The 72,089-nt window shown below is 42.8% G+C and overlaps 1 protein-coding gene across 1 annotated transcript; it reads right to left on the bottom strand.

The window, feature by feature from the left end:
- Positions 1-16,103: 16,103 nt before the first annotated feature.
- On the bottom strand, positions 16,104-27,534 carry LOC311593832 (uncharacterized protein; the record flags this gene model as incomplete). Its single annotated transcript, XM_084775231.1, has 3 exons — positions 16,104-16,206; positions 16,298-16,595; positions 27,450-27,534. The coding sequence occupies 3 exons, from the start codon at positions 27,532-27,534 to the stop codon at positions 16,188-16,190; spliced, it is 402 nt and encodes a 133-aa protein (XP_084631357.1). The 3' UTR covers positions 16,104-16,187.
- Positions 27,535-72,089: the final 44,555 nt, after the last annotated feature.

Genomic DNA, 72,089 nt, shown 5'->3' with positions numbered 1-72,089 from the left:
TGTATGGTTTTGTATGCAGATATAAAAGTTGTTTTACTTCTCTTCTGGCTTTCAGCAAAAGCACGTTCATGTGTTAGAGGCTTGCTTTCCGCATGGTGGTGTATAGAGGGGCTAACACTTTAGGATGTGTGGCCCTGAGCAAAGTCACTGGGGAGTTCCCAGTAGATTGGGGGATTGATGAAGTTCTCTCAGGATCCTCATTCACTCCATGAGAATGAATTATAAAAGAGCTAGCTAGCTAGCATATTCCCTGGCCTCTCTATCTCCCTGCAGGGTGAACACATCCCAGAAGGCCCTAAGCAGAGCCAAGTAGGCAGAACAAATGATCTTGAGCTCAGTCTCCATACTGTGCACTAAATAGCCTTCTTTAAAAAAATTATAAAGAAACAGAAAATAAATGAATACAACAGTTGGCAAAAATATAAATGTGAAAATGGACACGAGTACAGGTCAGCGATAGAGTATATTTTTAGCATATGTGAGACTTTGGTTTCAATCCTTAGCAACACACACACACACGCACATGCACACGCACACGAACACACTTACACACCTGTCTTCCCATCTGTCTTTCTGAAGAAGCTTTGATGGAAAGATAGATAATTTCTTTTTATGAGACTCAATGGAAAGGCTTGATGTATAAAGCACAGCAAACACATGGCTTCTAGCTTCTGTGAAGGGCTACCAGCAAAGGATTATTTCTTCATCCATTCATCCTTTCATTCATCTAATAAAAATGCTTCAACCCAGTTGTGTATACAATATGGTGTCTAATAGACATGATGGATGGACTGTCTTTGGTGTCAAAGATTTAGAAAAAACAAACAAACAAACAAACGAGGTGGTGGAAGTGACTCCGTGACCTTAGCTAACACTGCAGTCAAGATACCCTTTGTCCTAATGCCCAGGGTTGATTTTCCAGGACAATATAGTTCATGGTGACTGTATATACTAACTATGTTTCTTGTTTCTGTGATAAGATACCCATAAAAAAGCCAGAGTTTACTTTTGGGGTATAGTTCATTATGGTAGAGAAGACATGGATGCAGGAGAAAGAGACAAACTGGTCACATGTTGTCCATAGCCAATGAAGCACAGGGAGATGGTTGACAGTGCGTATCTCACTTTCTCCTTTTTGTTCAGTCTTGGACCCCAAGTCCTGGAATGGTATCACCTACGTTTAGGGTGGGTCCTCTTTATTTCATTAAATCTCTCTGCAAATACCATCACAGACACACTCACAAGGAATCTTTCCACTGTGATTCTAAATCTACTCTGACAGAAAAGGAAGACTGGCTATCATACAATGTAAAAATAATTGTTTAATGTAATACAAAACCAAAAAGAATGCCTATGTCATGTTTTGAGTCAGTCTCGAAGGCTGGAGCTTCTTCGAAAGGGCACAGAGCCAACGAACAGCTTGGAAGATGTCTTGCTAAGGATCACCCTTCCCTAAGTAGTGGCTTCCATGGCCTTATGGTGTGGTGGAAATCCCAGTCTAGACTGACTGGCTCAGCGACCAGAGCAGCAGGTCTCATCTCCTCAGCTGTTACTGAAGGGGAAGCAGTGGGAACACAACACGGCATTGATGGGCACAGGGCAGCATTGATGTTTCTGTTATAGAGAAGATAGTGGCGGAGTGTTTCTATTACGGAGACGGTGGAACAAGGGAGATAATGAAAGCAGAAATGGATTGAACTGAGCCTTTTGGGCTTCTCCCCAAGAAGATGCTATTTGTCTCTGACTTGGGTAATTGTGTCCTCCAGGAATATAAGGACAGCATTCAGCATGTCTCTTCGTTGTGCTGCTCATTTCCAAGCTACGGTGACAGCTGCATCCATTACTGCTGTGCTGCGCTCGCTAAAATAATCGGCAGAAACAACTTAGGGAAAGAGAGATCGTTTTGGTTCATGGTTTAGAGGGTCTCAGTCCATCATGTCAGAGAAGGTGTGATAAGAACAATTCAGTTCATGATGGCGGGAGTGGGTGGCTGAGCTTTAAACACCATGTTGGACCAGGAAGCAGAGAGCAGCCAGATCCAGGCCTGGGCTATCGTCTTTAAGGAGCAGCATCTATCTCTCCATGGTCCCTGATCGGCTAGGATACGAGTAAACTGCCACATCCTCCCATTGCCGTAGAATCGCCTGCCACCATGTCCCTCTTACCATGGTGAACTGCATCCATCAAAACACCAACCGAGATAAACCCTTCACGCATTAAGTTCTTTTTGTCAAAGCACTTGATATCAATGAGAAGAAAAGTCACTAGCACCGAAACCTGCTAATGTGAGTGTGGTCAATACTGTTGCTGTATGAAACCCATTGATGTGCTCCTTCAGCCTTCAGAATTGATTGGAAAAGAAGTGTGAAGGCGTTTGCTGATGAGGGCTGCAGAAACCCTAGAATGCCGTAAGCAGAGCTCACCGGGCGGTTCTGGTTAGAGTGTGGGAGACCAGAATCCTAATGGAGACACGAATAGTAAAGAAAGGCCAGGCTAATGCTGCTCCAGAAGGAAATGATTCCTTTTAAAAGTCTTGAGTGCTGGAACTACAGAAGAGCACAGAGCCAAGGAAACAAACATGAAGTCCGATCTCATTTTTATACACTCTCTGAGGATCTCACACAGTATATATATATTTTTATCATATCCTTTATTTTCCCCAAACCACTCCCAGATCTTTCCTACCCTCCCTACTCACAGAACTTCACGTTCTTGAAAAAAGAAGCAAGCAAATAAACAAATACACAAAAACCGCTGAGTCCTATTTGCATTGGCCAGTTATCCCCGAGTGTAGTGCCTGCCCTGGGTGTGGTCCATATAACCAGCGTCACTCCTTTGAAGAGAATTTATTCCCCTTCCCCCCTTGGCAACTATAAGTTGCTAATAGTTTCTTGATAAAAATGAAAGGCACAAAAAGTGTATAGTTTGTTGAGGGGAGGGGTGTAAACATAGTTAAAATTATGGGCAGAGCAGACAAGGCGTATGAGGAGTGTATGGTTGTGATTGTTAAGAGACTGGGCTTATTCAAGTAAAACTTCCATTCTGCCGTATGACACTAAGAACGGTAACCTGAGGGACATGACTCATCAAAGCTCCTGGGGTGTATAAACGCACATGCATTTGAAAGGAGAACAGGACCGAGAAGATGCCGTCTCCAGGGCACTGTGCTACATCTTGAACTGCAGCACAAGTCTGTGTTATTTACATGGTACTGGTTTTGTAGGCATGCAAAATATGTGAGTTATGAGGCAATGGGGGCTTGCACCAAGGTTCAGAGAAAGAAAGAAAGAAAAAAAAAAAGGCTCCTGAGGCAAGCATCAGATACCTGCATAGAGCTCGTGAGTGAAATATACATGGGACTGTGAAGACGAAGCTTGAGATTCACTAGATCCCAGGGTGTTGAAGGTACCAGAAATGTGTGGGTCTCCCCGGCAAGGAAAACTGAAGGTAGCAAGTCAAGAGGGAGGCTGCAGCTGTGGCAGGTAACAGGATTCAAAAAGCACGGATGGATACCCAACCGTGTTAGTGCCCAGATGATGCCGTCGTGAGCCCCACGTTTAAGATATAGAGGATTTGGTGTTCATGTTGTCTTGTTCTTTGCTTGCCCTCCTCCTGACCCTCTATTTTGGAATGGGCTTGTATACCTTCTGCCATTGTATATCAGAAATACATAACTTTTATTTTGTTGGGGCTCACAGTTAAGAGACTGTCTTAGGTCTTAGAAAAGACTGTGGCTTTTGGACACATAAGCATGGTTGGAATTGTAAGACTATCAGGATATGTCGAGTATATTTTGTATTTCAACATTGAGGGCTATGAGCCTATGGGTACCAGGAGTTAGAATATTATGAATTCATATGACAAGTTTGGATGTCACATTGATGTGGGGTGGACATGCAATGGTCCATTTCATTGCCAACTTGACTGAATTTAAAATACCTCAGAGACTGACACCCTTTTCTATGTGTGTCTGTGAAGAACTTATCAGAGAGCACAGACTAATGGGGGCAGGGGGATCCATCCTGAATGTTTGTGGTGTCATCTAATGAGCTGTGGGCTGGGTACAATAAAAAGAAATTTAAAAAAAAGAGAAAGTGATTTGAACACAAACATTTATCTCTATTTTTGTGTCTGCTGAAATGTGAGTGAACAGCTTTGTGTTCCCATTGGCACAGCTGCCAGTGACTTCTCTCTCCTGCCATGTTGGGCTATACACCCTCAAACCATGCTGAAATCAAAAACAAATCTTCCAGTGCTGGTTGTTGTTGTTGTTGTTGTTGTTGTTGTTTTTGTCAATTTGACATAAACCTAGACATATTTGAGAAGAGGGAATCTTAATTGGGAAGATGCCTCCATAGGACTTGTCTATAAGCTTACTGATTGATGTGCGGCCCAGCTCACTGTGAGTGGTGCCATCCTCAGGCAGGCGGTTCTGCATGGTATAAGAAAGCAGGCTGAGCAAGCCATGGCGGTGGTGGTGGGGGGTGGGGGGAGGGAGAAGCATTCTTCCATGGCTTCTTCTCCAGTTGCTTTCTCCACGTTCCTGCCTTGCCTTCCCTCAGTGCACTCAGGTTATATAAACCTTTTAATAAACCCTTTCCTCCCCAAGTTGCTTTTGGTCATGGTATTTTATCACAACATTACAAATCTGAATTAAAATATCTCTCTTTAAAAAAAAGAAAGTGATCTGAGGAGAATTTAATAGTAACTATAAAAGTATAGGTGTGGAGAGAGTCTAAGGAAACCATAGCAAAAGTTCAGGTATCTAGAAATGCTGCATGGACAGCGTGACTTGTCGGCACGCCCTTTGAGGTAAGCAGGCACCGTCTATAAAGTGACCCAGCCACCCTGTTTCTTCAGTTTCTAGGGTCCCCTTTGCCTGAGTGGAAGCAGAAGGCAGAGAGGCCTGCTGTTCTGCTTCACACAGTACCGGCTGCATCATCCAAAGCAGAGCTGGGAGTCAGGGAGGAACGTGACGGCTGCAGCAGCTGGGTTTGGTCAACTGTAGGTACACAGTGTTCTCTGTGGCCACCAGCGGCGGGATAGGTTTAAATGCTATAAATCCATGACCCATATGGGTCAGTGCCAACTGTGCAACCATGCAAAGAGCCGTTACCTCAGAATGTCAAATCTCCTGATTTTCAAAGGGCTAAGCAGATCCAAGAACGTTTCTCAAAACACTGCTCCGTCCCTTCCTTCCTCCCCCCACCGCCCTTTGCTGTATGTGCACATGTGTGTCAGACCAGAGGACAGCGGGTGTCTGCTTTATAACCTTTCACACTATTCTTTTGAGATCGGGTCTTTTCCGGAGCCTAGAACTAAGCTGGCAGCCACCAAGCCTCAGAGATCCTCCTGCTCCTCTGCCCTATTGCTCTGGGGTTATAGGTCTGTCACAATGCCAGGCATCTTTTTTTTTTTTCCTCAAAAAGAAAGAGTGATCAAAGAAAGAGAATCAACAAAGATTCAATTGTACACTGATATATTCAGAAAATAGGTTCAAACAATTATTTCAATGTAAATTTTCTACTGTGTATTATCTACTGTGACACATGCACTAAAACAAAAGAGTAGTAATAAGGTGCTTAACACAAAATTCATGTAGCATAGTTCATTGTTCCTATTTGTCATGTAATTTGTAATTTTGATATATTTATGTATGTGCATGATATATGCTAACACAATTTAAAACAGGTGTTTCCAGACACGCAACATTGAGTTTAAGACTCCAGTACAATTTTCTCATACACTTTATAATTTCCCAGACCCAAGCCACTTGCAAAATTCTTTTCCTTCTGGACTCACTAGTTCAGCCATTCTGTCTCATCTTTTTTTCCCCACTGAATTTCACCTCAGCCAAAAAAAATTTAACTAGGTTTCTGTAGGTGAATCACGGTCTTCAAAAGAGTATAGAATAATTTTAGAAGCATTAGTGTAATACTGAAGAATATTAATATTACATTATGATTTCTAAAAAAATAAAAATACCCAAGAAGAGCTTAGAAATACTTACCAAAAAAAAAGTTTTAAAACTTGGAAATTTGAAAAGACAAATTCACCCAGAGTATTAACATACATATACAGGGATTGTAGCTGAATTCAGAGCTGGACACAGGAAAGTATGCTGGTTGGTTCTGTCAACTAGATGAGAGCCTAGACAGATATGGGAAGAGGAAGAGGGAATCCATGAGATTAGCCTGCGGGCAGGTCTGTCGGGAACTCTCTGGATTTGTGATTGATGTGGGAGGGCCCAGCTCACAGGTGGTGTACCCATCCTGGACAAGTGGTGCATGGGTGTATAAGGAAAGCAGGCTGTGCAAGCCACCAGCAAGTAAGCTAGCGCACATCGCTTCTGCATGGCGTCTGCAGCAGGTGCCTGCCTTGAGTTCCTTTCCCCGACTCCCACAGTGATGAGGTGTGACCTCAGAGCTGTCAGATGAAATACCCGCCCCCCAGCTTGCCTTTGGCCAAGGCCTTTATCACAACAATAGAAATCTTAAGACAGAAAGGAAATCAATAGGTACCCCGGGTCCCCCTCTCCCACCCCCCCCCACCCAAACTTTTTCTGCATTCACTTTTCAGATTAAAGCTGCATGAGAGAGATAAGCAGTGCAGGGTGGACTAAATTAGCTGAGCTCAGGAAGTAAGTCATTAGGAGGCCAAATAAGAGAAATTCAAACAGAAAGATGATTTTAGACTCAATTCTTTTATATCTGTGAGGAGCTGTGTATATCTCTACTTCTGCTTCTTTTATGGGTAGAGGGAAATATGGAGTCTGCTACTTTTTTATGGGAATATTACCCAAATTGCTATCTCCATGAGAGAGTACAAAATGAACATTTTCTGTTCCACACCAGGTTTAGCCCAGATTCAATATACTCTAATTCACAATGGGCTTCTATTCTCATCGGTCGGCATATGGTGCTGATCATATGGTGTGCAGTAAGACAGACACAAGCTTTCCAAATGCTACGAAGTATTTTAGAGGCCTGAAATCTACAGAATAAAGAAGTCACATCGGACGGAGCCCTGTTGCTAGGCAAGTCGAAGCCGGCTGTGCTCGGTGTCTGACAGCAGGACACTCCATTCCGTGCTCCGCAGTGAACACACCAGCCTCTCTTCGTGGGAGTGGAACCAATTATTGAAAATACCAGGAGAACAGGTCTCTACAAGTGCTCTAGAGGTGTGTACACAGAAACATGGGGATAGACACGGAGATTCCCTGTCCCCTTCAGTCCCTACTCTCTTCAAAATGACAAATGACAGCAGGCAGGGGACTGTTAACAGCTGGCAATGTGCATTGTTGCTTTTTGTTACTGAGAGTGCCCGGAGTAGTACTCAATGTGATCAAGGATTTTGTCTTTAGAGAAGAAAGGGATGACCAGATGAGCCAAGACTTTTGCGTGTAGATGATATCACCGATAAGAAAATTGCTAAGACAAACATAGGAGTTATTCATTGGTAGCAATTTACTCACCAAATATTTTGTGAGGAAGGAAAGCCACTTATAGAGTATTGCATAACTGGTGAGCTGTACTTGACTGCTGGGTGTAGGGGGGTCATAGGTCAAGTTCTGGTTTTGCTGTTAGGTGTGTAATCATAGGCAAATTGCCTCCTCACAGTTCTAGGTCTTTCTTCAAGTCCAAACTGAAAAGTTTGAAGTCTTGTTTCTATCATCCTTTTAAGTAATTCTATTCAAAGAAATATTAATTCAGAAAGATGATTTCTGTGTTTGCGTGTTAATGTGAACCTATGATTCAGTTATATTACTCTTCCTAAGACAAAAATAAAGTTAGTTAAAATAAACATTTAATTTAAAAGAGACTATACTTCCACACATGTAAAGAAAAATTAATGCATGGGAGAATATATCTAAAGTTATTTATTTTAAGAGTTTATATTTTTGTATTTATTCACAAAGGTAGAAGATGAAATTGTATGAAATGCAAATTAAAAGGCCCATATTTTAACAACTGTGATGCACACTCACGTTTGTTACTTTTAATACACCTCTATGTATTTGTGTCCATGTACCATCATATACTAAGACAACGAGACTTGGAGGCAGCCAGCCTACACAGGATATCAACTAAGCCCCTCCCCCAGGGCTCTAGCCATATTTTCAAGCATAAGAGATGCAAACAATGGTGGTGGGATGGACTGGATGAAGGTGGTATTCGTATAACAAGAGGGAAATTAGAATGCAGAGACCCAGGTGCACAGGCAGGATATCCTGTGATGTCTGGGGCAAAGTCTGGAGTGTTACACTAAGGACTGACAGATCCTACCAGAAGCTGCAAGAAAAATCTTCTCCAGAGTCCTTGGACAAAGCCTAGCCCTGCCAACAGTTCCATTCCTTCTAGTCTCCTAAACCAGGAGAACGCAATTGTGTTGTTTTGAGCCATTCAGTTGGTGGTTGTTTTATAAGACCCAGGAAACCAATGCAGGTATCATTGTAAAGGAAATTGAACAATCCTTTCCAAATTGGTGCTGCTTTATACTCTATTTCAAATCATAGGCAAACATATATTGTATCTTTTGTTTTGTTTTGTTTTCTGAGACAGGGTTTCTCTGTGTAGGCTTGGCTGTCCTGGACTCGCTTTGTAGACCAGGCTGGCCTTGAACTCACAGAGATATGCCTGCCTCTGCCTCCAGAGTGCTGGGATTAAAGGCATGTGCTGCCACGCTGGCTTATTGTATGTATTTTCTAAATATGAAAATCAAGATAAAACTTGTAGACTATGTATATGGCAAAATCTTTTAAAATTAATCATTTATTATATATATTTTTTATTAATTTATTCATATTACCTCTCAATTGTTATCCCATCCTTTGTATCCTCCCATTCCTCCCTCCCTCCTGCTTTCCCCCTACTCCCCTCCCCTATGACTGTGACTGAGGGGGACTTCCTCCCCCTGCATATGCTCATAGGGTATCAAGTCTCTTCTTGGTAGCCTGCTATCATTTCTGAGTGCCACCAGACCTCCTCGGGGATGTGGTCAAATATGAGGCACCAGAGTTCATGTGAAAGTTAGTTCCCACTCTCTACTCAACTGTGGAGAATGTCCTGTCCATTGAGTAGATCTGGGTAGGGGTTTGAAGTTTACTGCACGTATTGTCCTTGGCTGGTGCCATAGTTTGAGGAGGACCCCTGGGCCCAGATCCGCCCATCATAATGTTCTTCTTATAGGTTTCTAGGACCCTCTGGATCCTTCTATTTCCCCATTCTCCCATGCTTCTCTCACCTAAAGTCCCAGTAAGATGTTCTCCCCTCTGTCCCATTTTCCTGGTAAGTGAAGACTTTCATGGGACATGCCCCTTGGGCTAGTGTCCAGATATAAGTGAGTATATACCATTTGACTCTTTCTGCTTCTGGGTTAACTCACTCATTATGATCATTTCTAGTTCAATCCATTTGTGCACAAATTTAAAAAAAAAACTCAAGAATGGGAATAGAGTATTTGAACAGAGCACACAAAAACACTTAACCATAAAGAAAATGATGGTAAACTCTACTCAGGTGAAACGAAGACCTTCAGCTTCTCAAAGCACACTGTTGTGTGATGGAGCAAGCTACAGAGTAGATAAAATCTTAGCAACATATATGGCCACCAAAGCACACTTATCCAGACCACATAAAGTCCTGCAGCTATGACAGTTTTAAACTGACATGGGTGAGAGCCTTGGGGATGTCCATACATGCTCAGGGCTTTAAAATGGGGTATGGAGTATGGAAGGCTGTTGATCATTAGTAATACTCAGAAATACTCATCCTCTGAGACAAGCAGGTCTGTAACCAGAAATGAGTGCTTATGTAAGCTAGCAAGACATGCCTGTGAGAATATTCCTAATGGTGTATGTATTAATGCTCACCAATGGTTAAACAGAAAAGTAAATCATGGGATTATTATATACTAAGTTCTACAAGACTATGAAGCCAAAAGAAGTAACATATAATTACACTGTCATCAAAGGCAAAATGCTAAGCAAAGACATGGATGAGCTGTCTGATTCGACCACGTTTATGTCAAGCTCAGAAACAGTAAAAACCAAACCATAGCGTTTACAGATGTGTCCTTAGATTCTTGTGGGTTTGAAAGGTAGCATATGGGGTGGGGAGATGGCTCGGTACATAAAGCACTTACCACACAATCGTGACCCGAGGTCAGATTCCCAAGACCAAGGAAATGCTGGGTGGACATGGTAGCCTGTCAGTAGCTTTTGAAGATGGAGACATTGGATTCTCAGAGCAAGCTGGCCAGTGAGATGAGCTCTGGGCTCAACGGAGACACTCCTTCAGTGAATAAGATGCTGATAGCAGTCCCAATCTCTCTCTCTCTCTCTCTCTCCTTCCCTCCCTCCCTCCTTTCTCCCTCTCTGCCTCTTCTCCCCCACACCTCTGCACACCTCTGCATGCCTCCCTATATAATCACAATGCGTCTACACATATCAACAGCCAAATATGGAATGGCAGCTTTGATGAGCTTAAATGTCAAAAGAGTGATTATGTTTGAGAGAAGGAGGGGACCATGATTGTACATGGGCCTCTGGATTTCATGTAATATTCTCTCCTCGTATTATTAGCTAGGGTGTTCACTTTGTGACAAATCCAAGTAATATTTGTCTTTGATATACAAATATATACACATACACATATATGTATATGTACATATATATTTTTGTGTATATATATACATACAAATATATGTATATGTATATGTACATATATATTTGTGTGTATATATATACATACACATATATGTATATGTACATATATATATTTTCGTGTATATATATATGTGTGTGTGTGTGTGTGTGTGTGTGTGTGTATATATACACATACACATATACAGGTGTTTCATTTCTTAGTAAACCATTGGCTGAAAAAAGCCAGGCATAGGAGAGAAATTCTGATTAGGGATTTGGTGCAATTCACCTGCTGGGACAAGGCCTCCTGGAGCCTCTTGCTGCCCTTGCTCTGGTGTTCCACTGCTCCCTTCACTGCTGCTCTGCCCTGTGCTGAGTGTGGCTGGCTATGGAGAGTAAAGTTGGGGGTCTGATCAATTTCACTAACGTTTTCCCACAAAACACGACAACAAGCTGGAACCTCTGCTCCACACACAGTGAGCCGCGCTCCAAGTACATCAGTTATGTGAGGAGCCACCCAGATCCCGCAGCAACTGCGCCTGTCCTCATTTATCTGGTAGAAGTGGTCCTCATGGGTCCTGAGAGCCACAGCGCTGCCCCTCCATGCTGTGCTTGCCCTTCCTGTCACTGAGCTTGTTTATTCAGGACATGGAGCCAGCTTCACTGAGGCAGGCTTATCTCGCTCTTAAGATGACATTTATTCCATTGGGGGGCAATTAACATTTATAAATTAATTGGACTCCTTTTCCCCCTGCCTATCTCAATTAAAGATCAAATAAGCTGACTAATGTGCCCTAGAGAAAAATGATGTACTCTATATGTGAATCCTTCTTTTCATCTTACTCTGTTTCCAAAACTTTCTCTCCCCACCCCCACCCCCATTTTTCCACTTTAAAGAAGTAACTAGTTTTGTTCAGGACATTTGCGCATGAGAATTTGCTTGGCTTCTCTTTCTGTTATAAATATTTTCTAAGTCACTCACTCTCTTAGTTTTCCTGATACAACACGCTTTTCCTCCATCAATTGTTCCTTTAAGCAGGCTTTCTAACTTCACATAGTTAGAGCACATCACAGAAGCCTTTGTACAAAGGCAACTGGAGAACAATTTAGGCTGGGCTTTCTCTTTATAAACCTCATTATTGTATCTTTGAAAATATAATAAATGTCACCACTCAATGAAGGAGACTATCAAACAAAGTCAGGAAGCCTGTACAGTCAACTCTCTGGGGTGATTAGAAAAATCTTTAGTTGCTAAGATGGCTTATTTGTTGTTTCTATAGGTACCAGTCTGCAGGAAATCTGAAAACTCTCCCGCCGCCCCCCTCCAAACTCTAGCCAACAACAAACAGCAAGAAAGATGTTCCCCAGAGGCACTGGGGGGTTTATTTTGAATATATTTTTGAAAATTCTTTACTGTAAATACTAGAGGCTTGCTTGTGTGCATGTATCACACATATAATATGATTTTGAGTAAAAATTATCATTTTAGATCATTATGCTTTATTGATGCCTTTTACATGATTTGATTGCTGATAGTTTCATACATTTATACAGTGGATTTTTGGTTCTTTCACACCCCGCTCGCAGTCCACATTTTCCTCCTTCCCCACTGGTGGCCTACTTCTCGGAGTTTCCCCTCACTGTCACATCCTCCTTTTGTGTGTGGTACCCTGAGTTTATTATTTACTCTCTGAGTAAATAATAACAGGAGGTCATTTAGCAGAACAATCGTAAACCATTGAACAGTAATGGCCCTCTCACTGCCCACCAAGCTTAAACTTCCAACAGTTCTTCTGGAAAGCTAAGGCCACCAGGGAACCTTCCTTGTCCGTGAAGACATGGTGATGACCCACTCTTGAGAAGTCAGTTTTCTAGGGGAACAGCTAATGATGTAGACAGAAGACATTTTTTTCTGCACATCCTCCCATGCTCTTGGTCTTTTTTGTTTGTTTGTTTGTTTGTTTGTTTTTTGAGACAGGGTTTCTTTATGCTATCTTGGCCATCCTGGACTTGCTTTGTAGACCAGGCTGGCTGGCCTTGAATTCACATCGATCCACCTGCCTCTGCTTCCCGAGTGGGTACTCTCAGTCTTACCACTTCCACGGTGTTCCCTGAGATACAGAGGAGGGTATATAGTTGTCCCGTTTACTATATGCTGCTTGATGCTAAAACATTTCAAGTAATCAATACAAAAGCAGCATTTTTAAGACATTGAATAGACAACAGACAGCAACTAGACAAGGCATTGTGGGTGCGTCCCCGCCATCAGCCCATAGTTAAATTCCCGTACTGAAGCCCTTGCTGGCCTCAATTCTTCTAAATACAAGCCAAGGGAGTCTGTGGCAAGGGTGGAGCCAAACTTCTCTTTGGCCAGTCAGAGAACACCATTTTACTTTTCTTTTCCCTGATTTTGTCTTCTTCTGGAATCAGGGTCTCATGCTGGAGTTCAGGCTGGTCTGGAACTCACTACATTACTCAGCCTGGCCTCAAGGCCATGGTAATCCTTCTTATCCTTTTGGGTGTTGGGAATTGAAGTGTGAGCCACCACACCGGGGTTGGTTTTGCTCTCATTTCTTTTCTATGGGGGTCTTTCTGTGTTGCTCCAGTCAGCATTCTAACTTTCCTGGTCCTCCTATCTCAGCCTTCTTACTACAGGCACACACCACTGTGCCTGGCTGAGAAGACAGTAAGGTTGTGGGATAACACATCACCACTAACTGTTGCGCAGCTGCCTCTGCCGCCTCTGCCACCTCTGCCGCCTCTGCCGCCTCTGCCACCTCTGCAGTGTACCTCACTTTGGAATGATATACAAGGAGCAATTCAGAACACTGGTCTTTATGCAGCTGTGAGCTGTGCGCCTCCCGAAGAACTTGAGTCAGGAGCAACCTTCCCTTTTCCAGTTTCCCAAATCGCAATAGGCCTTTACTTTTGTTTTGAAGTATTGTTCCCTCTTACCCATTGAGACGGGGCTGAGAGGTCACCGTTATGGAATTACATGGCCAGAGAAATTGTTGGGGCTATAGGTCCAGCAATCCCTCCAGAGATGCCAAAAAATAAACAAACAAAACAAACAAACAAAAAACCAACCTACCAGCTGATTTACATAGTAAATCTATGCAGAAAATGTCTGTACTACTTTATGACTTCACTTTAATTTAGTTGTCTGTCTGTATGTATGTATATATGTATGTGGTATGTGTATACTCACATATGTGCATGTACATGTGCATGTGTGGGGAGGCTAGAAGCTGATGTTGACTGTTTTCCTTAGTAACTATCCACTCTGCTTTTTGAGACTGCATTTCTTACTGAACCTGGGCCTTTGCAGCTAACCTGGCTGCCAGGAGCCCCCTGGCATCTGCCTGTATCGATGCCACAGCCCTGCGGTTACACACACACACACACACACACACACACACACACACACACACACACACTCACACCCTGCTGTGCCCTACTTTTTCCTGGTGCTAGGGCACCAAACGTAGGTTCCCCTGGTTGTTTGGCAAGGACTTTAATTACAGGCATCTTCCCAGTCCTTTAACTATTTTGTCACTAGAAAAGTTAACACCACCATGAGACGCTATAACAGCATCCTCATAGTTTTATTGGATATTGTGTGTGCGTGGGACTGTTACAGTGCTTGTGGTGCTCACTGTATGTGTGCATGTGTTGTGTGTCTCGTATACAGAGAGAGGACCAGGAGGGGAGGAGGGACGGCACAGAAGGAGAAGGAATCAAGGTGGGGCACTCGCTGTGGCTGTAGGTGGCTGTGCTCGGCCTAGTAAAGAAGCACTTCATTCTCAACCCGATCGGCTCCCTGCCACCCGAACAAGCAATTTCTAGTTTGTGTCACCCACAACGACAAGACAGCTGTAATCTTTCATGCTTCTTCTCCCCAGCAGGCAGGGTGCCTCACAGCAGCATTTTCATTGTTGTTTTAAGAATCAATACCTTCATTTTAGAGAGATGGAGTCCAGCCGAAGCCAAATCTGCCTGGCGTATAACTCTCTCTCTCTCTCTCTCTCTCTCTCTCTCTCTCTCTCTCTCTCTCTCTCTCTCTCTCTCTCCCTCCCTCCTTTCTCATGGGGTACACTATAGTTAAAAAAAAAAATCCCCTCCCCCTTGAAATAAATGGCCTTGTGTGTAGGAAAGCAGTCCAAGGTGAGGACGGAGTCCATGCAGCGGTGTATGAAAGGCTCCAGTTCGGCGGCTGCCCTGGAAAATTCCATTTGGGGCGACTCATCCCAGTCAGCTTCCCACTCCGCCCTCATCCGCTTGCAGACAACACGAGTGTAAATACATCTGTTGCTTATTTATGGGCGCTAAATTTAGAACAAGGAAACACAGAAAGTTCGCGATGGGACTCTTCTGAGGTGAAGACCAAAGTTTTAAGTCTTCTGCCGAAGGCCACACTCTTGGCCTCATTTAAACGCGTTACAAATGGTACTTCCGCCTCTCTCTCCCCAGACTCCTGCCTTAGGAAATGTTCCTGTTTCCCCCTCTGCTGATTTGAAAGGAGGGTTGAGTGACAAGTGTGAGCTCAGCTACCATGCCTCTGTGCCTGCTTTATAGGCGGGGCCTTGACAACTACCTGCCCCATGTTATTTGTTTCTGGAATATTTTAATTCTAAGGGCTTTATTTTTGCTGAAAGTTTTATTTTGGATAATTGCCTTATTCTTTACTGATATTTTGCTTTTTCATAATAACGATTGCCTGATTGTGCTAATTCCTTTAAGACTTGTAAGTTGGATCTATTTCCTTGTACTTATTAATTGATTTTTATTGTTTGTTTTGAGAAAGTGCTTTGTGGCCTTGGTTGGCCTACTACTAGTCACTACATAGCCCCAAGCTGATTCCAAACTCAAGACAATTCTCCTGCCTCAACCTCCCATAAACTGGTATTACAGGCACGTGCCTCCATTGGCACACTTAACTTTTTAAATGATAATGTAATATAAAAATTATGACTTTCTAAACCGCCAAGTGGTACCAAAGCCCGTGGGGTAAAATGTCAAGTTTTACATCTCCATCTCAAACTCTTTCAGACAGAAGTAGCTGAGATAAATATCATTTGTGTGTTAAAAAGCTCTTAGCAGTATTTTTTAAACCAAGAATTGCGCTCTGCCCTTGTAATAGGTAATGAAATACAAGTCCCTGAGAATGGGATTGAAGTGTCATGGTGCATTTTAGAGTCTGAAAGACATCGACAGGCATCTGTCGTCCCACCACCTGCCTGTAGTGTCTCATAATTTCACAGAGCAGCAGCTGCTCTGATTTTTGCCAACCTGACAGATGAAAATCGCATATCGTGATTCTTAACTTTTACTGACGTTTAACATTTTTCTGTAGCCTTACTCATTATCTGCATCTCTATCCCTATAAAAATATATTATAATAATCTTTGTTTTTCTATTTTCATTTTTGGTCATTTTCATAATAGATTTATGAGATACTCCCTAGGGTGGTTTCCGTTGTCAACTGTAAACTAGAACGACCTGGGAGACCGTCATGGAGGCAAGTTTGTCCGGATAAAGTTGATTATCTCAAGGTCGGAAGACTTACCCATGGGGTGCGGCATCACGTGATGGGCTGGGTCGGAAGACTTACCCACGGGGTGCGGCATCACGTGATGGGCTGGGTCGGAAGACTTACCCACGGGGTGCGGCATCACGTGATGGGCTGCAGTTCCGGACCGTAACGGTGCAGAGGGGTTGAACAGCAGCAGCAGCAGCAGCAGCACCAGCAGCAGCACTAGCAGCAGCAGCAGCAGCAGCAGCAGCAGCAGCACCACCACCACCACCACCAGCAGCAGCACCACCACCACCAGCAGCAGCACCACCACCACCACCAGCAGCAGCAGCAGCAGCAGCAGCACCACCACCACCAGCAGCAGCACCAGCAGCAGCAGCAGCAGCAGCAGCAGCAGCACCAGCAGCACCAGCAGCACTAGCAGCACCAGCAGCACCAGCAGCGCTCACAGCTCCCTGCTTCCTGACTGTGAATATAATGTGACCCATGCCCCCACTGCCTTGACTTTCCTGCGGTGCTGAACCAAACTTTGACCTGTGAGCTGGAAGAAATCCTTTTCCTCTTAAGTTGTTTTGATCAAGAGTATTTTATCATAGAAACAGAAGTAGAAAGTAAAATAGCCCCTTTTATATTTTAAGTTAGGCTTTTTTTTTTTTTCTGTAATTATGGCCATTTTCTTCTTAAGTTGTAATTTTTGGGCAGCCACTCTTGGGGTCAATTAAAAAAAATTTTTTTTTGCATGGAAAATCTTTTATCTGGCTTGTATATTGTACTGAAAGGCTTCCCCCAGTTCTAGAAACATGAACATGGTTACAACTGTCCATCTCTGGGTCTCCTCTCCTCCTCTCTCCTTCTTTCCTTCTTTCTCTTATTTCTTTCTAATTTTTAAACACCTGTCTCATTCAAAATTTAATTAAAATGACTAACCAGCTGCCCTACTCAATTCACTTAATTATTCATCACTTTTTCATTTCTTTAGAATGGTACAATATCAAATTCCTAGACAAATAATTTAGCCTGAATATTTGAAGTTGGCTTTTTAATTTTCTTAGCAAAAATCTTAACATGGGAAGTTTAAGCACAAACAATTTTCTTCCCACAATTGCTCAGCCTAGTGATGGTGTTGCTGATCTCGGCTAAGGGTTCTTTTTCTAGTTAGCATTCAGCTGCCTTCTTGCCATGTCATCAGATGGTGAGAAGTCTCCTGTTTCTTTCTCACAAGGGCAGTAACCCTGTCACCATGACTGCCAACCTCGTGGCTTCATCTAAAGCTATTAAAGGTGGCATTACCAAGTGTCACCCAATGTGTCAGTTTAATATTTAAATTTGAGGGAGCAGATCTAGTCCATAACCATTTTCAAAAAAGCATTAAGTATAAATATCAGATAATATATGAGCAGAAAATAGAGCCTTATTTTATGTCTCCAAATTCTGTTTAGCACATGCTCCGATCTACTCAAATGATCTAAAGATGCACGGGCTGTGCCTCTCTCACAGGCAGTTACTAGTGTTTGTACCAGCCAGGCTATGAGCAACACAATGTATTAACAACAGTCACAGAACCATTCATTCATTCATTCTTCATCCACAAACACATGGGCCATGGAGACACATGTGGCCTTGCTATCTCACGACATGGAGCCTTCCTGAGCCATGTGAAATGTGAAAGGTGATCTCTGTAGAACAAAGTGTCCTTAGCCAAATGACTTTTAGAGACTAATAGGGGATGTTTGCAACCCGATTTATGATGATTCTTACCATCAAATGCATATCAGATATAAGTACTGCAAGAGAAAGCAAGATAGGTATTTTTTTAATCCAGCCATTATTAGTTTACATTTGCGTCTGTAGGAAGACTTCCAGTCTATGTGAATTAAAAAGAACACTTGAGGGGCCTTTGAATTTCCTGCTGGGGACTTATTAAAGATTCTTTTCAAAGGTTCCCATATATATATATATATGTATATGTATATATATGTATATGTATATGTATATATATACATATATATGAATAGTAATGAATAATCAAGGAAAAAAATGAATTTATGTTCTATAGAATCTAATAGAGACCACTTTTGGTAAGAAGTTAGTAAGCCACATAAATGTTGTATCTGGGTCAGCAGCAGCTAATCAAAGATATCTATGGTGTTTGCCGTTTACATGAATTGCCTTGAATCATAGTCACTAGGCAGCGGGCCATGGCACATTGTGAGTGGCCACTAGTCAGGTTGTTATCAATCAGGTCTCCACCTGATGTCCACTGGAGGTAAAGTGAGCAGAGCCTCTCAGAGATGTGTGCAGTGGAGTGAGAGCTAAGCCAGTTGGGGACAACACTTTGAATTCTCCAGTACTTTGTATAAACATATTGATGATGTTACTCATTAGCTCCAAATAAAAAAGGGCCTAAGCAGAAACAGCACGTTTATTGTTGAAGCTGGATGCCTATTACGCATGCCTGTGATTTGATTATCTGTGATCTGTAACGTGCCGTGTAAATTACAGATGCTGCTAATCTCAGTGATGGTGTCCAGAAAAATCCTGGCAGGGTGAATGAGGTTTGTGTTGTTTGTTTTGCTGGAAGGTTGGTGCTAAGGATCTAACCAAGGGCTGTGCACACAGATGCTTTTCTACTGAGCTGGATTCCCAGGTCTTACACCTTTGCACTTCTGTTTTTTTCATTGAAAATAAGATATAAAAGTCCTCAAACCACAGGAATGCATTCCTGAGATTCACAGACTATTGCCCAAGTCAAAATGTTGCTTTCGATGGACGGGTTTCACCCTCACCACTGGCTTTCGGTGGACCTACGAAAGGATGAGGCTCAGGAAGGAAAGAGACAAAATTAAGGGTTCTCTGTCATGAAACAATTTTCCCCTGTAAGGATAGGCTTGCTCACAACATCCATGACAGAACACAGGGAGAGTTTTAGAACCATAGCACCTTGCTGGGAACCCTCCTGGTTCAGTTAACGGTGAAGCAGGAAACACTGCCAACATGTACCTGGGTATGAAGCCGCATCCCACGACTAACGTTGCCATCAGTGATGACTCAAGGAGTGCTGATCCAGTATGGATGCTAACGCATATAGCTGGGGTGTAACAGTGTGTAAAAGGAAGGGGCAGGATGAGACCCACAGAAGAAGGAATGGGAGGGCCCCCTCCCAAAGAGAGTTCTAGAAGAGAGGAATGCTAGCTCATGAAAGAAACCAAAGTAGAAGCTACACATCCATTATGTCTATTATCCACAGTACACATACAGATTTTTGCTTGGTTTCAAATCAATTTCTTTTATGTGTATGAGTATTTTGTCTGCCTATACACCTGTGTACCATGGGGCCTCAGGAACCACAGAAGCCAGAAGAGGGCATAGATCAGATGGCCCTGGGGCCAGAGTCATAGATTAGTTGTGCCATCATACGGGTTCTGGAGACTGAACCTGGGTCCTCTTGAAGGGCAGCAAGTGCTCTGAACCACGGAGACAGCTCTCTCCTCGTCCTCGTTTGCTTGTCATTTTATAATACAGGTTCAGTTGTTGTTATGATACATTTTGCTTTTGTGGCAGGACCTCCATGTAGCCCATGGTACCAGGAACATAGGTCAGGCCCATCTTCCTGCTCCAACCTCCTGTGGGATGAGATTTCAACCACTAGCTACTATACACGAGAAAAGTCTGGTTTCTGTTGTCTTTTAAAGTACTCATTTTATTTATAAGTCACCCCCCCCAAAAGATACAGCTTTTCTGTATCTTCTGATCTGAGTACATGGGCCTACCCATCAGTGTACAGGAATAGAACGCAGACAAAGGATATATGGGTGGTGCTAGTAGGCGAACCATCTGTCCTTAATACCTGTTATGAGGGCTGTGCTGCGAGAAGGAAGAACACTGAACAAGAAAGAATGCTGCACCCTGAGGCAGTTCCCGAAGGGCACCATGGCCGCAGTGAGCTCGTTGCAGATACTCCTTGGGAGCAGGAAGCCTATTTACGCCTTAACCGAATTGTCAGTTAGTAAAAGCTGCCATTTCACGGTTTGTATTAAGTTACACAAAACCAGCCTTTGTTTGGTTATATTAAGAATTTATTACTATAATTTAGAACATAATTACACTTCAGAGATATATTTGCTATATTTTGATGTCAAAAAACCTTAATTTTCTATACCAAAGATATGATGAAATTATATGTTAAAGCCATAATTAAAGTAGTAAAGAGTTCAAGACCTGGTGTTCTTTAGAATTCTAATTCATGACGTTAGTTAATGCCACAACAGATCCGAGGGCCATTCTCTGAAAGGGACACAGTTGGGTGACTAGACTCTCTCTTGTGCCAACCTATGGATGTATGTAAAATTGCAGTATTAATAGCGATTTTGTATTTGAAAATCGAGTATGATTTGCAAAATATTTTTGTTTTATACAAGAAAATTAAAATCTTTGTAAATATGCCAGTTGAATGAGATAATCGGGCGAACAAATGCCTAAAACACTGTTCACTAAAAACATCCATTTTGCCCTGACTGAAGCTGTGTTAAACTTGATCCTAGCTTTTCATCAATTTTGTCCCTTCCCCCTAGTTTTCTTTCCCTCCCCCAACTTGTACTTTCTCTTTTCTTTTCCTCATGTGCTTCTCCCTCCTCTTCTTCTCTTTCTTTCTTGACATTCTGTTAACTGTTGTACATTTTTGGCACCGTGTAGCTCTGTTCTCAGTATCTCAGTCTCACAGACCGGGGTGAGTGATTTTTTGTTTTTGCAGAAGTAAAAACCTATATGAACAAAACTGTATTCTATTAACAACTTAGAGTGAATAAGGGAAACCAAGGCTACTTCTAAGCCTAGGGAGACACTTGTGTGTAATTACAGCACCCAGGGCCTGGAGGCAGGAAGACTGGGTGTTCCAGGCCATTCTTGGCTACATAGCTCTCAAAAATTCAAACCAAACCCAAACATCAAGGGCAACAAGACCACCAAATCCTGGTGTAATATACCAGTGGGGTAATTATTGAGAATAATGGTTTAAAAAAAATACAGTAAATAATACAAAATTTCCTAAGAGATCAAACTTGTTTGAGATGCTTTGCCTTCAGTGTAAAGAGTAGCTGTAGAAAGCCCTGTTGTGTGCCTAGGGATATTACACATGACAGGGAGCCTTCTTTTATTTTAGGTACACCAACAAGCTGACAGAGGCTTAGCGTTGGTGCACACTTGTAACCCCAGAACTCAGGAGGCTGAAGTAGGTGAGTTGAGAGTGTGAGGCCAGTGAGAGCTACTTGTGAGGCTCTACCTCCCCATAATATAATGAGGAAGACGTATTACTTAAAGCACCAGCTACAACGCCATTCATTCAGACGAAGAGCTTTTTAGCTAGAAGATGGTTGGATATATTAGCTAGGACAAAATTAGGACTAACAGCCAATCAGAGTGAGTATGCAAATAAAGAACTACCCTTAAAGCTGGTTCCTTGTGGGTCAGAGTCCCTGAGACTGAATTAAAATCTGGACGGACACTGAGGCAAATTCTCCGAAAGAGTGTAACTGAATAGGTTTGCTAGAAGGAAGGAGACCCCACTGTTATGGGCCATAGACTTTCAGGGGGTTGGCCAGCCCTAGGGAGTGTCAAATTTAAGAATAGGTTTTGGGGCAACATTTGTCTCTCATCCCTTTTCTAAGGCAGCTTGCTTTCATCCGTATTTCCTTGTGAAAATATTTCCTCGGTGTGATCTTTTGTCTTTAGTCCAAGAAAGATTATGATGAACAAGCATTTGGTCTTGTGAAGCAGGTTTGAGACAGTTTGTGTTGAATTATGGAATCTGTCTTGATTAAAACAATGTTACAGAGAGAATTTATGTATTTTGTTGGCCAACAGCAAAGCATTGATATGGCTTCGAATTTCTCCCTCTAGAAAAGAAGCCTCACATCAGGAAATGTTACAGTCTCTGTGCTCGATAATTTTATGTCAATTGATACAAGCTAAAGTCATCTGAGAGGAGGAACCTCGATTAAGAAAATGTGTCCATAGGATCTGGCTGTAGGCAAGCCTGTAGAGCATTTTCTTAATTAGTGGTTGATGCTGAGGGCCCAGCCCATTGTGGGTGGGGCCATCCCTAGGCAGGTGGTCCTGGGCTCTAAAAGAAAGCAGGCAAGCAAGCCATGGGGAACAGGCCAGTAATCAGCACCTTCCATCAGTTTCTGCATCAGCTCCTGCCTCCAGGTTCCTGCCTTGTTTGAGATCCTGTCCTGACTTCTTTCACTGATGGATTATGGATGTGGAAGTGTAAGCTTGATAAACTGCTTCCTCCCCCAATGTGCTTTTTCTTCGGTGTTTCACTGCAGCAATGGAAACCCTGACTAACACCCTTATTTTTAACTCTCTTCTTCCTCTCCTGGACAGTGTTAAATAATCTTTATGTTACAAGTAGTTAGAGAGTTAAGCAAAAGTGAGTTATTTTCAGTATTTAATGATTTAGTTTTTTTTTAATCTGTGTGTTTTTGTGTTTTTGTGTTTGTGTGTGTGTGTGAGTGTGTGTGTGTGTGTGTGTGTGTATGTGTGTGTGTGTGTGTGTGTGTGTTGTGGTGTTGTCATGTACAGGTGCCCACAGAGTCCAGAAGAGAGTTGTATCTCCTGGAGCTGAAGCTAAGGCAGTTGTGATCAACTTTAAGGGAACTTGGGTCCTGGGTCCTCTGGAAGACCATCAGGCTTGAGCGCTCTCTCGCTCTCTCTGTCTTTCTCTGTCTCTGTCTCTCTGTCTCTGTCTCTGTCTCTGTCTCCCTCCCTCCCTCCCTCCCTCCCTCCTCTCTCTCTCTCTCTCTCTCTCTCTCTCTCTCTCTCTCTCTCCCTCCCTCCTTCCCTCCCCCCACCCTCTCTCTGTCTCTCTCTCACCTCCAGGGTTTCTCTGTGTAGCTTTGGCTGTCCTGGGCTCACTTTGTAGACCAGTCTAGCCTCGAACTCACAGAGATCTCCCTGCCTCCACTTCCCCGAGTGCTGGGATTACAGGTGTCACTACCGGGCCCAGCTCCAGGCATGTTCTGTTAACCTCTTAGCTATGTCTCTAGCCCCATGGAATGGATCTTTCACTCCAAATAGGAAATTCAAGTGAGACTTTGAATATCTACAATAATAAAGATGTATGATGCCCGATTCCTGATAACCACTGGGTGATTCTAATCAAATAATCAAGCTAGATAAATTGGCACCACCCGGGTTAGACGGGAAAGGAGCAAAGCGTGCCCATGTCCTCCAGGTCTTTGCTGGTACCATGAGTGTGAAGCCAGCTACAAGCAGCTCGGCCCAGACTTGCTTCGTGGCTTGCTTTGCATTTGTCATGGTTGGTGTCAGAATGAAGTTACTGCTCATAATTAAGCAAGCTGAACTTAGTGGGAGGTGGGTCAACAGTCACCGTGCTTGCTAGCTCAGAGGGATGTTTAATTTTCTGAAGAAGCCAGTGTTGCTCATCTGAAATGGCAGTATGCTGCCCCTTTTCCTAAAAAGTCACTGCTGATACCTGAGTTCAGAAACTTAATCTGAGGCTCAGTGGACTAGTGCTATGAGAGGGGTTAAGAAAAATAATGCACGTGGAATGCCAGCATTGCTTTCAGGTTCAGGACAGACTCAGCACTGCTTTTCAAGGAATGAATATTACCGTCTTGTTGCCTTAAGGATTAGAGAAAAGCTTTTATTTTCCACCTCCTAATTTGTTTATCAGGATGGTGGTTAAATCATCAAAGTGGCCTTGAGTTGGTGGCAAGGATATAAACTGATTTGTACTCTGGCAATTGGAAATAATTTAAAAGACAATTTGAAGATGAAGGTATAGTTTGGATAAGAATTCCCAGAGGTGACATGTCTGTGACTCTATGACTAGGGGCAAGAGAAGCTTCTCCTATTTATGTGCTTCTAAACCTAGATCCTCAGCCCAGGGCCCATGCCAACCTTTGACCCTCAGCCCAGGGCCCACACCACCCTGTGTCTACTGTAGGTAAGGAACGAGGGGACATGGTTTCAGCCAGGTTCATGAGAAGTCCCCATTACAGTTTATTTTTATGTAATATTTTTATTTTAAAATAAATCATTGCATATATTTAATACACAAGGTGCTGTACTACAGAAAGGCATTTTCCTACACATATGTATATATTCTACATTGACACCACCCCCCCAGCTCCAGCATCTAATTACAGCAGGCATTCAGAACACAGTAGTCAAGTCACTTGCCATAGATGTTGCAATACTTCATTGCAATACTTCATTAACAGGCCATTTGGTGGCTGGAAATGATATCTTAGGGCAGTTATTCTTGCATTAATATGGAAAAATAGAAATACTGGATGCAGCAGTCTGTAGTCTAATAGTTCCCGTGTCTCTGGTCTTGCTCAGCTCTTCCTTTTCCATATGATCAACTGCATGCATCCCACACTTTGGTACTTACTTCAAAGTTGCACAGCTCCTGTTCCCTAGGGTCTGATTTGTGATCCTGAATAGACTGCAGAGTAGTCTTCAGAGGGCAGGGACTCCAGCCTCTACCCCTTGAGTTCCTGGGACTCTCGCAGCATGCTGGGTGTGTGTGCTCTGCATTTAAGACTTAAAAATTTAAGTGTCAGCTGGCTGCTTTGGTAACTGTGTCCAGTTATGGTGCCAAGGATGTTTCCTAACACACACAAGATTAAACTAGGTCTTCTACCTCCTGAGTAGATGAGTGGCACCACACATGGGTGAAACTTTTGTCTTAGGATCTCTCTGTCTCTCTCTTTGTCCCTGTCTCTGTCTCTCTCTCTATCTCTGTCTCTCCGTCTTTCTCTTTCTCTCTTTCTCTCTCTGTCTCTCTGGTTTTCCGAGACAGGGTTTCTCTGGGTAGCCCTGGCTGTCCTGGACTTGCTTTGTAAACCAGGCTGGCCTCCAACTCACAGAGATCTGCCTGCTTCTGCCTCCTGGAGTGCTGGTATTAAAGGCCTGTGCCACTGTGCCTGGTTAGAACTGTTCTTAACAGCACTACCCCTGTGTTTTGTTTTGTTTTGTTTTTTTGGGAGGGGGAGGGAGCATCAGAAGGTTGTGACGATTTTCTTTATTTAGCACACCTTAAAATAATAAGGATTTTCCAAAATTTGTGGACAAATGGATTGAACTAGAAATGATCATAATGAGTGAGCTAACCCAGAAGCAGAAAGAGTCAAATGGTATATACTCACTTATTACTGGACACTAGCCCAAGGGACAGGTCCCATGAAAGTCTGCACCTACCAGGAAACGGGGATAGAGGTGAGGACATCCTATTGAGACTCTAGATGAGGAAAATATAGAGGATAGGCAAGTAGGGGGACCCAGAGGGTCCTAGAAACCTACAAGAAGAACATTATGATGGCTAGATCTGAGCCCAGGGGTTCTGCTTGATCTAAGGCACCAACCATGGACAAAACGGGCAGTCATCATCAAACCCCTACCCAGATCTAGCCAAGGGACAGAACATTCTCCACAGCTAAGTGGAGACTGGGGACTGACTTTCACAGGATCTCTGGTGCCCCATATTTGGCCATGTCCCTTTGTTGGGGAGACCCAATGGCACTCGGAGGAAGGATAGCGGTCTACCAAGAAAAGACTTGATACCCTAGCACCATATTCAGGGGGAGGAGGTCCCCCACAGCCACAGTCATAGGGAAGGGGGATTGGGGTGAAAGTGGGAGGGAGGGAGGAATGGGAGGATGCATGGGATGGGATAGAAAATGAGATGTAATAGAAATTATTTTTAATTTTCAATAAAAATGTGTTATTAAAAAAATAAAATAATGAGAAAACCCTCACACTTTTAATCTAATCAAAGTAATTTTTAAAAAATGCAGCAGCATTGCACAAAACCTAAGCAGCACCGATGCTAACTCAAATCTTATGAGATGCACAGCACCTACCTCCCGACTGCTCCAGACTGGAAAGTTAACCTTGATAAAGCTTCCCTTTTGAAGAGCTGTTCTGTGCTGGCAGGTAGGTCTGGGCAGAGGTCAAGAGACATACATGTCTCCTGAATGGATTGTTTCGCTATTGCATAACACAAGGTCCTTTTACGTTTCTCCGTATGAGTCCACAGGTAGTCAGATCTTCCTCTTAAAAGCTGAAAGTGTTTTGTTGTTGTTCTGTCTGAGGAGAAAAGAACAGTCAGTCCCTCACTGTGTTACAAGACCAGACAAGTGGAGCCTTGTGTAGGACAGGCTCAGCTGATTGCATTCTCATTGACTCTTGACAGGTTGTAACTACAGGGCTTTCACTGCCCACTTCTGGCCTCTGTGGACACAGCACACACACACACACACACACACACACACACACACACACACACACACACACTTCTTAAAAACCCCTTTATTTTTGTGAGTTTCCCATCATGCACCCTAATCCCACTCATCTCCCAGCCCCTTTGTACCCACCCTCTGCCTTGCATCCTCCCCCTCAAAGAAAAGAAAACAAACCACCACCACCACCACTACCACCACCACCACCACCACCTCTGTGGAAGCTGCAGTGTGCCATGGTATGCCACCCACTACACCCTTTTTGTTCCAACAGCTTGATTTGCAAACGTTTCATTGCAACGCAACGAGTCATTGGTTTGGTCAGAGGCCTCTGGCTTCTGCTACACTCTCAATACTGGACCCTTACCAAGACTCATTGCAGATATCCTGTTGTTGTCTGCGTCATGGAGATCCGGCAGGAGCGGCCCCTTCACGCACTCTAGCAGCATATAGATGGCGTGGATGTTGGGCTTGGCCAACTTAAAGCCCTGGCTCTGAGCCTAGGTGGTAGCTGAGTTGTTCAGCTCACCAGCTCGCCCACCATGCTGCTGAGGCAAGGTGCAGAAGAGTTGCAGCTGGCAGGGGTTTGGGACAGCTCTCCTGCACCACGTTGGCAAGGTGTGGGGCCAGCTCTCCCATACTGCCCGGGTGGGGGAGGGGCGAGCTCACAACCAGGGCCAGTCCTACTGTGGCACCAAGGTGAGGCGCCGGGCGCCTGCTCTCTGGAGTGCTGCAGCTGGGGTGGTGGTGGGGCCAGCTCACCAGCTCTTACTCCCTAGGGTCCAGTTCTCTCATGCTGCCCAGGGATGGCTCTCTCTCGTGCTACAGCCAGAGAGGGGCAGAGCCAGCTCTTCGTAGCCCTCAGACTTCGACATGGCCTAGATCAGGGATATCCACATGGCCTTTGGTGGACCATGGGCCATGGACACAGATGAATGCTTGTGGGGCTAGTCAGGGCCTTGGGTGGCAGCATGGGGCAGGGTTTCACATGCCAGCTACTCACACCAGCTGTTCCTCACCACCCTCATATTTCCAGTTCCTCTTCTCTTCACGGTGCACAGATCATTCTGCTTGTCTTTGTCACCCATTTCTCCGTCATATGCTTGGTTATTGTAGTGGCACCAAGCTGCAAGTATGGCGTGCCTCGCCATAAAAATATTCTTTAAAAAAGAAAACTATAGGGGGCTGGAGAGATGGTTCAGTGGTTAAGAGCACTAGTTGTTCTTACAGAGTGCACAGGTTAGAATCTTAGCACCAATATGGTGACACACAGACATCTGTCGTTCAACTTTCAGGGTATCTGATCCCTCCTGTAATTTCCTTGGGCACCAGACACACACATGGTGCTTATACACACATGTGGAAAACATGGATGCTTGTGAAATAAATCTAAAAAAAAATTAAAGTATCCTTATGTATCTAGTATCAGTCTTAGTGTGTCATATACACAGCTTCATATTTTTTAGAAACTTGTTTATTTTAAAATATTTCCTCACTGTTGTGGACAGTGTTTCTGTTTTAATAATTGCTTTTCATGCATGTTTGAATAGCTTTTATTAGCTGCTCTTTATGTGATTTGGACAGCCTATAATAATGGTTATAGTCCAGTCCCTGAAAAAGAAACAGCTTCTTAGTACGTGTTGAACAAAGAAGAACACTCTCTCATTTCAGCCCCTGCCAATCCACCCCCATTCTGTAGAAATAACTACCACAAAAGCAACTGCACTGCATTCCTCCCCTTTTTCCTATGAAATACCATCCACAGGCATGAGCTGAATAAGTTACGTCTTTACATAAGCGAATCACACCAAGTGGATTGTTCCATAACATTTAAAAAATTCAGAGTGTATTCTGACTATGTTTTTATGCTATCCATTTTTATCTTTCCATTTTTTTTTTAAATTTACTGCAATATGTTCCAAACTGTTAATGGTTTAAGGCTGCAGTGTCCTCTTTCCTCCTCCGTGTGCATATGTAGAAGGTTGGTCCTTACCTAGTGGTGCTGTTTCAGAAGATGCTAAAAACTGTAAGAGACAGGACCCAGCTGGAGGAAGTAGGTCACTAAGTGATGTGTGTGTGTGTGTGTGTGTGTGTGTGTGTGTGTGTGTGTGTGTGTTCGCATGCACACACGCTCTTACCGTGGCCCAGAAACAATGGAGCAGCTGAGCATGGACTGAAAATGGTCTAAAATAAATAATCTCTCCCTTTCAATGGTTTGTGTCAGGTGTCAGTCACTTCTGTGACCCACACACAAAACACGGATGAATTGTAGTTGGTGGGCGCTGCTCAGTGGATGTTGCTACAGTTGAAAATTTCCATCCTCTGTCTAACTCTGCAGCAGTCCTCATATTGTGGTGTTTCTAGGTTGGGCTTTGTTGACATGACCATGTTCTGAGGTTGTGTCCTTCTGAGTGGTTAGTGACTCGTTAAGGCTTTCTGGAGTCCCCAGCTTTTTTGTCCTCCAGCTTCATAAGTGAAGACATGGAAATCTTGGCTTCCAGGGGCTGAAACATCATGCCTGGACTTTGGAGATACAGAGTGGCTATTACCAGATTTCAAACATGTCAGTTGCCTCCCTTTGGGATGTCTCAGCCTTCAGAACATTCTGGCAAATGCATCTATATCATTTATATTTTTGGTTGAGAGCCTAACCTTTAACGGTTGAGCCATCTCTCCAGCTTCATCTATTTCATTTATAAATTAGCAAGTCTAATGTATTTTTGTTTTGAGACATAGGTTTGCTGTGCAGCCCCAAATGGCCTCAAATTTGTGATCTCCCTGCCTCTGCTTCTTGAATGCTGGGCTTATAGATGTGTGCCATCCTCCTGGGCTTATAGGTGTGTGTTATACTCCTGGTTCAGTCCGTGGTATTTTGTTGCAACAACACAACTGGATGGGGGTAAGGATTTGTTTGTAATTTTTGCCATTGCAGGAAGATCTAAGAGCATACCTCATATATTCATTCCTGCCAATATTGCTATAGGATATTCAGTGGGAATTTGGATATTTATCATTGTACTTTAGAGAGTGAGGAGGGTACTTGGAAAGACTAATAAAGACTAGAGAATGCTTCCTAGTTCCGGTAGCTTTCAGCATGTGTGGAAACTATGGAACTGCCCATAGGCTGCTTTTGGATTCCCAGTGGAGGGAACACCTGGTGACCTTGGGGAATTGGGAAAGGATTTATGGAAGATGCAACGAAGGAGCCATGTCTTGCAGAATAAGTGGGATTTATCCACAGCCGACTAAAGCATCTTTGGAGATATCATGTTGTAGGTACAGAAGTGATAGCATCATTTCAGGCGGGGGAGCCAAGAAATAGGCAAGGTAGGCTTGAGTGGGGCCTCTAAGTGCCAAGGGAAGGGAGGGCATTTTCAGCTGAAAGACCTGAGAAGAAGCAAAGGGCAAGGGAATGTGTTTCCAGGAGTGATGACTGATGGGATTTAGCCACCACAGAGGATTTGTGTAAAAGGCAAAGTAAGATCCAAGGAAGGAAAGAAAGACTAAGGCCAAGTCAAGAAGGTCTTTGGTTCCCTGCTAAAGCCTTTGATGTTCTTCTTCAAGGCCTGGAGAACAGTTATGGGGGAGACGTTGGTAGCCATCTTATCCAAACAAGGGAGAATTCTGGAGAGTGTCCCTGTATTACTGGAAGGAATGTATTTTAACAGCCTGCAATTTCTTAAAATATTTTAGACAAATTTAGTTAAAAATTGCCTTATATTTTAGAGTGCTCAGATACCTAGTAACCCTTTGTTGATTAATTACCTTGTGATTTTGCATGAAATAGTTAAAATTCTCTCCCTCCCTCCGTTCTTCCCTCCCTCCCTCCATCCATCCACCCCTTCTCTCTCTCTCTCTCTCTCTCTCTCTCTCTCTCTCTCTCTCTCACACACACACACACACACACACACACAGGCATACAGTGAGACAGAGACAGAAACAAAGGGACAGAGAGACAGAGAGACAGACACAAAGAGACAGAGAAAGAGAGCAAACTATCCTTGCATTTGTATCATTAAGGGGTTCTATGGGTCCTCTGAAGGACAATCTTGAGGACAAGAATGGAAGCAAGAACAGCTAGGGGGCTGTGGCAGCAGACCATGGTGGTCTTGAGAAGGACAGAGGTCTGTGGTGATATCGTGAGACATGGTGGGAGCTATCTGCTGAGAGAAGAGAACAATGTCAAAGATGGCTCCTGAAGAGTGAGTTGTGGGGAGGGGCAGAGAGACAGCGTTGGAGGTCTCTGCTGGTTTAGTGACAGTTTGATACTGGTTTGCTCAGCAGTTAAAAAAATATTGGTTCTGTCATATTTATTATTATTTTCTCAAAAATTATACTTTAAAATGTGTTTTGAAAAATTATTATTATTATTATTATTATTATTATTATTATTATTATTATTAATTATTTTACATTCCAATCATAGCTTCCACTCCCTTCTCACCTCCCAGTCCCTCCCTCTCTCTTCCCCAACCCCTACCCCCAATCCATTGCTCTTCCTTTCTCCTCAGAAAAGAGGAGACCTCTCATGGATATCAACCTGTCTTTCGGTCTTGATGGTATCAAGTTGCACTAAGACTAGGTGCATCTTCTATTGAGGCTAGACAAGGCAGCTCAGTTTGCGGGGGAAATGATCCAAAGGCAGGCAACAGAGTCAGAGTCAACCCCTGCTCCCACTGTTAGTCCCACGTGCAGCTGGGTCTTCATGTTAGATCTGTTAAGAGCCCAGTTCCATCCCATGCATGCTTTCTGGTTTCTGTCTGCAAGGATAGCAGAATATCATTGATAGTGTGATTGGGCTCCCTCTCACGGAATGGGTCTCAAGCTGGGTCAGTCATTGGTTGGCCATTCCCTCAAATTCTGTCCCATCTTTCACCTCTGCACATCTTATAGGCAGGACAAATTGTAGGTTGAAGGTTTCATGGCTGGGTTGGTGTTCCAATCCCTCTATTGGAAGTCTTGCCTGGTTACAGGAAATGGCCAGTTCAGGCCCTGTGTCCCCTGTTGTTAGGAGTCTTAGCTAGGCTGTCTTCATAGATATCTGGGAGTTTCCGTTGTCCAAGGTTTCTAGCTCATCCCAGAGATGCACCTCCCATCCAGTTGTCTCTCCTGGTATTCTCTCCCTCCTTCCTCTCCCCATCTCATCCCCCCTGTTCCCATCCCTACCTCCTCTCCCATCCAATCCCCTCCTTCCACCCACCCCTCCTTTCTAATCTATTTCCACATCTCAGTGAGAGTCATTAGTTCCCCATTGGGCCCTCTTGTTACTTAGCTTCTTTGGGTCTATATTATATCATGGTTATCCTGTACTTAATGACTAACATCCACTAATAAGTGAGTACATAACCTGTCTGATCTCGGAAGCTAAGCAGGGTCAGGCCTGGTTACCTGGGATTGCTTTTCTCCTTTCCTTTCCTTTTCTTTTTTCTTTCATTCTCTTCTTTCTTTCATTCTCTTCTTTCTTTCTTTCTCTCTCTCTCTCTCTCTCTCTCTTTCTCTCTTTCTTTCTTTACCAATTTAGTGTTTAGGAACAATTTAAGGTTTTTCTAACAACTGCCCCCCCACCCCCAGAATTTAGGACATGAGCATTTAATTTGTCTCTCAGAAGTCACTCTAAGGAGAATCTCCCAGGTTTGGGCAGTGTTAGCCCATATGAGATTAAAAACTACTCAAGTTTCTTCATGTAGAAGCACCTGCCTCTCTGGGCTGCTCCAAGTGTCCTGTCAAGGCTAGGTTACTACCCTAACAAGATTTTAGCCAGCCAGAAGGGGTGCAAGACCTTAGCAGTACATTAGAACTTGTCAGCTCCCTGATTCACAATGTTTTCACCCATAATGTATTGATGAGAACTCAGTCACAATGCTACAATCTGCCAATAAGTCTGAAAAATAATAGCCATGTATCTGGTATGATTTATTTTTTTGTGTAGGTGATTAAAGGGGCCATTTTGGGGATATCTATAAGTGTGTTATTTGTTCAGTTCATTGAGGGCTTATTTTGTGTCACTGTTTATATATTCATGGGAGAGATTATGAAATCAATGTCAGATGGTGTATGTATGAGGGCAACAAAAACTTAGGAACTAAGACCTATGAGGACAATTATTGCTTTTTTTTCTAACCCTGTATTTATTCCCTTGAAAATAGAATTTTGATTCCTGGTTAAAGCCACCTATTCAGGCAAGGGTACTATAGGGGCAAGAATATTTACCAAATTGGTCCTCTCTCCAAAGCAACACACTATCTTGCTGGCATGCCAGTCTGCCTTAGCGAGCTCTGCATTGAGAACACGGTTCTCCCCTCAATGATCTGACGTGGTGTGCTGGTTGGGTTTTTTGTCAACCTGACACTAACTAAAGTTATTTGGGAAAGAGCAAACCACTTTTTAGAAAATGCCTCCATCAGGTTGACCCGTGGGCAAGTTTGTGGGGCATTTTCTCGATTAATGACTGATGTGTGTGTGTGTGTGTGTGTGGGTGCTCAGCCCACTGTGGATAATGTTGTTCCTGGCCAGATAGTCTTTGATTGCATCAAAATGGAAGCCAAATGCGCCATTGAGAGCCATCCAGTGACCAGCATCCCTCCATTCTCTGCTTCAGGCTCTACCTGTTGCTTCCTGTCTTTGAGTTCCTGCCCCAACTTTCCTTAGTTCGTGACCTGGGATGTGTTAAACCAAATCAACTCTTTAATTCTCACGTTTCTTTTGATGTTTATTACTGCAATAGGAAAGCAAACTAGGATGCAGGGATTATCAGGACTAGACCTTGTATGGCCACAGGCACCACTGTGCATGCTTGTCTCCTTGCTCCTGATTCTCTCTCCCTTCTCTCTTGGTCAGCTCTAGAGAGTTAATCACTAGGAAACCTGAACACTCTTTAATTTAGGAAAGGTCTTCCTTGATGTGGATCCATGCAATTTGCATTGCCTAGAAAATAGCATTTTCACACACGCACACACACATACACACACACACACACACACACACACACACACAAACGTGCGCGAACGCACGCACACTTGAGGTCCTGGCACACTTCTATGGTTGGAGCCCTACTTTCTTTCCCATATTTTTATCAGAATCTTGTGCTTTTGTTTTCTTTCTTTCTTTCTTTCTTCTTCTTCTTCTTCTTCTTCTTCTTCTTCTTCTTCTTCTTCTTCTTCTTCTTCTTCTTCTTCTTCTTCTTCAAAAAGATTTATTTATTCATTATGTATACACTACTGTGTTTTGCATGTATACCTGCAGGACAGAAGGAGGCATCAGATTCCTAGGAATTGATCTCAAGACCTCTGGAAGAGTAGTCAGTGCTCTTAACCTCTGAGCCACCTCTCCAGCCCTTCTTTCTTCTTTTAATTAAGAAAAAATTAAGACAGGGTTTCACCACGTGGTCCAGGATGGCCCCAGACTCTTCAGTTCTCCTGCCTCAGTGATGGGATTACAGGCATGAGCCCCCACATGTGGCTGAAAACCTAACCTTTTATCTGGGAAACGCAGAACTAATGAGGAGCGAAAGACAAGCTCATATTAAATATCAGGGGACTGAGTGGGCGCCATCCCCTGTTGGGAGCAGCTGGCAGGTGATGTGGACGCCTCTAAACATAGTGTTTAAAGGCACCAATGTGCGGGTTCCTGCCGTTCTTCCCCCTGCCATTGTCTTTATGTGTTCTTCTCTCTTTCTGTGAAGGGCGTATCGGCTTACATCTCATTTGCTTCTTCCCTATTCAGCCTCCATTATCTGTATGCAAATGTCAATGCTTAATTACTGCTCACACTTCTGTTGCCTGAAGTCTAATAACAGCTACCCAGGTATTGCATAGGGGGAGGTACCAGGAGATTTTTATTCTTCTCCAAGAAGCCTTACTCACTGCCTCTGATATGTATTATAGTTAAATGTATTGTCAGGGGGAATCTCTGCTTTTTCATGCTTATTCTCTGAACGATCAAACCTGAATGCAAAAAGATACCATGAAGAAAATATTTTAAAAATGCATGTAGTCGGATCCGCCATGAGTCTTGTGACTCAGTGCCAGGCTGCAGCATGCTAAATGTCATGTGTAGATCCAGGAAGAGGCCATCTTAGAAGCTGGATCTATCTCCACCGTATTTAAATGCTAGAGCACCACTGGCTTATTCTGGACTGACTACGTTGTGCGTTCTCCTGCGTGGCTAATGCCACACATCACTTTGGCATCCCCCATCCCTGCCATGCCCCTCCCCACCTCCTCTACCACGTTCCTGTCCTCAGCACACACGGTAGGCGGCACTCACCTAGCATGTATTAAAGGAGTAGAATTGACTAATGGTCCTTACCTTGCTGGTGCCTTTCTTCAGCCCAGTATCCACTTTCTGCATCACCATGGATTGCCTCTTAACTGTGGGACCCTCACTCAGGCAGAATCCCTTTTGGTACCTGGAGAGAGAGGCATTTGCTGCTGGTGATGCTATCATTCCTATAAGGTCTGCAGTCATTACATCACTCCATATCTGCATCTTCCTCAGAAGGCTGTGAGCTGCTTAGGGTCAAAGACAGGATCGGACTGTCACTGGGTATGTTATGTCTAAGTGGAATGCCTGGCACACTGCCCAATGCATGGAAATATTAACTCACAATGAGGTGCAAACGCAGAGGACACTGGGATGTTCTTAGTAGTCAGCCAGCCCGTTCCCTTCCTAGTAGATCCATTTGCTTGGGGGAAGCTGCTGGCTGCAAATGTTTTTCTTGTTGAATATGAACTAAACCCAGGGTGCTGTGCAGCCTTTGAGGAGGGTTTCATTGCATTTGGGGAGTCGGCCTTCTTTTTCTTCCTATAATAATACACTGAGCTTGTCAAGCAGAGGTAAATGCCCATGTCAGTGAGCTCACTGCTTCTCTGAGGACTTCTAGGCGTACACTGCTGGCTGCCTGACTCTCCCAGAACTCTCCCGACTCTCGTGCCTACCAGGAAAAGACATTTGCTAATTGGATTGCTCTCAGGGATCTTTTGAGAATTTCCCCAGTTGTGACTTTCAGATACCAAAGGCTTTCAAAAATCACAAATAACCCCCTACCTTTGATTCTGTTAGAGCTCAGGACAGGCCTCTGCCCCAGATTCCACCAATCAGAGCATGCCCCACGCTTGAGTTGGAGGAAGACTCATGGGAAGACAGCCCTGTGCAGGAGAGCATGGCTGGTGAGTGCAGGAGGGCAGCAAGGGGCTCATCAGGACAGAGGTTCAGCATCTGTTCTCATGTCCTCTGGGGACAGGTGGTGTGGCTGTGCTATGCTATTCCTACAGGTATACTTGTCTATCTTGAATTCTGACTCTCTCAGCACTACCTGGGGCTTTTCTTCATGACCTAATGTCACTTAATAAAGCTACTTCTTGTTTCAACTACGCCGGGTAGAGGTCAATATTTGCAACTCACTTTCTTATTAGACAGTTGTAATGATCCTGTTACTTAAATAGCCATTTCCAGTGAAATGCTGTTTTTAAATTATTCCCCCCCCCCAAAGCTCCTGTCACGGTAGTTAGGATGTTATGCCTTATATCTTGTCCATTTCCCTAAATTCTGTTGCTTTTCTACATCCTGTACTTCTGACTTAGGATACCATGTAGTCGGTGCAGGCTTTGCAGGCTTTGGTGACGAGCAACTGTGTTCAAGTCCCGGCTTGCTACTTATGAGTCATGTGGCATTGGGCAGTTAGATTTTCTGAGCCTTTAGGAGACATAATAGAATCTGGTAGACCTGCCATTGGAGTGAAGAGAGAAAATAAGCAAGGTAGAGGGACAGGCTCCTGTCATCCCAGCACTCCAAAGGTGGAGACAGGGGGGCCACAAATTCAAGGTTCACCCAGACTTGGTACGTGGTGATCTCGAGTCTAGCTTGGGCTACAGGAGACCCTATCTCAAAAATATTGAGGAGTTATAGAACAGATAACCCCTGTATGCTGACTTCCACTGAGTGGGGCTTATATGGAAGTGCCCTTGCTGGTCTTCTTCGGTGGACTTTGAAAGCCATAAAGAGCCAGTCACTCAGGGTAGCAATGTGCCTGCCCCGCCCCCCCACCCCCCACCCCCGCCTCTCTTTTTAATTGGGTTAAGTTGCTCTGCTAAAGACTCCATCACAATTCCGTACTGAAGCTAATACCTATTGTATGGATAATCTCATGATCACCTGGGAATTGAAGATCTTTGCTTACCCGGTGCTACCCACATGGTTCTTCTCGAGTCTCTTACAGTCTGCTGGCGAGAGCCTCCTGCTTTCCTCAGCCGAGCCAATCCCCTGCCTCCCATACTGCATTCTTACCAAACTAGCTAGCTGGTCCCCTCTCTTCTTCTCTGCCAAGTCAAATCAAGCCTTTCTGCTAAATCATGTCCTGTAGCATATTGTATCTATTGCACGCACATATAATGCACACCTATATACATAGAGCATGAATGTGTAACGGCCTAACATGCTTAGCTCAAGATCTGTCCCCACAAACACTCTGACTTCTCAATTGATCAGTTTTGGCACTGATCGTGATACATTCATTACTCTTAATAAACAGCATTTTGAAGCTACTGCCCAGGGTCTTCCTGTTTACCGGAAGTGTGCTTGGCAGGGAGCATCTTGCACAGTCTTTACAACAGCTTCATGAGTCAGCATAGGAGAGTTAACTATCAGATTTGTTTAATTTAGGTCAAAGTCCCACAGCTAGGAAATGGCAAAAAAAACCCCGAGTGTTTAAACTTAGGCCGTCTCCTGCCAGGATTGTACTCCTTCAGCAGCCTTACACTCCTAAAGGCAGCAGCGGTCTTTTCAGATGATCCTTCATCTTGCTCCCCTTTCTACTTGAAAGAGACACGATGAAAAGAAGCGCAGAGATCTATTTGTTTAAAGAATGGATAATTGATCGCATTATGACAAATGTGAGAACCATTTTCACGTTTATGAGCGCCAACCCCCTTAGCAGACAAGGGAGGGACTGTCTTTGTGCCTTACCAGAGAAGAACAAAAGCATCAAGGCACACTGTTAACACTAAGCTGAGATGCCGCACAGGCTGTGGCATCTTAGAAAATATGGAGATAGCATCAGCCTTACAGGGGGATTGTGGTGTGTGTGTGTGTGTGTGTGTGTGTGTGTGTGTGTGTGTGAATGTGTGTGAATGTGTGTGTGTGTGTACATGAGAGAGAGAGAGAGAGAGAGAGAGAGAGAGAGAGAGAGAGAGAGAGAGAGAGAGAGCAGAGAGCTCATTTTCTAGGTCACTTGGACCCAACCAGAGGCTATTTAGGATTGAAGTCCTCCACTCACTTCCAAATAGCAATTAAAAGCCTCAGCAGTCTGAATCCTAGAATTACACTGATTTCCTCTAAGAAGGGTCTCAGTGCTTTTGTGTACATTTTTTCAAGGTTATTTTCTCAAGGAGTCTTTTCTATATTTGAATGCAAAAGGAACATGAAAATTAACTCAACAGGAAAAGTTTGCTTTAAAATGAAAAATAAAATAAAAAAAAAATCACAGTTAAAAATGAAACTATACCCCTCCCCATAATTTTGTTATTTCAGTGTTAGCACGAGAATAAACAGCTCTTCTTAGGAAGTCAATTTAAAACAATCCTTTTAAATTAGTAACACTCTGCAATTTATACCAGCCTTTCCACTCAATGCTCAAATGCCCATGTAGCCTTTCTGAAGCATCCCCAGCATTCACCAGCAACATGAATAGCACCATGCATACTGTTTACTCAAGGAACTGGCTTCAAATGAGGGACCCCAAAGGGACCAATTCTTGTCTAGTTTATTCCTGCTTAATAATATTAGTTCCTGTTTCTATGGAAACTGTCTGTCCTGTTTGGCTACTTGCATAAGATACCTTTAGATTTATTAAAATAGATTCAAGTAGTTGAAACTAATAGTCACATTCTGCTTTGAGGATAAAATCACACTGACATTTTCACAGACAACCTAATAAACCAAAATATATTATGTGAAATAATGTTGATGTAAGATGCCAATTGCAACTAAGGACTAAGCTTTTGAATTTCTGGATGTTTCTAAAATATCAGACTTCAAAGAGGGAAATAATTGCTTAAAAAAACATTTAAAGTAAATATAATAACACATACAAAGAATGAATGACTATGTATACCTACATTTAAATATATAATGGTTAATGAATTAAAAATGCATAGCAATAGCTATACATAATTTATATTTTAAATAGAATTTATGTTATATGAATATGTGTAATAATATATTTTAAAAGTTTTCAGTCTGACCAGTAATCAAGAAATACAGTTTATAACAATAACCTATGAGTGTTTACCCACTGACTAGTCTAGATGAAATGAAAGATAACCCCTGGTGAAGGAGTCGTGGGGAAGCAGGTACACAGAATGTGAGTGGAAAGAAAAGGCATTGCTGCAGGTTTCTCAGGAGCACACTGGCAAAGTGTGTAAAAGCAATTTTTAACCTCCTGATGTAATTGCTGTCTTGGAGGCTTACTGCTGAATAAGCTCACTCTTTCTAGCTTTTTCTGAACTTTGGCTGACTGGTTCAACTTAGCTGTTCTGGCCCAAACTCCTCTCCAAGCTGACTGCCTCAAACTGGCTTCTCTTGCCTTCTGATTGAATTGCTCTGCTTGGCCTCCCTCAAACTAATTCTGACAATCTTTTCTAATCTTCTGGCTCCTTCTCATTCTCTGGCTTATTCTGTCTTTACCCGGTGACCTGTCTCTGTAAAACTACCCCAGTAAAACTGCCTTCCCCGTCTCTCCCTCCCCCTCTCCCTCTCCTGTCTCTTAATCTTTAACCATTTAGCCTCCAGAGCCACAAAGAATACATTCCTGTTGTTTAAACCACTCCATTGCAATATTTTGGTCAAATTCTCTCAACAGGCTCATCTCATCCATCTAGGATGAGAGCTTCTTGAGAATGGCTTTTCTCAGCCATTCTCCACTTAACTAGAGCATCCATGGTCTACACCAAATTCTCCAACATCCCTGGGATCTGTGCATGAGTCCGTCTGTGTTTATATTCATTTCTCTTTTCAGATTGCCCTTCAGACTCATGGTCTGAAAGGAAATTCCACTCTGGTTTCAAAACCACCACTCCCCTGTGGTCCCCAAGAGTGTCCCACTTATTATCAAACTTGTGTTAGGATAACATTATAGGAGATTGATTATTATAGTTATCAGATTACATATATGTGTTCATACACATATGTATGAATGTATGTATATATTTTCACACCTTTGCTGTAATGCCAAGCCAATAATTTCATACTATATACATATCTACATATATGTATACATATATATAGATAGATGTCAATTTTAGAGAGCTATGTAGAAATGAATCGGCCAGTAGCCTTTATCAAATAATTTAGTGTGATATATACATGTATATACATATATATTATATATACATATATAATAATTTACTATGATATATATATATATATATACAGTTACTGATAAAGGATATTTATTTCTGTATAGCTCTCTAAACTTACATATTTATCTTTTGACACTTGTCTATGGCCTCTTGTCAGAGAGAAACACATCATCTGGTTGAGTGCCGCCTTCTTCTTTCTCTCTGCTTAACTTGGCCTCCAGGGTGGTTTTTTTTCTTCTAAATAAACAAACATAATCTTAAAAAAAATAAGTCTAATTTTAAACTTGCTTAAGAAATAATTATCCATTAGCTAAGTATGCTCCCTCAGTTCCAAATATACTACTTTGCAGTTTAGTTGTCTCAATTAGCATAATTTACAAACAGCAAAAATAGTTTCTAAAACAAAATCTTCTGAAAATAGAAGCAAAGAGAGTGCTTTCCTCCTTGTTTTGGAGATCAGCCTCTCTGTGTTTCACTACCAAACCTTTAGATAAGTATAATGAAATTCTGATACTGACTTAAATCATGTTTCTGATTACTGCCTATTGGCCATTTGAAGGCCCACCAGGGAAGGTACAGTATTTTCCTTCTACCAGTTTTCAGATGTGACATTTTTGTAAGGTTAGTGTTAGAAAGATGAAAACTACAACCCTCAAATGAACTTGGTTATGACAATGTCATGTGCTGACTACTGCCCATGTGAACCTTCCTGTGAGGCGGTATCACCAGAAAATGAGGACTTGTCAGAAAGATGATGCAAGAAAGACTATTGATGGCGGAGGTCATTCATTCTCCAACAATTATCAGCCAGTCAATCATCAACTAAATGTAAACTCTCTGAATTCTAAATCTGAGCTGGGGTTGGGGCTTTATGCTGGATTTTGGTGGCATTGAGAACAGAGTAGGGAACAGTGATGTCATGACAGAACAGAGAAAATGGACCTGGGTTGGATACACAAATTCATGGCTGCAGCATTGTGTACAGGAGACCTCTGGATGAAGGGGAACCGATTTCCATGAATGTGTGGAATAGTTGTACCCAAATTAAACCAAGACTTAAGAACAGACATTCTGAGGAAAGTGACTTCCAAGTTAGAATAGGGTTCGGTGAGACACTTAGGGGATGAAAGAGATGTGCATGGCTGAAGAATGTTCTGGGTCATGGAAACGTAGACAGACAGCAGTTTTTAGACTGGATGTAGGAAAAATTTCTATCTTAAGCTGGGCTCTCTCCAAACAGATGCTGAGATGCTTTGCAGCCAGGTGTTTATAGTTTGTGCTTCCAAGACTAGGGCCTGTAGGGAGAGGAGGGTGCTTGAGAGCTGTGGTGCCAGCTGCTTTCACTAAAGGCCTTTGTGTACTGCGGGGACTGATGAGGCTCTGCCCTTTGGTGGGCCAGGCCTCTGGGAGCCCAGCTGAGGAGGAGTGAGACTCAGGTGTGGTCATGGCAGCCCAAACTCTGCCCTTGGGCTGAAAAGAACACTGTGGGGTATTGCAGCTCAAACACACACACACATATTCCCTCTCTCTCTCTCTCTCTCTCTCTCTCTCTCTCTCTCTCTCTCTCTTTGTTTTGAGACAAGGTTTCTCTTTGTAGCTTTGGCTGTCCTGGAACTCTCTTTGGAGACCAAGATGGTCTCAAACTCACAGAGATCTGCCTGCCTCTGCCTCCTGAGTGTTAGGATTAAAGGCAGGTGCCACCATGCCCGTCTTGCAGCTTTTTTGATAATTGGCCTGTATGTGGTCAGAGGTCAGTGACCTAGAGAGTCAGTGAGTGAGCAGCAACAAAGGAGGCTGGGGTTGGGGGGCAGAGGATGTGGCTTGGGGATGTCTGAGTTGTTCTAAGAACGCCTGTGGAGAGCACAGAGGGTGAGCTGAAACACAACTGGCCTGTGTTCTCGTCCTCTTTCAAGTAGTGTTCAGTGATCATCACATCAGCCACCCTCTAGGATACCAGTGCCAGCCCTCCTGGTTGTTCTCCTTGAGGATTTCCAAATCAGAAGCCAGAGAGTAGTATAAATATTAGAATTAACAATGTCTATCTATGGCTGTGTCCTAGGAAATACTTGCCCCCTTTTAAGAGTGTTTAAGTACTAATGATGACAAAAGCTCAGTTTGTGGTTAGATTACATTTCACTTGTAAGACTGAGACCTCCAGAGAGATCCCCTAGTCTATTTCAGGAGTCCCCAGTGGGAGACGGAGTACAATGTTGATGCAAAACATGCAGGAATTTATTGAGCCAATGTGTTGGGGTCTATCAAGCTCTTTCAAGCTGCAGACCTTGACAAGCAGAAGCATGGGCTTTTTATACTTAGCAGAGAAACTTGATTGGTTAATAGACTAGCATTGGGACTTTCACTGGCTACTTCTCAGTCAGTACTCAAATGAAATAAATTTCCCATCTAAGAATGCTACTTCCTTAATACCACAAACCATAATTCTGTGACAGGCTACAATAAGGACTCTATCTGCTATCTGCCTGTGTTTGGTTAGATTTTCTTTCATGTGTGGCTATATTCTAAATGTCTAAATCACTAAATTCACCAGTAGGATGGCATTTTAAATGTTGACCAGAAAGATCAAGTGGGTTTGGGAAAACCGCATGCTGTTCCAGGTAATCCGGTGTCAGGAGTATGTGCTTTGTGTTTCAACACTCAGTCTAGGTCTCCGTTATGAGTCATTCTTGCTCTCATGCTCCAGTCTGACCCTTCGGAAGCTCATGAGAAGCAGCGGAAATGATTCTTGTTCAGATCCTCTCCCTGGAAAGATGAATCATGCTAATTCATAAAATACCACTCCGTGCTCTGGCCTGACAGTTTAATAGCTTTCCCTTTAGTTGGTTGGTATAAGAATCTAATTTTAAGCCCATTCATTTGTCCAAAAAGGTCAGTGTAATTTCCTGATAGCTTCTGTGGCCTCTCCACAGAATAAGTCATCTTTTGAACATGGCACCCATGCTGGTACCAAGTTGGGTAAAGTCAGGGCTCCCAGATGTCTGTCATGCTGCTACATCTGTCCGGACCCACAGGCACAAAATCTCACCTGAGTATCACCTGAGACCTTCACATTTTTGTTGCAATCAAACTATACGCCTAGTCATTCCTGTCTCCACAGAAACCCTCTCTTATGTCCTCTGTCACTAAAGAACAAATCTACCACCGTCACCATTTGGGTTGACCATGTCCCCCACCAATTTATCCAAGTAGCCTAAAGTCATTTACCTCTGAAGTTAATCCCAGATAAAGCTACCCTTCTCTTGATAACCCGTGAGGGCTCCTTCAGCCTAGTTAATATTTTCACCCACTAGGACATGCACATTCTTACTACTTCTCCTGCCATGGACAAACTGTTCTACATTTCATAAAAGAGCATCATTTGTCTTTAGGAAAGCCTTCCAAATGAAAACATCACCTAGCTACAATGGTACAAGAGGCAGTTTTTCTACCTGGAAGCTTTGTAGGAAATATATGTTTTAAACAGACAGTTGCAATTACTCCCAGTTCTTCCTCTTATTAGGTTGAAAATAGGGTGAATCATTTTCTTGATGTGAAAAGACTTTCTGGAATTATATACGTGGAGTATCTGGGAAAACAGCATGTGATTTGGGTATTGCTGCAGAAATATCTCAAAGGAGTCCTAACAGGAACAGAGACCTAGGTTCCCTGGGGAGATAGATGTGCCATCAGTAGCAGGGCCAGAGGATGCAGAGTTGGGGTGAGAAATGACCCAGGAAGATGAATCATACTCAGAGCACAGGAGACTGCAAGGCCATAAAAAGGGGTCTTTATTTTACTCTGAACAGAGAGGTGTTGAGAGTGTTTTGAGTGCATCTGATTTGTATTTATGTTTTCAACTATGGGCAGGAGTGTCTGAAGAAGCCCAGTGCTGGAGGAAAGAGAGTGGAGCAGAAAGGTGGTCCAGGCAGCTTCAGTTGGACTATGAGAAGACAGGCTTGGGAGACGCTGGATTCTCAATAGGGGAGTCTTACAATGGGCCGTACATGGCAGTGAGGGAAACAGTTGAAAATATGCTGGAATTTCATATTTCAGCAAAACAGCCAGACCCAAATGTTCCCCAGTGACCCCCATCCCTCGGCTTCCCTGCACTCACAATGGTCACTTCTACACTGAATCAGGGTTGTCCTCCTTGGCCAATAGAATATGTCAGAAGTGATGACGTGCAACACAATATTCTATCACAAACAAACTCACGCCTGCGTATCCACTCGGGGGAGGTGGCTCCTTTTCTGTGAGCAGCTGATGGGCAGCTCGGGTGGCTAGAGAGGTCTGGGACCAGGTGGAACACTAGACCCATGGGAGTCAGCTTGCAAGTAATTCTGCAGCCCAAAGAAACCTTAAATAAATGTCCTAACCTTTATATGAGAATAGGCCCTGCTGACATTTTGACCACACCCAGGAGAGATCAGGAATCTGAACTACTCAGGTAAGTTTTTTTGCAGGCTCCTAACACTCAGAAATGATATGAGATGGTGTTTTTTTTCCCCCAAGTTTATGCTTCTAAGCTTTCATAATTTGCTATGTAACAACAGACACCAAATACTTCAGATGACCAGGACAAATTTGATTAAGTACAAAACAAAGTAAAGGAAATGGGACCTAGTTGTATAAAGGAAATGAGATTTTCTATGTTTTAGAACACGCTTTGGTTGTGCCAGCACCCTACGCCCTACTCATCGGGGACCTGGCGATGGGACATAGACCAGGTATTTACCCACAGAGTGAAGCTGGTGTTTCCAAGCTGAGAACTTCGTCAGAGTCACCTGAAAGGGCTCAGGAAAGGATGACTGGGTCCAACCTCTAGCATCCTGGTTCTGTACATTTGAGAATTGAGGAGTTTTTTAGGTGTTGATGAGTTGAGCTTAGGCATCAGAGTCTGGGAACCTCTAGTTACAGTATGGAAGAAAGAAATGCAGAGCGCTAGCATTTATTATAACTATCCATTCTTCCTCTCTCCCCCAGAGTTCCATGTGTTTAAGGCCTTGTCTTCTATGGTGCTAGTGGGAGGTGGTGGGACCTTGGGCGGGGGCTAGTGAGAGACCTTAGGTCATTGAAGTATGCTCTTAAAGGCCATTACATGGTCCTGACCTGTCATCCCTGACTGCTTTCGGGATATGAAGTGAACAGTTTATTCTGCCAGGCGTTCCTGATTCTTTTCATCTGTCACAGCCACCAGAGGCCCAAAGCAATGGTTCCATCTAACCATGGGCTGGAATCACCAAAACTGTGAGCCAAAAGAAAGCTTTTCTCTTTGTAGGTTATCTCAGGTGTTTTATTTTGTTCTTTGTTTTGTTTTTGGTAGTGATTCACTCAACTAAGGGTAGTGATTTTTGTAAGTACCAATGAACTTATAAACATGTACAGTTTTGTGGGGGTATTAGTGCCCAAAAGTGGGGAGGAGATTTTGGTCTTCAGCAGCAGCCTCTGCTGCCAGATGTTGCTGTGGGCACTCCCTTCTGCCCTCAGCAGCCATTACCAATGACAAAGTGACCATTGAAATGATAATGGTGTTAAATTAATGCTAATGATTTACATATTATATTATGTTGTATTTTTAGGGGTCAGGGGAACATTCATTCTTAACCAAGCATACATATCTTTTTGTTTCAGTTTTTAAATATTCCTTTCTGATAACAGATGGAATATGCTCAGATATGGAAAATGTTCTGTTATTTTTATAGGCCCAATGTTCAGGGTATGTTATAAAATGCAAGTGTAGGGCAGATTTTAAAGGCTAAGATTATTTCAGTCACTGGCACAGGAGACAACTTCCTGAACAGAACACCAACGGCCCAGGCATTAATGTCAACAATTAATAAATGGGACCTCATGAGGCTGAGAAGCTTCTGTAAGGCAGGAGACACTGTCAAGAGAACAAAGCGATAGCCTACAGACTGGGAAAATATCTTCACCAACCCTACATCTGACAAAGGTCTAATATCCAAAATATATAAAGAATTCAAGAAATTAAACACCACCAAACCAAATAACCCAATTGAGAAATGGGGCTTGGAACTAAACAGAGAATTCTCAACAGAGGAATATCAAATGGCTGAGAAACACTTAAAGAAATGCTCAACCTCCTTAATCATCAGGGAAATGCAAATCAAAACAACTCTGAGATTCCATCTTACACCCATCAGAATGGCTAAGATCAAAAATTCAAGCAACACCACATGCTGGCAAGGATGTGGGAAGAGAGGAACACTCCTTCATTGCTGGTGGGAATGCAAACTAGTGCAGCCACTTTGGAAATCTATCTGGTGCTATCTCAGAAAAATGGGAATAGGGCTTCCTCAAGACCCAGCTATTCCACTCCTTGGAATATACCCAGAAGATGCTCCAGCACACAACAAGAAAATTTGCTCAACCATGTTCATAGCAGCCTTATTTATAATAGGCAGAACATGGAAACAGCCTAAGTGTCCATCAATAGAAGAATGGATGAAGAAACTGTGGTACATATACACTATGGAATACTATTCAGCTATTAAAAACAAGGAATTCCCGAAATTTGTGGATAAATGGATTGAGCTAGAAATGATCATAATGAGTGAGTTAACCCAGAAGCAGAAAGACTCACATGGTATATACTCACTTATATCTGCATATTAGCCCAAGGGGCATGTCCCACGAAAGCCTTCACTTACCAGGAAACTGGGACAGAAGGGAGGACATCCTATTGGGACTCTAGATGAGAGAAGTACGAGAGAATGGCAAAGTAGAAGGATCCAGAGGGTCCTAGAAACCTACAAGTGGAACATTATGATAGGCAGATTTGGGCCAGGGGTCCTGCTCAAACTAAGGCACCAGCCAAGGACAATACAGGCGGTAAGCTTTAAGCCCCTACCCAGATCTAGCCAATGGTCAGAACATTCTCCACAGTTGAGTGGAGAGTGGGATATGACTTTCTCACGTACTCTGGTGCCTCACATTTGACCATGTCCCCTGGAGAGGGAGACCTGGTGGCACTCAGAGGAAGGACAGCAGGTTACCAAGAAGAGATTTGATACCCTATGAGCATATACAGGGGGAGGTAATCCCACTCAGGAACAGTCATAGGGGAGGGGAATAAGAGGAAAATGGGAGGGAGGGAAGAATAGGAGGATACAAGGGATGGGATAACCATTGAGATGTAACAAGAATAAATTAATAATAATAAAACAAGATTATTTCAGTCATATTATTCACAAATTATAAAAGGTGGGTATCACATCTGTCAAGGGGGAAAGGAACCGAATAAAATAGCCAATATGGTACAATAGTTTGGAAACAAAAGTATGTACGAGGTAAACACTGAACTGCTTTATAGGGTATAAATAAAGCAACAACCTTTACGGATTCACAATGAATCCCTTTCTCCTTTAGTGTGCTCCTGTTCTTTGCTCTTCACATTGTGGATTTCAGGTGATCAGGAAGCATGAGTTTAAAGTAACAGGAGAGGAAGCTTAAAGTGTTAAATCATGCATCGCAAGGCTTTGATACTTCTTCTTCTATCACTGGGCTAACTCTCTAGAGACCTAACTTATTTTGACAAGCAAGAGGGTGGTCGTCAAAATATGGTTGGTTGTTCCCATATCAAAACTGTGGCGTTGGGAGCTATGCCTCAGCAGAGGAAACAAACAGCCTTCTAGATGGGAGTCCATTTTCATGATGAATAGCTGCTGGCTGGAAGAGAGGCTTATATTTCTTTGCCCTTTAGAAAGTTCGAATGTATACCAATTAAATGCTTGATTCTTAGGCTTAGCTAACCATGGGAAGACAGTAAGTTAAAGTTTGTGTTTTGCGATGGTTGTGTGTCTGTGTGCATGTGTTTGGATATGTGTGTGTGTCTGAAAGGGTTGACTATTTTTACATCTTCCTTAGCTGTGCTGCATTGGAATGAGGACACAGTGTACAACCTCTGGTGTTTTGATAGAGGAAGCTCATCACTTAGACTTGGGTACTGCAGCGTCCTAGTAACTGGCCTTCTATCTTGCTGTTTGAGATAGATTTCCAGCCTTGTTGCCTGGTGACCACACTGATCTGGAGTTCCTGCCAGTCAGTGCTAATTTCTTGTGCCTGGACTCTGATGCCAACTCCTCCGTTCCAAATCCGACATCCATGGCCTGCGGTCTAAGAACCCACACACCACACATCTTGCTGTGTGTGCCATCTTCCTTACCCCTTGAATATTCCCTATAGACTACCTCCTAGGCTGGGACCTGGCTCTGAACTCAGGTCCTGTCTAACTTTGCCCCTCTTCTAGGCTGGTGACAGCTGTTTGACTAGTGTGGTCTCACTTAGACTCTTAGCTACTAATTTCTCCAGTTTATCTCAGCAGTGGCAAAGCCATAATACTTGCCTGGGGAAGACAAAGAAGAGATTGAGTCTGGGACTGTGCAAATTAGAGAGAATCAAAGATGTCAGCCCTTTGATGTGGGGTTTGACCTGGAAGCTGAAGCCTAGAGCCACACCGTGGACCTGTAATTCTATTCTGTCACTTTACTTGTTCGTTAAAGAGAAAAGATCTACTTGAGACTATGGCTTAAGCTCAGTGAGCCAGTTACAATGTCTCATTTAAGCAGGTATTTTGCAGTAATCAGTTATCTTTCGGCTTCTTCTTGATGCACACAGACTGGTCGGAACCTCAATCAGGTTTTTGTGAACGTGGGCTATGGAGGGAATGGCTGTCTCTACAAAGGCCTCCACAGGGAGACACTCTACACAGCTCTCACCTCCTCAGTTGGTTCTCTTGCTCTGCCTCAGTATAGGCACAGGCTGCACCTTCCAGAATGTTCTTGGCACAGAATGTAGGTCATAATCATTTTCCATAGCCAGGAAGAGCAAGACAGCTGCTTGATAGCCTCTTGTTAGAGCAATATCTATGTACACAAGGAAGTCTCCCAAGGCCATGCAAGGCGGGGAGCAAAGCCCAGCGGCCTTCAGATTCGTGTGTATGTGTGGAAGCTCCATGGCCTGAGATACTGCAAGAGCTTACCTACAACTTCAGGGTGAAAAATAATTGGTTTATTTTAGTAGGCACACTGAAATAAACAGGTGAAAGCCACCTTACAATTTGGGCTGAGAGTCTACTAATATGTCTTAATTTAAATGTTTCCAACTTACTGATACTGTCACCAAGAGCATCCCTCTGTAGGATTTAGGGCAACGAAGCACAATCACTTGTGGTATGGAGTAGGGATGTGTGTGTGTGTGTGTGTGTGTGTGTGTGTGTGTGTGTGTGTGATATAGTGTGCAGTATGAGTGTATATAATATATGATGTATATATCTAGTGATATATGTGTATATATTGTGTGACACATGTGGCTGTTTATAGTGTGTTGTGTAGTATGTTGGTGTGCATGTCATGCAGTGCGTACATGTGGTATGTGCATATGATGTGCAGTGAATGTATGTGGTGTGGTGTGTATGTTGTGTGGAATGGAGGAGTCATCCAAGCCCTTTGGCATCAGACTCAGCTACAGGATTGGGAGTTTGCCATGGTGCTGGCTTTTAGTCCTACATTGTGTGGTGTCTTGGATAAGAATGACCCCCATCAGCTCATATGTTTGAATGCTTGGTCACCAGGCTGTGGTACTACATAGGTGAGGTTGGAAGGTGTGGCCTTGTGGAGGAAGTGTGTCACTGGGGGGTGGGCTTTGGGGTTTCAAAAGCTCAAGCCAGTCCGTGTGTCTCTCTCTTTCTGTTGCCTATGGAGCCTTATATAGAACTCTTAGCTCCCTCTCCAGCACCATGTTTGCTTATGTGTGGCCATGTTGCCCACCATGCTGATAATGGACTAAACCTCTGAAACTGTAAGCCATCCCTAATTACTTTCCTTTACAAGAGTTGTTGTGGTCATGGTGTCTGTTCACAGCAGTAGAAACCCTGACTAAGACACTTATTCTAACATTGCTTTACTGTGCTCACATTGCTCTTTTGGGATGGTAATGCATATCTTATGCCATCGTGTACTGAAAGTATGTCATTTGTTTTTAGTGCCACAAGGGGTTACAATTAAGAACTGCCCCGAGTCTGAGAAGAGATTTTGAACTTTGGAAATTTAAACAGTGTTTAGACTGAAAGAATATGGGGGACTTTTGAAGTTGGAATAAATGCATTTTGCATTCTGACATGGCAACAAGTCTACAGGGGCTAGGGAGTAGAACATGAAGGTCTGAGTGGGAATGGCTCCCTTAGGCTCATGTATTTGAATACTTGGTACCCAGTTGGTGGAAAAGTGTGGGAAGGATTGCGGAGTATGGAGGAGGTTGGCTTTGAGGTTTCAAAAGATTCATGCATTCCCAGTGTGCCTTTTTCTTATAGATTGAGAGGTAGTTCTCAGCTTTTCTTGATGCCATGCCTTTGCTCCTCCATTGTAGACTCTAACCCCTGAAACCATATGCCAATTAAATACTTTATGGAGCTGCCTCAGTCATGATGTTTTGTCAGACCAATAGAAAAATAACTGAGATGTGTGTGTGTGTGTGTGTTTGGTTTCTTCCCAGGCTGCTAACAAAGTACTGTGGTCCTCATGAGTAAATGCCGTGTGTGTGTGTGTGTGTGTGTGTGTGTGTGTGTGTGTGTGTGTGTGTGTTATTTTCAAGGGAAGACATATATATGCCTTTCTCTCATCTCTATACTCTGTGCCAAAACTTACCACCAATGCACCAAAAATTTCAGGAAAATCCTGTCACTCCCAGATTGACATTCCAGATAGTACCTATGATCAAATAAACAGACAGTATCCTGGGGGAGTGGATCATTTAGGATTTCTCTGGATTTTCTCTCAAGGGTCCTTTCGTTCCTTCTAGTCAGAGCCTCACTATGTAACCCATGCCAGCTGCCTCAAACTTATGATCATCCTGCCTCAGCCTCAGCCTCCCAAGTGTTGGGATTATAGGTATGTGTCACCGCATCTAACTCTCTCAAGGGTTTGGAGGTTCTGAAGTCTCATTGGTGGCTGCTTACACGTGTGTGTGTGTGTGTGTGTGTGTGTGTGTGTGTGTGACACACACACGCACACATACACATGATAGATGTGCAGGTTGCTTGGGTCTAAGGCAGTGTGGTGTTACTTACTTTTTCTGTTGCTGTAATAAGATACTCCACAGAAGCAACTTAAGAATGGAAAGACTTATTTTTACCTCACAGTTCCAGGATGTATGCCCACCATGGCAAGAAGTCCTGGCAACAGAAGCTTGAAGCAGTCACATCTCCAGTCAGCAATCAAGGGGAGAAAACACACATTGTCATCTAGCCTTCTCATTTTGAGTCAGTCCAGAACACAGGCCCAAGGAGTGGTACCACTCACTCCTAGAGTGGATTTTCCCAAGTCAAGTAACCCACTCAAGGCTCTCCTTCATAGACAGACCTGGATTCTTGTCACCTAGGACACTCAAGATCCTGTCAGATTGACAATCAGCACTAACCATGCCAGGAAGATCCGGTAATCTAATCACATAGATGTGATGCTCAAGTTATTGCATGGTAAGCTATCAAGAAAGACTGAAAATACATCCTACTTTTAGATGGGGACCATGTTCCTGTCACCTTGTTCAGGCCTTCAGGAAAGCTCAGCTATTCTTGCTCTACAGAAGGCAATAGTTGTATTAAGAGCCATGTTCTCAAAGAGCAACAGCAGTACAGCCTTTGGGAAAGGTTTTCTGGTTTATAGTTTGAGGGGTCATCTTGCTATGGCTCACAAGGCATGGTAGCAGGACTGGGTGGCTGGCTGATCACCTTGCACCCACAGTCAGGAAGTGGAGCACAGTGGGCACCCATGCTCACCTTGTCTTCTCCTTTTTATGGGTCTAGCAATTAGGATCTTCCTTCTAATTAACCTGCTGCAGAAAAGCCTCATGGACCTGCCCAGACATTTGTTTCCAAACTGATTCTACATCTGTCTAGATTCACAGTCACCATAAACACCACACTGGTCCTGGGGATTTGCGTTAAAGCAATTTTTATTTGCCTGATTTAATCGTTGTCTCTGAGGCTTACTCCATTCATCTGCTAACCTGGAAGCTTCTAGCCTTCATACAATCTAACCTAGGCCTAGAATGTTTTCAGCCTCTGAGACTAGGTGCTGAATAAACTCACCCTTACTAGTTCTGTCTGAACTCTGGCTAGATGGTTCAACTCAGCTGTTCTGGCTCAAACGCCTGTCCAACATGACTGATTCAAACTGGCTTCTCTCTGCTTCTCATTGAATTGCTCTGCTTGGCCTCATACTAACTTTGGCAATGTGTTCTAACCTTCTGGCTCCTTCTCATCCTCTGGCTCATTCTGTCTTCACTTAGGTCTAGCGTGTTCTTTCTCTGCAACCTGTCTCTGTACAACTGTCCCAGTAAAACTTCCCCCTCTTTCTTCTCTCTCTGCGCTGTTCTCTCTTTAGTCAACTCTCATCACTGTTCTGGTGAGAGTTAGGAATGTCCTATTTTGTCAAATCTTTTTGTCAAATCTGACTTGTTACTTGTCTGCCACTCAGTTAGACTTCATTTTCAAACACTTGTGCATCTATCTACAAACTTTACCTTCACTGTTTGGGACTAAATGTGTGTAGTAAGGGTGTGTCTGCATTCTGTTTGGATCACACAGACCTACAAGGTTTTTGGATATGTTCAGAGCAGCCATGTCACTTGATTAGAATTCCTTTGCTGATTTGCTACTGCAAGTGTAAAGCAGTAGCAGCTTAATCATGTCTTTTTGCCAGGCTGTGCTGTAGAGAGTTGGTCACATGACGTCAGCAGAGGCATGAGTTTCATAAGAAAACAGCTGTCCTCTGACCTTTGGGGCATCCCGTAAGCCTCACCACTGCAGAACAGAAGGCCTGGGGGACTTGGGAAAATCAGTTATTAATTCGAGTTTCTGCTCACTTAACCTCTTCAAACCACAGTTTTTCCATCTGTAAAGCTGGGATATTAATTACTCCATTTCAGGACTGTAAAAAGTGTTAGATAAAATAATGTAAGGTCATCGGAGCAGAGCTGATTACATGATAAAATCTCAATAAGCACTATGTTCACACAGCACCAGTTACATGATTCCTGGGGCCCAGTGGAAAATGTAAATGTGGTCTTCCATTTGGTGCTGACTATGAAGGCAGCTGTCACCTCTCACATGGCATCATGGGTACTTACTCTCAGACCATTGTGAAGTTCAAGATTTAAAAAAAAATGATAAAGGAGTTCATTTAGCACCACCCAAACCAGTGATTCTCAAACTGCGGGTCTCGACCCCCTTAAAGGTCATGTATCAGATGTTTACATTACTATTCATAGCAGCAAAATTATAGTTATGAAGTAGAAAAAAATAATTTTATAGTTGGGGGAATCACCACAACACAAGGAGCTGTATTAAAGGGTTGTATCCTTAGGAAGGTTGAGAGCCACTGATTTAAACCAATATGTCAAACCCCAAACACATTGACAACAAGGTGTGAAGGTTGGATGACTAGAACTTGATGCTCAACACTAGTTGTTGAGAACATGAAAACAAAGGACATCATGCTTAGTGGATTCTGGAAATTTCTTGTCCACAAAGCCAAGGAGCTGGAAGCGATATGGGTGAACACCCAATTTTCCTGTCCTGAGAGTGCACAAAGCATTTCCTCTAGGAACTACAAAGCCAGTGTGGAAAGAATGACTCCGCTGACCAGAGGCACAACGTGTAATATCTGATGTCACAGCAAAGAAAGTGAACAGATGGTCCTTGTACAGATTTCATTTGTGCTTAAATAAAACCACCAAAACTGCCAAAATGACAGAACAGCAAAATGAAAACTTGTGCCCCCTAATTCAGACATCAGTGTGAAGGTCAAGATTGTTAGGACGTAATACTAAGCCAAATACAGAGCTCTTATCTGACCTGGGAGCCCCTGGTGCACACAGGTTGTCCATGCAGCAAACTCTGAGAAGCATGCTCGGCAGTGGATCATTCTCATGAGATTCACCTCACCTTGGTTTGTCTTGAAGTCACTTCTGAAGATACGCAGGTTATGACTTGAGTGCCTTCCTAAGATAAGGCCTTCCTTTCCTCCCTCAAAGGCTGGTTACTGGGCTATAAAAGGAGAAGGGCATCTATAGATGACATTAATAACGACAATACAGTAGGAAATGTACTCTGTCCGTTTTGATTGCTCTTAACTTCTCAGACACTTTAAAGATGATCTACGACATAATGCACGGCATCCATGCCCAAGTGTTCCTGCGCTTTGGCAAAATAACTTTAGATAATCACTAAGTGATTTCTTTTTATTTGCAATGTTTTTCAACAAACTATTAATGATAATTTTAAAAAGAGCATGCCCATTTCTTTTCAGATGAGGCCGACTTTTAATAGTGACTAAAATCATTATTGCCACAAGTATCCATCTTTTTATTCATATGATGGAGGAAGCTGCATTTATTTAAATGCTAAAGTACATTTTTAAAAAACCTGAAACAGTTATTTGCTATCTAATTTGTACACAGGCCTTACATTTGTATAGATGAAGTGATGCTTCTCAAGGGACAGATGCCACGGGGACAAAAACGGACATGCGGTTTTTTAGGTTGAAAACACTTTCGAATCTCTGAGTAGTCTGGGTTCCTTCTGTCTGAAGCACTCTTCACACTCTCCCTCCAGGAAAACAGACAACCAAGGAACAACAAGGAAAACAAACAAAAGTTCTAACACCTACTCAAGCTCTCCTTCTCAGCTTAGTGTCACTTTTTTTTCCTTTCTGGTTCTTCAAACTAAATTCAGCATCATGTTGTCCAAGATTTAACAGTTTAAAATTCCACATTCCTATCTGTCCTCACACTCACCTCAGCTCCTTCACACCATTTCTGTGTGGGTTTACTGGGACACTTTATACCCCCTCCTCTGTCTCTCTCTGCCTCTCTCTGTGACTCTCTGCCTCTCTCTGTTTCTGTCTTTCTGTCTGTCTCTCTGTCTCTGTCTGTCTCTCTGTGTCTCTGTCTCTGTCTCTGTCTCTGTCTCTGTCTCTCTCTCTCTCTCTCTCTCTCTGAATGTGCACTCTTTTTTTTAAATTAATTTATTCTTGTTACATCTCAATGGTTATCCCATCCCTTGTATCCTCCCATTCTTCCCTCCCTCCCATTTTCACCTTATTCCCCTCCCCTATGACTGTTTGAATGTGCACTCTTAAGACAGAAGAAATCTGGGCAGTTTTGTTGACTGTCTCACGCCATGAGTCTAACCCAGTGCCTAAACCATGCAATAACTCATTACCTGTTTATTGAACGGGAAAAGGAATAAAAATGGGCAAAGATATAGACTCTAGGGAAAAATACCCTGTTCTACATTTACTAAAAATACTTCCAGTTGCAAGTCACCAGGGTTTCCTAGGAAAACAGCACCTAGAGAAGTTAACACGCATGTCCTTAGAAGGTCTCTCAGCTGAAAGGGGATGAAACGCTTCACAAAGAGCACCCTAAGACAAATGTTTTCTGTGTGCTGCATTTTCAAGACACTATAGATAATCCCTTAGCCTCAGACTCATGGCAGCAGGAATGAGTAGCAGGCTTAGGCTGAGTGCCTTGGAATTGAGTTTGAGGGCCTTGCTGAACTCTTAGTGATCAGATACGAATGCTGTAAGAAGCTAGCCTTGTACCTGAATTTATGAATAAAACAAGACAATCACAGGTCATTGTGCCGCCCTCAGTGAGCTCTCTCAGGAGGGATCTCTCCACATTAGCACACCTGGGTGTTCCCTTAGAGACGTCTAGACTCCATGCCGTGGGTGTCAGAACAAAAAGTCTGGTTCTTTTCCCCTCCCGAGTTTATTTGACAACAAGTTCGTGCTGTGTTAACAGAAATTCAGATCCTTGCTCATGATAAAGTCCCAGATGAATTCAATGTTGACAATGTGATATTTGGAAAGTTACTTTAAATTACATAGCTGTACGCACGCACGACTCTTTAAAATGGAAATTCGCAAGGGAGCATTTTCCCAAAGCAGGGCTGGGTAAGCTCTGCCGGTTGGAACCCTTGAGGACACGTAGTAAACATCTACAAGAAAAAGAAAACAAAGGCAGGGCGGTGGTGGCGCACGTCTCTAATCCCAGCACTCGGGAGGCAGAGGCAGGCGGATCGCTGTGAGTTCGAGGCCAGCCTGGTCTACAAAGGGAGTCCAGGACAGCCAAGGCTACACAGAGAAACCCTGTCTCGAAAAACCAAAATAAATAAATAAATAAATAAATAAATAAAATAAAATAAAATAAAATAAAAATAAAAATAAAAAAAGAAAACAAAGATGGAGGCACTCTTGCTTAATACCATGACATCAGAATCCAGTACCTGGGTGTAACCAGCCACACACTGGGGGCAGGCAGCTTATACCAGTCAGGATAGCAACCAAATGTATACATGGACAGATAACTTTTTGAAGGGCCATTAAAGATCCAGGCTCCAAGCAGCTCAGGAGATATTTGGGTCTCCAGTGTGCCACAGCCCACACAGGCCATATACCCCATAGCAACAAAGGACCCTTCCAATGACATCCTGTGAAGATCTCCTGCCTTTTGCCTAGCTCTCATTTTGGTGACCAGCACTGACACCCTGGTTGGCCTGGCTAAGCAATCCTGAAGCCATGGGCAGCTAGCCTAGCCTCCGTTATTATCAATAAACATCTCTCTCAAGGATCCAGAGCCAGCACCCAGGCACTGTCCTTCCCTCACCGGTGGATTTGGATGTGCTGACATGCTGTGCACTTGGCAGCTGGACTTACAGCCTGCTTGTGGCACTGTCCTTACTGTCCAAGAGTGAGTCCCACCTCTGAATATTGGTGCCATCACCTAGAGCTAGATCGTTAAGTTGTTAGCTTTGCCGTGAGTTGTTTCCTCTTTTTATGTGTGAATGATAAACTGTATCTGAGGACACCTGACTGTCTGCCTCTCTGTGACACACAAATCGCATTCCACACCGGACAAAGGATAGTTCAATGGGCACGTGACCCTGGAGGATAGAACTGGAATTCCGGTATATGTCCCTTTAAATAAGAACATTTCAAGCGGTCTGGGTCGCTTGCAGTGCTAATCCCAGCACTGAGGATTGTGGGGCTGGTTTTAGGCAGCCTGAGACCTTGTCTCAATAAACAAAACAGACAAACAAACAAACATGGAGGTGTTTTTCTACCACAGGGTGGTGGAGCAATGTGACCAGACCCTCCTGGTTGTGGTGAGCACCCACCACACAGAGTTTGGACAGCTCTTTATGGGAATGGTGCTTGCGATGGACATGAATTTTTAAAGATTTATTTTAATTTGTAATTACGTGTGTATGTGTCGGGAAATGTGTGGCTGCTGTGCTGCTGTGGGCTCAAAAGATGGACCTCTTGCCTTTTATGACATTAGGCCATACCATAGTGAGTGGTTTGTTTGTTTGAGTCTTGGTACTTAAGACCCTCTAATAGGTCTTTTTGCCTTTGTAATAGAATATAAACTCCCCCAACAACATATAAGACTTGTTATAACTGTTTGAGTTGGGCTGGTTTAATCCCAGCACTCAGGAGGCAGAGACACATGGATTTCTGTGAGTTCGAGGCCAGCATGGTCTATATAAAGAGTTCACTGATAACTAAGGATGTTGAGCGTATCTTTAAGTGTTTTTCGCCATTCGATGTCCCTCTGTTGAAGATTCTCTGTTTAATTCTGTACCCCATTTTTTTATTTGGATAATTTGGTTTGATGGTGTTTAATTCATTGAGTTCTTTATATATTTTGGATATTAGCTCTTAAAAAAAAAAAAGTTCCAAGTTTAAACAGGGTTTCATGGTGAGGCCCTGACTTAAACAAATATACATGTAAGTCAATGTCCTCATTCTTCTCTCTAGTCTGTTTTGTACCCATTGTGTTAGTACAGAACTTCATATATATATACACACATATATACTCTATATGTGTATATATATACATATGTAGTATATATGTATGTACATACATATATATGTATATGTGTATATATGCATACATGTATGTGTATTTGTATATGTATATTTGTTTCCCTCAGCTTAAGTCCTCTCTGTCTTTCCCTCTGTTCCTCCACCCTTTCCCATAGGACCAGACTAGCACTATTGTGCCACCATCAGACTTCATCCATTTTGGAGGCTCATCTTTCTGTAGCTGCGATCTCCGCACTGCCAAATGATTCCACTCAGCTTTCGGAGGCTTCTGACAAATGAGATAATGACAGCCCCAGGGAAGGAGTGAGAGACTCCAGGAAGGATTTTGTTATTAGGGGAAAAAAGGAACAAAGAGAAAATTATTTGACAAGTGAAAGCCACAAGGTCATATTGGTTGATTCCAGGAGCAATGCCTGTGCTTTAAGGAACAAAAGAATTGGTTAGGTGACAGTTAGGGTAGGTTGTTTTGTTGTCAGCGCTGGAATGGAACCCACAGCCATACACATGCATACTAGACAAGTGCCGAACTGCTGTGTTAGAGCCCAAGCCTCGGGCTTTTTCTTAAAACACAGTAAGAGAAAAACCTTAGTGTATCAGAAGTGTAAACCTTTCTCAGGATGTTCTCAAAAAAGATTCAACAGCCTGCTTATGAACCAACATTAATAATTTTCATAAGGTGACAACCTTTATTATATTGTGAATAAATATGCTCAGAGTATGTATGTATATATATATATATATATATATATATATATATATATATATATATATATTCATTTTACTCACATACTCTTGAATTCCTTAAAGTCTATTGGAATAACATAATATTGTTATTGCATGGAGAAGTCCTTTTCTTTTTTCTTGAAAAGATTTGTTTATTTATTATTTATACAGTATTCTGCCTGCACACCAAAAGAGGGCACCAAATCTCACTATAGATGATTGTGAGCCACCATGTGGTTGCTGGGAATTGAACTCAGGACCTTTGGAAGAACAGATAGGCAGACAGTACTCTTAACCCCTAAGCCATCTCTACAGCCCAAGAAGCCCTTTTCTTAAACTCTGGATCTCAGGTGTACATTATAATTTTGTTTTACTGCATAGTCTAAAGCATTTAAATATTTTGCTTATTTTGTATGTCTAGAAAAAAAAAAGCAAAGTACAACATTAATCTTTTTTTTCATACATTACAGAATAGAGACTCCCCTCAGAAGGTCATTCCGCACCATGGCTGATATCTGATCTGTGTAGGAAATGATTGCTGGCGTGTCTGTGAAAGTCACCACTCACGGAGCGTAGACTCACCTGTGACTCTGATGTGCATAGAGGAAGGCTAATGTCTCAGGAAAATGCTGAGAGAAGGAAGCTGACGAAGCTTTTAGATTGGGCAGCTGGGGGTGTAGATCAGTTGGTAAAGTGCTTGTTCAGCACAGATGATGTCCGGGGTTCGATCCTCAGCACTGCCTGTGGTCTAAACACTCAGGAGGGGAGGCAAGAGGATCAGACACTCAAGGTCATTGGTGATGACATAGCAAGTTGGAGGCCAGTCTGGGCAATCTACCTTGTGGGTGGGGGGTGGCGTGGGGTGGGGGTTGGGAAGTGGGCAGGGGAGGGGAGAAGGAGGAGAGGGAAGGGAAGAGAAAAACAGGATTGAGGAAATTCTCCCTTAGTGAAAGGGGAATTTCTCTGTCTCTCTGCTCTTATTTCTAATCATGTTATGGAAAAAAATCCTCAAATAGGAATTATATATTTAAAAAAGTTTTTAAGATTTATTTTATGTTTGTAGTTTTTCCTCTTTTTCTTTTATTGAACATTATTCTTTTATCATACAATATATACTTATTACAGTTTTCTCTCCTTCTGCCTCACTCAGTTCCTCTCCACTTCTGCTTCCATCTGGATCCACCCCTTTTCCCTCTCTCACTAGAAAAGAACAGGCTTCTAACAGAGAACAACAACACATTAAAAAAAATCTAATTAGATAAAACAAAAGCCATCACATCGAAGCTGGACAAAGGCAAACCAACCAAAGGAAAAGAACTCAAGAGAAGGCACAAGAATCAAAGACCCACTCAACCCACCTACTTAGGAGTCCCATAACAACACTAAACAGGGCTACAGTGTATATGCGGAGGACCCGGTGCAGACCCTGTGCTCGCTGCTTCAGTCTCTGTGAGGTCACATGCGCTTTGCTCCGTTGTTTGACAGGGCCTTGTTCTCCTGGTGTCCTCCATGCCCTCAACTTCCTGCCCTCTTTCTGCCTCCTCTTCCTCTGGGTTCCCTGAGGCCTGAGGGGAGAACTTTGATGGAGAGGTCTCATTTAGAGCTGAATGTTCTAATCTCTCTCTCTCTCTCTCTCTCTCTCTCTCTCTCTCTCTCTCTCATGGTGTCGGGCTGTGGGTCTTCATAATTGTTTCTATATGCTATAGAAGGAAGCCTCTCTGATGATGGCTGAATAACAGACTGATCCATGAGTATATCAGAATATTATTAGTAGTCATTTTATTGTTACTTTAAAAGACCAGTAGTCCAGTAGTGTTTGGTTTTACCCTAAGTCCTTGGACTATCTAGTCTCTGCTGGGTATGGCTTCCATTTCACGGAGTGGGGCTTAAGTCAAATCAGACATAGTTGGTTACTCCTGCCATGTGTTCACCACCATTGTCCTGGTCCTTCAATACAACAATGGATAAAGAAACTGTGGTACATTTACACAATAGAGTACTACTTGGCTCTTTAAAAAAATGACATCACGAAAGTTTTAGGCAAATAGATGGAACTAGAAAAAAGTCATCCTGAGTGAGGTCACCCAGACCTGAAAAGATAAATATAGTATATATTCACTTATGTCTGGACATTTACCCATTAAATATTTATGGCCAAGCTATAATCTGTACATGCCAGGTTACACATAGAGAAAGGAATTAAGGACACATGGATCTCCCTGAGAGGGTGAAGTAGAATAGATTATATGGGCAGACTGGGGCCAGGAGGGTCAAGTGGGAAGAAAGGTGGGATTGAGGGGAAAGACAGCTAGAATTAAAGGGTATTTTAAGGGTGTTATGGAAATCTAGTGCAGTGGAACCTTTCTATAATATGTGAAAGAGATCTTAATGAAGTCTCCAAACAATGAGGGAGATAAAGTCCCAACTGCACATCTCCTGTCACCACGCAAAGCTTCTAGTGTGGGGGCCTGGTTTCTTCCAATTAAGTTGTTGGCTGAAAGGAGACCATTGAAATCCCCAATCATTCCAGGCTGTTGCCAAGACAATATGTTGCTCTCCACAGACTGACAGCAAGGCCTCATTGCTGAAGACTTCACACACACACACAGCTCAGTGAGCATGCGGACGTTGAGCTGGTGCCTACACATCACCTTCACCCCCGTCTTCTAATACCCATGACAGACACAGAGGGCCCTCTGTAGGCTACCAGAGAGAAATATAAACACCAACTCAACCCCAAAACCTTTGATGTAAAACCTGCCCTGTCTGCAAAATATACTAGGGCAATGGTGAACCAGTCCTTCAAAAGCTGGCAGCTGAAACATGACTTGATTTCTTTTTTTTTTTTTAAATTAAATTTAGGCCAATGCTGAACCAGCACTCTTTCTGGGTAGGTTCAATGCCAGCTGTTATGAGCAAAGGCTCTTTTTAGGCAATAAGCACTCAATTTCTCTTCATTAGGACCAAAGGTACTATAACCTAGAAATGTCAGTGTATTTAAACATGTTCACACGAGCATCTCGGGGGAGATGCTCATTGCTTCCTGAAGGGCTGCAAATGTTCTTATCTGATAAGTGAGCTGATCAGCTTGAGAGGCCCTCGAAAACCTCAGGCTCCCATGGCTTCCTTTCTAATTATTTTTGGATTCAGAAACTATCCAGGGCAGCTAGCCAAGCTAATACATGAAAAGGAAGGGGGTTTAGTCCAGTATATTTGGTGGTACTTGGAATAAAATGTTAAGACATATCTCTCTTGATGATAAACTAATTGAAATCACTGAGCTCCAGTCTGTCCCTGGAATGTGTTTGCTTTTGAGCTGAGAAATGTCACAGGAGGACAGTAAAGGAAAAGTAGGGACGTCACAAAAGCCTTTTCTGTGCTACAGTTTCTGGACTTAGTAAGACATCTTTTCCTAATATCTCTCTCTCTCTCTCTCTCTCTCTCTCTCTCTCTCTCTCTCTCTCTCTCTCTTTCTCTGTCTCTCTCTCTCATATATTTGATTATTTGGAAATTTCCTATCATGAACCCCAAGCACCCTCACTTCCCAGTCACCCTTTACCCCGATGACTCCCCCCAAAAACAAGTTCAATTCGTGTTGCTCATACACTCAACGAAGTATATTCAAATTCCCTAGTGGCCAGCCCCTTAAAGAAAACTGAGTCCTTTCCCACCTGCACTCCCACCAACTGTGGGAGCCATCAACTGTGGATAGAGACATTTCAGCATCCTTATCACAATTTTTAAGAGTTGTCTATGATGCATTTCTGTCTAGGATGTTATTAGGGGGAGAAGTGTCATAGGTCCCTTCTTTGCCCTCTTTCTCAACTGTGAGTCAGCAGCCAGCAATACCATTGGCCAGGCTCTCTTACACTCTTACACCACTTTCAACTCTAAGTGTTCCAGATGCTTCTGAGCATTGGCCCCATAAAGTAATCACAGATCACACTGTGATATTATGAGACCTCCCCCATCAAAACATTTGCACTTAGTACTTTAAAAGTCAAGGGAAGGGCTGGAGTATTCAGTACTAGAATGCTTGCCTAGCATGTGCAAAGCTCTAAATTCCATTTCTAGTATGTCATAAGTAAATGAATGAATAAATAATATTGTTGTGCAGGGTATGATGCAACTTGTGGTGAGACAATAGTCTCTAGAAAGCAATCTAGGAACAGGGGAAGAATCAACAATCCCATGAATTGTCTCCTGTTGACCTCTTTACTGACTTCCAATCCTTCCTGCTTCTTTAGTATCTTCCAGACTTTCCTTGGATCCTGCTGCTCCTTCTAGAGATGAGTCCATCGCTTTCTTTGGTGTCATTGCAAAACTGTTTTAAAGAGAGGCAGTGTGGCACCAGGATTAACTGTACAGTTAGATGTAGGTCTGATTGTGCTTCGATCATGTACAATAAGAAAGAGTCTTTCATTCCAGACACAAATTCAATAGCTAAGATGAGTTCATTACTTTAGCTAGAAGATAACATCATCCTTAAAAAAAATTTTTTTTTAAATTCAAGGAACTTAAAACAGATTCTGAAAGGCTGGAGGGTACAGGCTCCCTCAGCTGTGTGAGTGTGGCCGTGAATACTCTGTGGAAAGGTGAGAAAGCTAAGCTGGGGCCAGAGCAGACTGGATTTATTGTGGCTCACCCTTCTCCTCTGGGTCTTAGTGGCCCATGTGACAACCATGGGCTCCTGCCTCAGCCCTGGTGGCTGTGCATTAACTTTTCTTGCCATGAGCTGGTTTCCAGTCTCAGTATGGGCACTCTTCACTATTTAGTCCCCTGTGATGAGGTCACAGCAGTACTGTGAAGCAATGTCTGACACCAACTGTGGTGGCATGTGACTCTAAGCTCACCACGTGGGAGCAGGAGGCAGCATGGTACAAGTTCTAGGCCAGAAATTTCCAAGCTATCCAGGGCTATTTAGCATGATCATGTCTGTAAAATAACAAAATAAACAAACAAAAAATGATGGTCACAAACAGAAATGTCCTGAATTGCTCTTAGTCAAAGAGAATGAGAAATAAGATAAAAACAAACAAACAAACAAACAAACAAACAAACAATAGGGAATAATGATTCTTGTCTATGAGGACATCTCAAACTCACTTGGGCGGGGTTTTCTCACTAAACAGTATACCTTATGACCGAAATAGCCAGGGCCGTGGTCCTAATGTGTATATTTTGGTCTAATTTCCCAAGGAACTCAGGCACAAGCTTCTGATTAGACTGGTTGACAAGCATTCAAGCCCCTTTTATATTCTCTCTCTTATCCAGATTCCAAGTAATCTGCTTTGACATTGACTCCCAGGGAACTAAAGAAATGTGTGACATGGTCAGTCAGGGTTAGAAACTGTCGAGGAGGTAAAGTGACTGAAAAGGCTCAGCAGCAGGGGGCAGAAGCTCAAGGTGACAAAGAGGTGCTTTTCTGCAAAACCAGACCATGTAGGAGGAATCCAAAGACCTTATAGATGTGCAAACATGCTTCATGCCAGGCAAGCATTGGTGCCAGTTGCATTAGTTTTAAGGAGGATACAATTTTTTTTCCCTCTGTGTTAGCCTTGGCTATCCTAAACTCACTTTGTAAACCAGGCTGGCCTCGAACTCACAGAGATCTGCCTGCCTCTACCTCCCCAGTGCTGGGATTAAAGGCATGTGCCACCACGCCAGGCAAGGGGATACATTTTTAATTTTTGTTTTCTTTAAACAAAATATTTCTTTTACTTTTTGAGATTATTATATAATTATGACATTTTTGCCCTTCCCTTTTTAAATCTTCCCAGATACCCTTTCTTGTTCTCTTCAAATTCATGGGCTCCTTTTTTTCACTAATTGCTGTCTCTCTCTCTCTCTCTCTCTCTCTCTCTCTCTCTCTCACACACACACACACACACACACACACATATATACATATACACATATATTCCTAAATATTAATTGCTCTGTCTGTATAATGTTAATTTTATCTTCTTAGGGCTGTTTGGCCTTGGGCAACCAATTGGCATCTCCTTCCTTGGGTAAGCCGATTTCTCCCACTCTTAGCAGTCCTTAGTTGCTTGCAGTTCTTTGTGTAGGGTGTGGAGTTGAGGCTTCGTGGCCTTTTCCTGTCACTGTCATTCTTGTTCAGGTCAGATTTAGGTGGTCATGTTGGTGAGACTTTAGGGGTGTAACTTCTGACATCCTTGGGAGACACAATCACACAGTAAACTCCCCATCCTTTGGCTCTTAGACTTTTCTGACACTTCTGCAATGCTCGCTGAGCCTTGGGAGGGGGAGTTGCATGAGCCTGGGCTCCATGACTCTGCCATTTGATGGGTTGTGCTTTTCTGTAAGGATCCCCAACTGGTGCAAAGGGAAGTTTCCTTGATGTAGAGTAAGGGCTACCCTTATCTGTGGACATAAGGACAGATGTTTGTAATGTAGTTAGGGACTATACTGGTTGAGTAAAATGGCAGCCATAGGTTCTGCCTTAAGTTCCATGGCTTCGCTAGCTCTGTAGTGGCACAGATACCATGGCAGGAATCAACATTTCTCTAATTGGACTTGAAAGAAATTGTGCCTGGTACTGGAAAGATAGGCAACTGCCCAGGACTAATGAAGTTAAAAGGGTATACTTTTAAAGACCAGTGTTTCTGTGTTTTGTCCCATGTGTAATTTATGACTTTTAGACAGACTCACACTGCCTGTTTCTTAAGTCGTGGTATAAATAACTCCTCCAGAGCCCATCTATATTGATATTTCCTTTAAAAACATTATCTTTGTATTTATCTAGTATATGTATGACACACACATGGCACAGAGAATATGTAGAGATAAATCTACCACTTACAGGAGTTGGTTCTCTCTGACCATGTGTGTCCCAGAGGTTGAACTCAGGGCATTGGGTTTGGTGACAAGTCCCTCTATCCACTGAGCCACCTTTTTGTCCCTATGTTGATATATCTTAGGGGGTCTCACATGTAGCAACAAAGTGGCAAGAAAATAGTGTAATGTTTTCAAATGCTTGCAGTGTAGATGGTACGAAGTCCACAGACAAGAAACTAGAGTAGAAAAGTGGATGCTACCCAAGTAACACTGACTCAGTACAGTTAGCAGAGAGAACTAGCTGGACAGGTTGAGGTTATGTGGGGACCAACAGGGATGTATGATAGAGGAAATACTGTGACATAGTGAGTGAGGAGGTTGAACATATGGGGGGACGGGAGGGAGGACACAGGAAATGTGCCTGTTGCATCTGAGCATATTCTCTCAGGTTGATGCTCAGAAGATTCTGAGTTCACCATGTGTGTGAGTGATAGTCTTTCCTACTTACTTATGCCATCCAACAGACATTACAATTTTGAGGTGCTATTATTTCTAGAACCTCACGGTTTTAGCACCACCCCTGACTTCTTCCCTTTCTTGCTACCCTGGCCAAAGCCAAGCCACGTTGCGGACGTCAGAATTTATCCACACATTTATCCATGTCAGAAATACACTTCAAATGAACCACACAGTATGTGGCTCTTTTGCTTTCAGTCACCAGCATGACAGGGCAGTGTGGTTTCCCTCCAAGAGTGATAGGGGCTGCAGGAAAGAATCTTTATTGTTCTCCTTTACCTGCAGGGTCCCCGAATCTGTCAGAGCAGGGGATTAGCCTTTATTAATTCACTCAGGGATTACTGTGAGCAAAGCTTTCCTCCTTGCCACAGGACTCCTCCATTTCTGTGGAGAACGTACTCTGGAGTTTGTGACTGTTTCTGGCACTGTTGCTTGGATTATGATTTTCTTCTGATGGTCAAACTTTCACACACACACACACACCGCTTCCTCATTTAACTTTATGGGAGGATTCCTTCATAAGAAACAAAGGGAATCTTTATGATTTTGGGTTTGTGTTCTAGCTACTTTTTTTTATTGTTGTGAAAAAAACACCCTAGTCAGGGCAGCTTAAAGAAGAAAGAGTTTATTTGGGCATATGATTCCAGGAGGTTAGAGTCCGTGATGGTGGATCAGAGGCATGGTGGCAGGTACAGCGACGGGAAGGCTCACATCTTGAACTGCAAACACAAAGCAGAGAAACTCAACTCAAAATCGTGTGAGCCTTTTTACTGTCAAATCCCTGCCTCCATGACAGAATTTCTCCAACAAGGCCACACGCCTAAGACTTCCAAACAGTACTATCTACTAGGGACCAAGAATTCAAATGCCCCAGATTATGGGGTACACACTTATCACTCCAACCACCACAGTGTGCTTTGGCTCTGTCCCTGTGGGTTTATATGTTAGCCTCGGGCTTCATTGTGGAGGATAGCAGTGGCTTTAGGCTATTGGCAATGTTCCCTTGAAGAGAGTCAGACGAACCCAGATAATTTATTGTCAGAGAACTGTTATGAAACAGCCAGACTGGCTCCCCCAAACCCCCAGTTTCTGGATACCCATTTTACCATAAATCCTAGTTAGCTTCAGCCCTCAACTTAACATAGCCCAAAGTTATCTGAGGGAGTACAAATTGGAGGAGTTCCTAGATGAGACCATCCTGTGGCCATGTCTATGGGGAACCTGTCTTGACCATTGATTGATGTGAGATGGCCCCGCCTACCGTGGTCAGTGCCATAACTGGACAGGGGTCTGGGCTATATTAGAAAGCTAGCTAGCTAAACATGAGCTTAGGCCAATCCAGGAAGCAGCTTTTGTTGGCGCCTCCTGCCTTGATTTCTTGCTCTGATTTCTCCCTGTGATGGCTTGTGACCTAGAAGTATAAGCTGAAATAAGGCCTTCCCGCCTCAAGTTGTATTTCATTATGGTGTTTATTACAGTGACGAAAGCCAAGTAGGACATAATATAGTCTCATTCAGTCTTGTGTCCTCTTTGCATGTTAGCCACCATGACGTGACACACTCAAGTTGGACCCTCATTAGAGGCTAAGTCAACAAAAGTGCCAGTGTTGGATTTTTTTTTTCCATCCTTCTAAGCAAGAAGGTAAATTCTCTTGTTATAAAGTACCCAGCCTTGAGGTTTTTGTTACAGCAACAGAAATGAACTAGTATAGGATCCACTATGCCTTGAAAATTTTAATCCTTCGGCCATCACCTTAAGCATTGCATCTTTGTTCATGTCCACTATAGTTACTTTTTTTTCAGAGCCTGAAATGCATAGCTGTCAAAATTTGACAAAAACCTCATACGATGACACACAGAGCCCAGCTCACCATTGCTTCTTTATGAGTGACTTTTAAGTAACTTCTCAGCTTCGTCTTAATCATACTTACATCCGCTCAGTGGCATTACAGTGAGGATTAGGTGAGATCAAACACACCCTGCTCTTACTATGGAGTCCAGCACTCGAGAAGTCCAGCCCCTCCCCTTTGCCTTTCCTTTGCTCACTGGTTGGTCTCATGCTTGAGCATTATTTCAGGTACCAAAGTCTGGACCAATAATAGATGAGATTTTTAGATGACATAGGCAATGTCAGTGGCTTGTGATTTACAATGATTGCAGATCCCTGAGAGAGAAATATTCCCCATAGGTTCTCATATTTGAATACACGGTCCCAGTTGGTCGCACTGTTTGGGAAGACTGTGGCACTTTTGGAGGTAGGGTGTTGATGAGGATGTATATGCCATTGGGGGATTGAGAGTTTGGGAACAAACTGCTTTCTGCTTGCCATTGAAGACGTGGCCTGCTGTGCCTTCCCTACCCTTACAGACTCTCCCTCTAAAACTGTAAGTTAAACTTTTTCTTCCATAAGCTGCTTTGATCTATAACCACTAAGAAGTAACTAACACACTATGGTTTGTAGATGCTGATGATTAATTACTTTAAGTCCCAACCCAAACCTGACTTGAAAAAAAAATCACAAAGACATCCATGTTCCTCTCACACTCAGTTTACATAAGTTTTCTTGGACACTTATATGACATTTTCAAAGCTATGTTCAGAGCAGAACATCAGACATGAAAACCACTCCACCACAAACCTCAACTGTATAAGGGAATAGGTTCAATAAACAGCTCCCTTGTTCAGCATACACTTGGCTCTTCAGATCCACCCACCTTTTATGCCACTTCTCAGCTTTCCTTTTAATTTATTTTAAAATATCTGCCAACTGATAAACACTACCAAGATTTAAAAGTCTGATATTCCTGAAGGTCTTATTAGCTACACCTATCAACTCTTAAAGCTTGACTAAAACTTGGAACCTATAGAGGAAATTTCAAGCCAATCCATGATGAGTTTTAAGAAAAAGATTTATTTTATTTCTTTACATACGCGCACATGGGCCTCTGTGTGTGTGTTGTGTGTGTGTGTGTGTGTGTGTGTGTGTGTGTGTATGTGTGTGTGTGTGTGTCTGTCTGTCTGTCTGTCTCACTATGTCTGTCTGTTTGACTGTCTGTGTATGCACACATGTGTGGGGGAGTGCATGCCTGTGCATGTATGGAAGCCAGGAGAGGTTATTGGATACCTGAGTTGGATAAACAGGCATTTCCAGGATAACCAGCTTGTTACTGTGTGTGCACATGCTGAGGTTTGGACTTCCTCCTCATGACTCTGCAGTAAGCACCCTTAATCCCTGGACCATCTCTCCAGTCCCAGTCTATGCTATTTTTTATTTATAGGAAATTAAAAACATTCTTCAAATGAAAAACATAGTAAGGCATAAGAAAGAAACATATTGGAAGAGGCCCAGAGAGGCTGCTATGGAGAGAGGTAAAAGCAGACACAGGCATGAAAGACAGAGAACTGAGCTCAGTGTCCAGGGAGGAAACCCTGCCCTTGGTGGCCAGGGACAGCTCTGGTCTGGGAATGACCCCAGGGGCTGATCGCTGTGAGCTGAGGTCAGAGTCCGTCTCTGGCGCCACCATTCATTGCTCACCGCTGCAGAGCCTGAGGATGCTGATGTGTGCACTCTGCCCACAGGAGCATGCTAGCGGAGGGACCAACACCAGGAAGTTTTGAGAGCAGGACCATAGTTTCTCTGCTTGCATGGATCTCAGTACTTTTTTCATTCTCAATGCAAGAAGAAAACTGCACCCATCATCCATCTTGGACCTCAGGGGCTATGATGTGGGAAGTCTTGACTCGGTAAGACAACCAGCCTACAGATTGCAAAGCTAAGTGTGACACCACCAGAGGCCTCTGGAACATAAGACTGAAAGTGCCCACCCTGAAGCCATCTCTAGTCGACATTAGACACTTGTCTATACAAGCTCAGCAAACAGGAAAAACAAGAGTCCTTAAGTTTAGCCGAGCCTCCCGCTTCCGTGCTTGTAGCTCACACATTAGCAGACCCAGAAGGGTGCTTTTCTAATGCTGCACCTTCATTTTCCTTCTTTCTTTTTAGCCTTTGTGACTCCTTTTTTTTTTTTTTTTTTTTTTTTAGGAAAGCAGGATTTTTATTTTATTATATTTTTATTTTTTTCATGCTTTATTTGCTGTCCCTGTTTGCACGTTTCTCTAATCTTCTAATTTTGCTTTTGCTTCTCTTTACCTCCTCCAACCCCCCTGATTTTGGAGCAGAATTTTTTTTCTTTTACTTTATTACCTCTTTTCTTTTCTATCCTTGTGTTTCTTCCCCCTTGAATATATTTAGCAGTTTTTTGACTTTACTATATTGTTTTGTAATGATGTCTTTCCATTTTTATTCATCTTTTCCATTTATCTAATTCTGTTATTGAAATTTTTATCATTAGAAATATTTTTGTTTCCTTATTTTCTTTTTTCTATTCTCTTGCTCTTTTCTTTTCCCCTTTACAATATTCTTCTTTCTTCTTCTTCTTCTTCTTCTTCTTCTTCTTCTTCTTCTTCTTCTTCTTCTTCTTCTTCTTCTTCTTAGCCTCACTTCTCTTCTGATTTTCTACCGTCCTCATCTCTTTACCAGGTTCCTTTACTACCTTCTCGCATATCTCAAAGGGCAGTCCCTTTCACATTGTTTTCCGTAGTTGCTTCGTAGTTTAATGATAGTTGTAATTGATATTGTGTGTATTTTCTATACCTCCACTTTTGTTCAAAGCATTTGATAGGGCGGTTAGATAAGAGAAAAAAACCAATGCATAACATAGGAAAAGAGGTTATATTGTATGTAGTATAAACAAAAGGGCCTTACAATTAAAAGACCCCAAAGACCCCAACTAGAAAGCTCAGGAATAAACCTTACTAAGGAGGAGAAAGATCCCTATAGTGAAAACGTTAAAGAACTGAAGAAGACATTAGATGATTGGCATAACCTCCTATGCTAATTGATTGACAGAATAAATATTAATTAAATGACTATATTGCCAAATGTGACCTACAGACTCAGTACAACTCTCAACAAAACTTCAAATTTCATAAAACCAGAACAGTTAATCCTTGATTTCATATGGAAGTCTAAAATACCTTGAGTAGTCATATCAGTTTTTAGCAGAAAGTACAATACTGAAGGTTTCACAATACAGGAAGAAAATGTCTCAGGCATTGGCACAAAATGAATATGTAGACCAATAGGTAAAATAGAACCCAGAAATTAACCAGTATAGCTATGGCCACCTAATTTTTGACACCAATGAGTGTCAAAAATATCCATTAGTGAAATGGTAGCCTCTTTAATAAGTGGTGCTGAGGAAACTGGACTTTCATATGTAGACAAGTGAAACTAGATTTGTATCTTTCACATGGCAGGAAAATTTATTCAAAATGGATCAGATACTTTAATTTAAGATCTGACCTTGAAATTGCTAGAGGACACATAGCAAAATATTTCATTATATAGTTATAGGCATTTTTTTTCTGAAAAAGACCCTAGTTTCCCAAAAAACAATCCCAAGAATTGAGAAGTGGGAAATACATGAAATTAAAATCCTTCTGTAAAGTAAGGGGAAAACCCAGCAGAGTGAAGAGAGCCTACAGAATGGGCAAAAATGCATTTCCTAAATACACATCAGACAGGTGATTTATGTGTGGTTATATAAAGAACTGCAAAAATTAAACACAAAAATGCTGAACCATACAATTCAAAAATAGGCCAGTGAATTGAATACATAGTTCTCAAAAGAAGAAAATCAAATTGCTGAGAATACTTGAAAAAAGTATTCAGCATCCTTAGTCATTAAGGAGATGCCAACTTAAGCTGCTTCGGATAAATTCCATCTCACCAGTCATCAAGAAAACACGGCAGCAAATTTGATGAGGATGTGAAAAAGGAAATCGTGTTTACAGAAGGTGGGAATAGAAAGGTGCACAGCCATTGTGGAAATCAGCATAGCTGTTCTTCAGAGAGCTAAAAATAGAACCACCATATGTCTAGCTCTGCCACTCGGGTACATCCCTGAAGGAATCTAAGTCCACATACTACAGAAATGTTTGCACCTGTTTCGGTAGGGATTTAGCGTTCACAACAGCGAGGAAGTAGAAACTGTCTACATGTCCATCAACAGATAAATAAATGTAGAAAATCTGGCACATATGCACAAAGGAATTTTATGAAGTCATCCTGAAAACTGAAATCACGACAATTGTAGGAAAGTAGATGCAACTGGGAGTCGTTATTTTGAATAAAATAAGCCAAACTTAGAAAGGCAAATGCGTGTTTTTCCTTATTGTGGATACTATACTTACATGTGAATGTACACACATATACATATATGCTTATATGTGTGTCTGTATGGCACAGAACTGGGAAGAATATGGGAAAGAAAGAAGA

Source organism: Acomys minous (assembly GCF_964271855.1).
Source record: "Acomys minous genome assembly, chromosome: 3".
In the NCBI taxonomy this organism is placed as follows: Eukaryota; Metazoa; Chordata; class Mammalia; order Rodentia; family Muridae; genus Acomys; species Acomys minous.
Note: the sequence above shows the minus strand (reverse complement) of the source record. Positions and strands in the feature narration are given on the sequence as shown.